The following is a 72089-nucleotide window of genomic DNA, read 5'->3' on the forward strand; positions in this document are numbered from 1 at the left end:
GAAGACCACATCTTGGAACCCTTGAACTCTTGGTCTTCTACTTTCTAATTCTTTCCTTGATTGAAAGCCAATCTTTTTGAATTCCCTGTTATGCCTTCACGGTGTTATGAATCACCCTGTGCTTCAAGATAAATGTTATTTGTGATTTAACTTATTGATTTACATTGGTTATCATACTTAATTGTTTTAGAATTGGATGGTTTTATAAATGTGGACCAGATTCGTGGTCACACCAGATTCGTGGTCATAATAGGCCAATGCGTGCCTTGGATCCAGTATATAGAGCAAAGCTGGGAGCTTTGCTCGGGGTTAGTGCGTGACTGATCAGCAGCCTAACCTTGGTTTTTAAAATGAAAAGTGAATATCCAATTCTAATCATTGCTTATTCAGAAACTTGATTCTTCTGAATCATTTCAATTGGTGATTGTTTAACCTCAATTTTTTCTATTATTACTTGCTGAGCTAGTAAGCTCACTCTTGCAAAAATTTTATGTTTTCAACAGTTGAAAAGGGAAGTGTTGGTAACGAGGATTCCCTGTCCAGTGTGCGAGCTAGGATTTCCGGTTAAGTTGGATCGAGCTAGCAGGAGCTTTATATTATAGATGAGTTATGTAAGATTGTAAGTACGATATCATTAGCCATTGTAAGTTGAATTAGTTGGGATTTGGTACGATATAATAAAAGTTAAGATTGTGGCTTGTTTTCATACTTTAACCTGTTGCGATCCGTGGTTGTGCAAAGAAGGGTCAATACATATAATATTTTACATACAGTTTATATTGTGTGTGTAGTAAGTCCCAAACTTCTGACCCGAGTTTGGAGGGCATCACAGGTCGGTATCCGAGCTACATGTTATAAGTCACTGAAACAAGCCTAGATTTTTGGGAATGGATAGAGGGTTAGGATTAGGATTAGGAAATAGAAAGATAGAATGTCGATAGGTTGAGTGCGACCAAATAGTAGGTTTTAGTGTGATCCGTGATAAGATTCGAGATCCTTATCTAGCGACGCGATTTCGAGATGGCGGCGATGGAAAATTCTTTTATCCCTGGATCATCCGATCATTCGGAGCCTTTAGTCAGAAGACTATCATTTGATTTATGCCTTGCTTGTCCACCGGTGTTAGCCATGTCACTTCCTGTTGCAGCATTCGTACCTTTTCATGTTATTATCTCATTCCCTGATGTGAGACTATCTATTTGAAAATCCCCCACAAGCTGATTCTGGTTCTATCGGATACTCAACTGTGAGTGCATCTTTTCTATCTACTCTACACCCTGTTCTATAACATCCATTTAAAACTCGTCTTATCGAGTAACCGCACCCAGAAGAATGAATCCGAAAGCTATAACATATGGTGAGTACACGAGGTATTAAGAAATATGAGAAAGAACCTAGAGTAAGGATGCGTGTGTTCTGGAAAATAGTCGTTACCAGGTTATATGGAGCTACTAGTAAGTATGCTATCTATAATTATCTTGAGGAGTGAGCTTGATGGATTTCAAAGGAGTTTGAGAAGATTGGAAATCGAGTGTTTTCTTGGAATTAGATGATGATGTTATGACCAAACATGATGCGTATAGTAGTAATGAGACGTAATATTAGCCGATTTTATTTTATAAAATAGGTTTGATTGACCTATTATATTTAGTAATCGTAAGAAGTAATGATGGAAGTATTACCAGTATGAAAGATTTGAAGAGAAGCTATGAATAAGATAATATCCAACGGTAACTAGAATTTTTGTTGACCAATGAAAGTAAAATGGACCCAACGAGGAATAGAGGATATACATAAATGAATGAGCTTTTATCAGATGGTGTTCCCAATTTGATACTTTGTAGTGGTTGAAAAGAACGACAACCAACTCATATAGTAATGACAACCAGGTGTATGATTTTCAAAATTTAAACCAGTTTTTAAAAAGAGATTTTCTTAACAAAATAAGTTTTAAAAACTTGGTTGTTCAATTACTACCTGAGTTCCCTGTTTGTTATAAAATTCAGATTATCCAGACGAATACTTGTTTTAGAAATTGGTATGGTTCGTTTAGAAGGCCAAGTGGACCCGCTATTACTGAGAAACTGTTCATCCAATTTCTGAGACGATTAGAGCACGAGGAATATGTCGATTCATGAGAAGCTGAGTATGAGCAAAGAAGATTAAGGAAATTTCTAGACCTTATAAAGGGATAACGTTATTAGCAAAAGAGGTGACAAGTTGAACGATTAGCAACATAAGTGAAATTTGAAGTTATGAGTGTAAATCTCGTAAGATTGCAAATAAAATCGTATATGAACGTGGAAGCGTGACGCTAAAGATACAAAACCTAATAAATGGCAAATTATTTTAATAATCGATTCAAGAAAGCATTTCTGAGAACTTTCTCAAGTTGATATACGACTCGGCATGGTATCTATTGATCGGAAAGGCGTTGAAGCTGTAAACAGATAAAATGCGGATGGCGACCAATGATATCATTCTTTCTTATAATTCTTATATATCTCGAGTAAAGTATGAACTTCTTTCATGATCAGTTTATAAGGTGATTGTTGAATCCCTTTCAAATCATTCCTTGTTCGAAATATTGTTTCCTAATTGTGACAAGCAGTGTTATGGTGTGACGATTTGTGGAAATGACAAAGAGTCTGGTGGGACGCCACCTAATCATGTGCTATGTACCATATGGTATGAAAGACTGACCATCTTGAGTACTAATATGGTTGTCTCATTCCTATTCAAATCATTATTCATTATTCCTTCTTAAATCTTGATTTGTTGATTCATGAATTTCTCCGATTGTTTCCTTGTATTCTTATCCCTTACCAAAAAATTTCCAATCAGAATTAGATACACAAATTTCTTCTTGTGTAAGATCTGTTATTTGAATATCTTAAAAGGAAGTAAAATGAACCTGTACAGCAGAGAGAGTTATGTGGGCAATTGCAAGCCGAAGGATGGTGGACATTTACGTGCAGAGAAGAACCATTATGCCGATAACGGGATAGTTGCGAGAGCATCAAATCAAAGGCGGGAATCTGCATACATGATACGCTTCGAGTCTGAGATTTTGGCGTGAATTGGAGTAATTAGCAAACTGTATGAGGTAAATTAACTAGAGAACAAGAAAGTAAAGCTGCATGTATTAGATGAGGCAAATGATCGATTGGACAATGATGGCGAATGAAGAAATTCTTAAAAATAACCAGATAATTGATTAAAACGTTGTGAAAATGAAGTATATCTCAATCATGTGAGACATATGTGTCATAAAGATTCAAGATCAAAGAAATGCTAGTTACGAATAAACTTTAAGTGTGTTCATCAAGGGATGGTTGGGCTTTCCCACTCAAGTAAGTGAGTTGTGGTAAAATTTATGCTTGTAGCAGGGTCGACAAAGAAGGTTCAATATGGAAATACATAAGGGGAGATGAAGGTATGGTGGTTTGACTGCAACAATTTTTAAGATGTGAAGCTTTAAAACCAAATGAACTCATTCGCAAGATTATAAGAGTATTGGTTAAGACCAGGCGTTGGTCATCAGAGGTTGAACAAGTTAATTAATAAGAACAAGTGTATATTGTCAAGGATGGACAAATTATTAAGTAGAGAGCTTTAATTGAAACATGAGCTAGAAGAATTTTAGAATAATTGGTAATTGTACTCAGTAGTGATATTCTGTTATAATCATAAAATATGAGAAAAATGTATGGTATAATAAGAATTGTTCGCTATAACCTTAAGTTGAATTAGAAACATGGGTTGTACTGGTTAATATTACATAAGGTGGTGAAATGGTGAGTTTGGAAAGTGAAAGTAGACTGGTATAATTGAGGGTTGATTGTTGGTTATTTGATTAATTGTGGGTGTCGGCTTGAGTCCGACTAGTATTCAATAATATAAAGGAGACGCTGCCCAAATTTTTTGAAAAGTACCCTACTCTTAAAAATGGAAAGTATACTCCCGTGTGTTATAGATATTCATGTTGATACTCCAAATAATTGAGATCTCGGTTTTTTAAAAAGGTTGTTACATCTATTCCGACTATATATAATTGGTCTTTGATTTCATTTAGCTAGTCATCGCTTGGTGCAATTGACCAATAAAGTGAGTTAATTGGCTAATTTTACCAATTAATGGTCAGTTACATGAAGATCAATTCCTATTAGATTAAGTCAAATTTTGATGCGACTTTCAAATTCAAAATCAAAACAATGAGGAATTGGGGAAAAGTAAGGACGCTGGTAGAATTCAGAAAATTACTGCAAATGTGTGAGTTTTTACTTTGATAAATACGCCCTTCATAATGGACAAGAGAAATAAAAAGTTAATTGTATGGACAAGTGAGAAGAATGTTTCCAAGAGCTAAAGATTTAAGATAAAGCAACGAGAAGAAAGGAAGAAGGGAGGTGGAATAAAGTAGAGATTAATAACTACACCGATATGGATTTCATTAGACAGTCAGGGAGATTTTATCATCCGCAACAAAGTTTTATCAAAGAACGTCTTGTTTCTAAATTGTTATGATAATCATACAATAAATGATTTGTCAAGTATTTTTATTTTGGATAAAATGTGAGATACAGTTTTAATTCAGTTTCTGGTTAATGTTGATACTTAGGTTGTTGTTAATTATTGAAAGTGGTATTAATACAGATGATTGATGTTTACTTCAGAATTGGATGTTGTGAGCATCAAAGTTCGTATTAATATCTAATTTGATATGACAACAAAATGAGTATTAATGTCAAGAGTTCGATTTTGCATAAGCTATGAGAATAAAGAACGGAGATAGAAAAGGAAGTGGAATCAAAAGGGTGATAAAGAAACTTTATAAGATGCCAGGAAAAGTAAACATAGTAACAGGTGCATTAAGCAGAAAGGAAGGACTGAACATGTTGACTATAATATCTGGGATATATCGTGTAATTATTAATTATTATGTATGTTTAGTATTTATTCTATGAATTATTTGTTAAGTGTTAAATGTGTTTGGATGTTTAAAAATAATATTAATTGAGTATTTTAATTTTTATATGTCCAAAATAAAATATAAATAATTGTCATATCTTCCTATTTATTTTTATATTGATTTATGATTTTATAGGAAATATATGGATTTGATAAAATCTTTTTCCGAGTATTTAAAAACTATTTTATACAATTGGGAACCAACCGACGTCATCCGTTTTTACATTATTATAACCCGAAACTCTTCCAAGAACTCCTTCCTAACCTAATTGCAATATTCCGAGCATTTTACATGTTTTGACTTTTTCGATCCGGCGTACGGTTTGTCCTGCGCGGGCCCCGACACAATATTTTCGATACATTATTCGTTTCGGTAAATCAATAAAACACGTATTTTTGGTAAACGGGATCTTTTTATTAAACTATCATAATTATCACCTCGTATTATGTGTAACCAAGCGCTGAGACCAAGACTGCAGTACAAATTGTACTGATTTGGATAATTATCCCGAAAACTGGTACCGTTTGGATCAGTTTGTATAAATAAACGTACCATTTTATATCCGGAATGATCCAACGAGATTATAATTTTCCGTAATTATAAATAGCCTCTACCGTATTTTATTCTGTACCAGAAATCATTTGCAAACAGTATTTACAGAGTTTTTACAGAGAAAATATTATAATTATATTTTGTTCTTCATAATCAAACACAAATTCAGAGGCGTTATCGATATCCGATTTTGGCATACATATACTCAAAACGAAGCTACTGAAATCTAGAATCCAAATCTTTCATCTGTTTCACTATAGATTTCAAAGGTATTTTCTGATTTAATTATTTATATTCGAATTTCATGAAATTAAAATTATGAATTTTTGTTCGAGCTATTGTTTGTATATTTTAATGCTTGCATGTTGTAGAGTTTTTGATGCTGATCATTTTGGTATATTATACTCTTGATTTGGAGTTCAATAACATGTTTAATTTTGGGTTTGATTCTCGGAATTTAGAAATTAGGGTTTATATTACTTTGAATGTTTTTAATTCGATTTAGGGGAATCTTTGTTAGGGGTTATCTGTCGAATTTGATGATTGATATATGTTCCTGGTTGAATACGGAATCGATTCGTATATAGTATAGCAACTGACAATTCCTAGAAGTCTGTAAATCGAGCTCGCCGGCCCTTCGCCGGTTTTACTTCGATTTTTGACGGAGAATGAACTGAGGTTATTGGTGGTGTTGTTTGTGACCTGATTTATGATCCTGGAGTGATATAAAATGAAAACCGTGCTTGAATAACATCAAACCATTCCGTTTTGGTCGAAATCGGGGCTTCGCCGGAGGATTTTCCGGTCACCGGAAACTGGGTTCTTCGCGACCCATTTTTGTTCTTGGTGACCCGGATTTCTGACCCGGTTTTGATCCAAAATTTTGTAAAATCAATTTCTAACTTCTGTTTTTACAGTTTAGTCCCCCAGGGTTTCCCAGCTTTGCAGAAATAGGATTTCTTTTTCAAAAAATTTTAAAAATCTGATTTCTTTTATAAATTTATTTCCAAAATTGGTTTTTAATTTCTGAAAATTCCAAAAATTATTATTTTAATTCCAAAACTTATTTTAATTCAAAAATAAATCTGAATTAATTAGTTAATTAATTTTAGTTAATAGATAATTGATTAATTGGTCAATTAATCCGAAAATTAATTGACTAATTGACTTAATTATTTATTAATTGAATTGAATTTATTATTTAATTAGATTTAATTATTTAAAAATAATTTAAAAATTCCGAAAAATAGTTTCAAGCTTTAAAATATTATTATTTTAAATTATTTTCAAGGCTCGATAATTATTATAAAATTGTTTTGGTGCCAGATTTGGCCAATCAAACCCTGTTTATTGCTTTAAAATTTATCCGACGACCCGTTTTAATTCCGAAAAATATTTTAAAAATCATTTTAAATACCCGAAAGCCTGTTAACAACCCGAGACTCCTTTATAAATAATATATCATTGATTGTTTGACGTGTTATGTGTTATATGTGACATGTTGATTGATTATCGGTCTAGATGTTTGTTGTTTACTTGTTTATTGCGTAATTTCAATCCGTTAAACGGATTTGGGTAAAACGAAGGGTAGATAGAAGTGTGTATCGAATAGAATCATATGAGTTGAATATTGATAGATGCTTATGATATGTGAGCAGAAGAGGCAAGGCATAGGAAAGGGAAACAGATAGTCGAGGAATAGACGGTTGTAATTGAAAGTTAGTGCAGTATAGCAAGCTAGTACCAGGCAAGTAATCTGAACTTTCTCGAAATATATTGTAGTTGATCGATAATCTTGTTCTATATTTTGAAGCACTGAATCCTAAACCCTAATTCCAGTTATTAATCTTGAGCCGTAAACCTTATTCTTTCTAAACCATTGATTGTTGTACACCCAAATACGAACCAAAAATATATGATACTACTCCACAAATACATACAAACTAAATACCAAATACTGAACCAAATCACTTACATATTCAAACCATTGTACCTTATGCTTTGAAAGACCAAATCCTTGTAACCTTGAAACGTTGATTCCTTTGTTATCCAATTCTTTCATTACTTAACAGCTAAGCTTGGAAATTTCCATATTGATCCTTGTGAAGATTGAAACCATTTCATTATCGAACATCCAATATTGTTTATGATTCTGTTTATTGCTTTAAATTTCTTATTTTGTTATTATGTTAGAATTGGATTATTTTTATAAAATTGTGGACCAGATTCGTGGTCAGACCATACTAATGGTCAAGTTAGGCCAATGTGTGCCTTGGATCCAGTAGTTAGAGCAGTGCTGTGTGCTTTGCTCGGGGTTAGTACGTTACTGATCAGCAACCTAACCTTGTTTTTTTAAAAAAATAAAAATATAATATCCAATTCTAAATAATAATTCATTGTTCACTTGATATCATAACCCTTTTTACTTGATGATCATTATTCTCAGTTTTGTCATTATGACTTGCTGAGCTAGTTAGCTCATTTGTGCGATGTTGTTTATCTTCTTTTCTAGTTAAGAAGGAACCAGTTGGTAGCGAGGATCCCTAGTCCAGCGCGAGAGCTAGAGGTTCAGATTGATCGAGTTAAGCTAGTAGGCATCTTTTGAGATAATTTAAGTTTGTAAAAGTTTATAATAATGTTTAATACTCAGTTCTAAGTTTGAATAGTTGGGATTTGGACGTTTGTAATATAAAGTGTGTGGGGGGTTTGTGTACATACTTTAACCTGTTGCGGTCTGTGGTAGTTGGTAAGTAGGGTCACTGCATATTATTATTATCTTTATTATTATTATTATAAGCAGGTTATAAATAAGGTGTGTGTGTGTGGACCCTAAACTTCTGACCCGGGTTTGGAGGGCGCCACAGGTTTGGTATCAGAGCTACAGGTTATAAGTCACTGACACAAGCCTAGGTTGACGGGAATGGGTAGAGTGTTAGGATTAGAAGTAAGGATTAGAAAAATAGAACGTCGAGAGGTTGAGTGCTACTGTATAGTAGGTATTAGTATGATTCGCGTCATGGTTAGAGATTCTTATATTGCGATATGATTTCAAATAGCAGCGATGGCCGACTCTTTCATCCCCGTATCAGCTGATCACTCAGAGCCCTCAGTTGGATTACCATCTTTAGATCCACGTCCTGTAGTTTCACCTGTGTTGGCTATTCTACCTCCACCTGTGTTACAGCCCGTACCATTGCAGGTTATTCGACCCCTAGGCATGAGGCCACCTATCAGAAGACCCCCACCTGCTGATTCAGGCTTTACTGGTCATTCAGTTACAGGTGTACCTTTCCAGTTCTCTTCCTATCTTGTCCCATATCATCAGTTCGAGGCTTGCCTTATGGAGCAGCGATTCTTATAGGGTCATATTCAGGAGTTGTTAAATATCATGCGTACCAGAGAGGTTGGGAGTGGTGAGAGGCGACTCAGAGAGAGGCTCCAGGTGTTTCGTAGAGCAGCTGCTGTGAGGATTACTGAGGCTACTCATGAGGACATCACCCCTGATTTTCTAGTAGAGTGGGCTAAGTGGGTTCTAGAGGAGCATGAGGAGATTGGAGGTCCAGACTTGCCATGAGTCAGAGATCCAGAGATAGAGATGTTGATCAGAGCTGTTATGGTTATGTAGTATGTATCAGTAGACTTTGGGGTTGTATTTATAGACTAGATCTGCTGACTAGTGAGTAGGTTTGTTGTACCCCTTTTTGCTTTTACTTTCGAAGCGTCTTTATGCTTGTACTACCTAAAACTTTTGATCTATATATATCAGTACATTTTCCTTTCCAGCATTGTCATTTACTTTACTGCACCTATTTTACTTTACCTTATTTATTTATTGCACTAGTTATACCCCTGTGATACCATGTACCCTGTTCCCTTAACTGTTTATATTCTGTAAAGAAGCATACAATTTACTTAGTTCAACTGTTATAACTGTTTTCAAAAAAGAGATATTTCTGTTTTACAAAACTTTTCTTTTATGCAAAGGATTTGATTTAAAAGCTAAATAAGTTGTTTGATTCTTTACAGAAAATGCCTCCCAGAAGAAATACCCGCACCAACACCCAGAATGAAGAAACCAACAACAACAACTATAACAACCAAGATGACACAAACCAGAATAGCCCAGATTCTTCAAATCCTGGCCCAACAAATAGTTCACTTGGCACAACAACAACAGAGACAGACCAATCCCCAGGTAACTTTCAAAAATTTTCAGGCAGTAAACCCACCAGAATTCAAGGGTTCCTTAGATCTGATTGAAGTAAATGTTTGGTTAAAAGATATAGAGAAGTCGTTTGCTTTATTAAAAGTGAAGGAAGAACAGAAGGTTGAGTTTGCGACTTATTATTTGAAGAATGAGGCCACCTATTAGTGGGAGACTATGAAGACATTGAAAGGTACAGATGTTGTTACTTGGGAGAGGTTTAAGGAATTGTTTTTGGAAAAATATTTTCCCCAGTTTGTTCGGGACCAGATGGAGCTGAAGTTTTTAGAGTTAAAGCAAGGAAATATGTCGGTAGCGGATTATGAGAGTAAGTTTGAAGAGTTGTCAAGGTATGTGTTGTCATATATGGATACTAACAGGAAGAAGGCTAAAAGATTCCAGCAAGGTCTGAAGCCATGGATCAGAGGGAAGGTAGCCATTTTTGAATTGGATACCTATGTAGGAGTTGTACAGAAGGCCATGATTGCAGAGACAAAGAGTGAGATGTCACAGAAGGAAAAAGAAAGTAAGAAAAGGAAATTTGAAGGGAATGAAGGTCAGTCACAACCAGGGAAGTTTCCAAATTTTAAGAAGGGCAAATTTCAGCCAGGGAAAAATTTTAATTTCAGGAGGCAAAATGCAGGCGACGGAGGCCAGGGCAACCGTCCAGTCAATTTGAATCAGCCGAATCAGTTAAGGTTAACTTTTCCAGATTGTCAGGTATGTGGGAAGAAACATGGAGGAGTTTGTAACAAGTTGAATGTAGTTTGTTTTAGATGTAATCAGAAAGGGCACTATTCGAGGGAGTGCCGAAATCAGCCAGCGAGAGAGCCAGCAAATAAGGATCAGCTTATCCGGAATCCAGCAGTTAAGGTTCTAGCTATTGGATTTACATGCTTTAAATGTGGAAAGCCAGGACATATAGCCAGGGATTGCAAGACACCTGCCCCAGTCAGTAATGCGTTGAGAATTATGGGATCTACCCCAGTAGTAAATGAGACTCCAAGGGCTAGAGTTTTCGATATGTCTATGAAGGATGCTATCCAGGATACTAATGTCGTGACGGGTACGCTTAATGTGAATTCTTTATGTGCCAAAGTGTTAATAGATTCGGGAGTAACTCGATCGTTTGTCTCACAAGATTTTGTTAGTAAGTTAAATTTTCCAATTTAGTATTTAAATGAAATAATGACTGTAGAATTGGCAAATCAAGAACGTGTATCTGTTAATCAAATTTGTGGGAAATATGAGATTGAGTTTTCTGGTAGTAAGTTTTGTGTAGATTTGATACCATTTAAGTTAGGAGAATTTGACGTTATCTTAGGAATGGATTGGTTATCTAAGCACGATGCCCAGATAGATTGTTGAAATAAGAAGGTAAGGGTAAAGACGCCAGATGAGAGGATGGTAACATTTAAGGGCCAGAATCAGGTAAAGAAATTCTTAACGATGATTCAAGCCAAGAAGTTACTACGACAAGGATGCGAGCATTTCGTGGCATATGTGATTGATAGAAGTTAGGAGCCAGTAAAACTTGAAGATATTCCAGTAGTTAATGAATTTCCTGACGTGTTTCCCGATGAGTTACCAGGACTTCCTCCAGACAGAGAAATTGAATTTATGATCGACTTAGCACTTGGAACAGAACCAGTATCCAAGGCCCCGTATAGAATGGTGCCCATTGAGATGAAGAAACTAGCGAAGTAATTGCAAGAGTTGTTAGAAAAAGGAGTAATCAGACCCAGTGTATCCCCGTAGGGTGCACCGATATTATTTGTCAAGAAGAAGGATGGAAGCATGAGACTGTGTATCGACTATCGGGAGCTCAACAAGCTTACAATCAAAAACAAGTATTCGTTACCCAGAATTGATGATTTGTTTGACCAATTGAAGGGAGCCAAGTACTTCTGCAAGATCGACTTAAGATCGGGATATCATCAACTAAAGATTAGTCCAGAAGATATACGAAAGACAGCTTTCAAGATGAGGTATGGACATTATGAATTTTTGGTAATGTCTTTTGGATTGACCAATGCCCCGACAGCGTTTATGGACCTGATGAACAAAATTTTCAAGGAATACTTGGACAAGTTTGTTATTGTGTTTAAAGACGATATTTTCATTTATTCAAAGACAGAAGAGGATCATGTAGAACATTTGAGAACAACTTTAAAAATTTGAAGGAAAAAGAAGTTATATGCTAAATTCTCAAAGTGTGAGTTTTGGCTACAGAAAGTTCAGTTCTTAGGACACATATGCATTAATTAAGGAATAAAAGTGGACCCAGCGAAGATTGAAGCAGTTACAAATCGGGAAAGACCGAGAACACCAACAGAGGTCAGAAGTTTCTTGGGATTAGCGGGATATTATCGTTGATCCGTTCAAAATTTCTGAAGGATTGCAACACCATTGACAAAGCTTACACGGAAGAATGAAAAGTTTATATGGAACGATAAATGCGAAGAAAGTTTTCAGGAATTGAAGCGAAGATTAATCACGACACCTGTTTTGTCACTTCCCGACGATCAAGGAAATTTCGTAATTTATAGCGATATTTCTCATAAAGGACTCGGATGTGTTCTGATGCAACACCATAAGGTGATTGTGTATACGTCAAGGCAACTGAAACCACATGAACATAAATATCCTACTCATGATTTGGAGCTAGCAGCCATAGTTTTCGCTTTGAAAATTTGGAGACATTATCTATATGGAGAAAAATGCGAGATTTACACAGATCACAAAAGCTTGAAGTATATATTCACACAGAAGCAGCTTAATATGAGACAGAGGAGATGGTTAGAATTGATTAAGGATTACGACTACATGATTAACTATCATCCCGCTAAAGCAAACGTTATAGCAGACGCGTCGAGTCGGAAAGAAAAGTTAAATGTGTTATTAGTACCCGAAGAAATATATAAGGAATTTCAGAAACTGGAATTGGAGATTAGGGTTTGCAAGCCTGATGAAGCGAAAATGTATAGTATGACTTTCCAGCCGGAGTTGTTAGTGAAGATAAGGAAGTGTCAATAAGAGGTAATGGATCAGGATATAAATCGTTTGGTAGGTGAAGAATTGTGTACGCAAAAGGACGATCAAGGTATTCTTAGGTTTTCTTCTAGAATTTGGATTCCACCAGTGACGGAGTTGAAGAATGAAATTTTACAAGAAGCTCATAATTCAAGGTATTCAATCCATCGAGGGAGTACCAAGATGTACAGAGATTTAAAGGAAAATTATTGGGGCCAGATATGAAGAGGGAAATTGCAGAATGGGTTAGCAGATGTTATACATGTCAGAGAGTTAAAGCAGAGCATCAGAGACCAAGTGGATTACTACAGCCATTGGAGATTCCAGAGTGGAAGTGGGAGCATATTGCCATGGATTTCATAGTTGGATTACCAAGGAAAAAGGCTAATGATGATGCCATCTGGGTTATCGTGGATAGACTTACCAAGTCAGCTCATTTTCTGCCTATAAATGAAAAAATTTCGCTCGACAAGTTGGTCCATATGTACCTGAAGGAAATTGTAGTTCGTCATGGAGTTCCTCTGTCTATCATATCTGATCGAGATCCGAGATTTAATTTGAGATTTTGGAAGAGTTTTCAAGAATGTTTGGGAACGAGACTGAATATGAGTATGGCTTACCATTCGCAGACGGACGACCAGAGTGAAAGAACAATCCAGACAATCGAAGACATGTTACGTGTTTGTGCTATTGATTTCAAAGGAAGTTGGGATGAGCATTTACCCCTGGTAGAATTTGCTTACAACAACAGTTATCACGCCAGTATTGGGATGCCACCCTATGAAGCCCTTTATGGACGCAAATGCAGATCTCCAGTATATTGGGATGAGGTAGGAGAACGCAAAATACTTGGACCTGAATTAGTACAGCAGACGAAGGAAGTTGATGAAGTTATCTAGAAGAGATTGATAGCAGCACAAGACCGTCAAAGGAAGTATACAGATCAATCAAGAAAACATATGGAATTCGAAGAAAGAAATTTGGTATTACTGAAAGTATCACCGTGGAAGGGATTGACGAGATTTGGAAAGAAAGGAAAACTGAGCCCAAGATATGTTGGACCTTTTGAGATTTTAAAGCGCATTGGCAAAGTAGCTTACGAGTTGGCGTTACCTCCGCATATGGAGCACATTCACAATGTTTTTCATGTATCAATGCTTAAGAAGTATAATCCAGACTCCAGGCATGTAATAGAATATGAGCCAATAGAGCTTCAGGCAGATTTGTCATATGTAGAGAGTCCGATAGAAATTCTAGAGGAAAGAGAGAAAGTATTGAGAAATAAAGTGGTAAAGTTAGTAAGAGTATTGTGGAGAAACCCAAAGGTTGAAGAGTCAACCTGGGAGTTAGAAAGTGATATAAGAGCAAAGTACCCTCATTTGTTTTCTTAGGAGATTCTGAGGACAGAATCCTTTTAAGGGGGAATGATGTAATATTTGGGATATATCGTGTAATTATTAATTATTATGTTTGTTTAGTATTTATTCTGTGAATTATTTGTTAAGTGTTAAATGTGTTTGGATGTTTAAAAATAATATTAATTGAGTATTTTAATTTTATATGTCCAAAATAAAATATAAATAATTGTCATATCTTCCTATTTATTTTTATGTTGATTTATGATTTTATAGGAAATATATGGATTATATAAAAAAAAATCCGAGTATTTAAAAACTATTTTATACAATTGGGAACCAAACGACGTCATCCGTTTTTACATTTTTAAAACCCGAAACTCTTCCGAGAACTCCTTCCTAACCTAATTGCAATATTCCGAGTATTTTTCATGTTTCGACTTTTTCGATCTGGCGTACGGTTTGTCCTGCGCGGGTCCCGGCGCAACATTTTCGATACATTATTCATTTCGGTAAATCAATAAAACTCGTATTTTTTATAAACAGGATCTTTTTATTAAACTATCATAATTATCACCTCGAAATACATATAACCAGGCGCTGAGACCAAGACCGCAGTACAAATTGTACTGATTTGGATAATTATCCCGAAAACCGGTACAGTTTGGATCAATTTTTATAAATAAACGTACCATTTTATATCCGGAATGATCCAACGGGATACTAATTTTTCGTAATTATAAATAGCCTCTACCATATTTTATTTTGTACCAGAAATCATTTGCAAACAGTATTTACAGAGTTTTTACAGAGAAAATACTATAATTATATTTTGTTCTTCGTAATCAAACACAAATTCGGAGGCGTTATCGATATCCGATTCTGGCATACATATACTCAAAACGAAGCTACTGAAATCTAGAATCCAAATCTTTCATCCGTTTCACTGCAGATTTCAAAGGTATTTTCTGATTTAATTATTTATATTCAAATTTCTTAAAATTAAAATTATGAATTTTTATTCGACCTATTGTTTGTATATTTTGATGCTTGCATGTTGTAGAGTTTTTGATGTTGATCATTTTGGTATATTATACTCTTGATTTGGAGTTCAATAACATGTTTAATTTTGGGTTTGATTCTCGGAATTTAGAAATTAGGGTTTATATTACTTTGAATGTTTTCAATTCGATTTAGGGGAATCTTTGTTAGGGTTTATCTGTCGAATTTAATGGTTGATATGTGTTCCTGGTTGAATATGGAATCGATTCGTATATAGTATAGCAACTGACGATTCCTAGAAGTCTGTAAATCGAGCTCGCCGACCCTTCGCCGGTTTTACTTCGATTTTTGACGGAGAATGAACTGAGGTTATTGGTGGTGTTGTTTGTGACCTGATTTATGATCCTGGAGTGATATAGAATGAAAACCGTGCTTGAATCACATCAAACATTCCGTTTTGGTCGAAATCGGGGCTACGCCGGAGGATTTTCCGGTCACCGGAAACTGGGTTCTTCGCGACCCGTTTCTGTTCTTGGTGACCCGGATTTCTGACCCGGTTTTGATCCAAAATTTTGTAAAATTAATTTCTAACTTCTGTTTTTACAGTTTAGTCCCCCAGGGTTTCCTAGCTTTGCAGAAATAGGATTTCTGTTTCAAAAACTTTTAAAAATCAGATTTCTTTTATAAATTAATTTCCAAAATTGGTTTTTAATTTCTGAAAATTCCAAAAATTATTATTTTAATTCCAAAACTTATTTTTAATTCAAAAATAAATCTGAATTAATTAGTTAATTAATTTTAGTTAATAGTTAATTGATTAATTGGTCAATTAATTCGAAAATTAATTGATTAATTGATTTAATTAATTATTAATTGATTTTAATTAATTATTTAATTAGATTTAATTATTTAAAAATGATTTTAAAATTCTGAAAAATAGTTTCGAACTTTAAAATATTATTTTAAGTTGTTTTCAAGGCTCGGTAATTATTATAAAATTGTTTTAGTGCCAGATTTGGCCAATCGAACCCTGTTTATTGCTTTAAAATTTATCCAACGACCCATTAATTCCAAAAAATATTTTAAATACCCGAAAGCCTGTTTACAACCCGAGACTCATTTATAAATAATATATCACTGATTATTTAACGTGTTACGTGTTATATGTGACTTGTTGATTGATTATCGGTCTATATGTTCGGTGTTTACTTGTTTATTGCGTAACTTTCAATCCGTTAATCGGATTTGGGTAAAACGAAGGGTAGATAGAAGTGTGTATCGAATAGAATCGTATGAGTTGAATATTGATAGATGCTTATGATATGTGAGCAGAAGAGGCAAGGCGTAGGAAAGGGAAACAGATAGTCGAGGAATAGACGGTTGTAATTGGAAGTTAGTGCAGTATAGCAAGCTAGTACCAGGCAAGTGATCTAAACTTTCTCGAAATATATTGTAGTTAATCGATAATCCTGTTCCATATTGCAAGTGCTTTGAAGTACTGAATCCTAAACCCTGATTCCAGTTATTGATCTCGAGCCGTAAACCTTATTCTTTCTAAACCATTGATTGTTGTACACCCAAATACGAACCACAAATATATGATACTACTCTAAAAATACATACAAACTAAATACCAAACACTGAACCGAATCACTTACATATTCAAACCATTGTACCTTATGCTTTGAAAGACCAAATCCTTGTAACCTTGAAACATTGATTCTTTTGTTATCCAATTCTTTCATTACTTAACAGCTAAGCTTGGAAATTTCCATATTGATCCTTGTGAAGATTGAAACCATTTCATTATCGAACATCCAATGTTGTTTATGATTCTGTTTATTGCTTTACATTGTTTATTCTGCTATTATGTTAGAATTGGATTGTTTTTATAAAATTGTGGACCAGATTCGTGGTTAGACCATATTAATGGTCAAGTTAGGCCAATGTGTGCCTTGGATCCACTAGTTATAGCAGTGCTGTGTGCTTTGCTCGGCATTAGTGAGTTACTGATCAGCAACCTAATCTTGTTTTTTTTTAAAAATAAAAATATAATATCCAATTCTAAATAATAATTCATTGTTCATTTGATATCATAACTCTTTTTACTTGATGATCATTATTCTCAGTTTTGTCATTGTGACTTGCTGAGCTAGTTAGCTCATTTGTGCGATGTTGTTTATGTTCTTTTCTAGTTAAGAAGGAACCAGTTGGTAGCGAGGATCCCCAGTCCAGCGCGAGAGCTAGGGGTTCAGGTTGATCGAGTTAAGCTAGTAGGCATCTTTTGAGATAATTTAAGTTTGTAAAAGTTCATAATAATGTTTAATACTCAGTTTTGAGTTTGAATAGTTGAAATTTGGATGTTTGTAATATAAAGTGTGTGTGGGGCTTGTGTACATACTTTAACCTGTTGCGGTCCGTGGTAGTTGGTAAGTAGGGTCGCTGCATATTATTATTATCTTTATTATTGTTATAAGCAGGTTATAAATAAGGTGTGTGTGTGTGGACCCCAAACTTCTGACCCGGGTTTGGAGGGCGCCACATTGACAGTATCAGAAGAATTATACAAAGAATTTCAAAAGTTGAAATTGGAAGCCAGAGATTGCAAACCTAACAATGCAAATATGTATAATATGACTTTTCAGCCAGAATTGCTAGAGAATGTAAAGAAACGTCAAGGGGAAATAGTAGATCAAGATATTATCATTTGAAAATATATATATATATATATATACTCAAAAGGATGATCAAGGCATTCCCAGATTTTATTTCAGAATTTGGAGATTCCTCAAGTGACAGAATTGAAGAATGGAATCTTACAAGAAGCTCACAACTCAAGATATTCAATCCATCCACGGAGTACCAATATGTATAGCGAATTAAAGGAAAATTATTGGTGGCCAGATATGAAGAAAGAAATGGTGGGATAGATTAGCAAATGTTACGCGTATCATGGAGTTAAGGCGGGACATCAAAGACTAGATGGATATATTTTGCCAGGAAATGTCATGGTGATGCCACCTGAGAACCAAAGGTGAGGAAATCATTAATTGCATTATTATTGATAAGTTATTTAAACTAATCATTCTCATTTATTAATAAACAGTTTATCCCATAAGTGGGTTAGTTGCTGCTTGAAGAAATGGTGGTACATCATCAGATTCAGAAACTAATCGTAGATGATCAATATTGTGTAATTTGAAACTTGACAGGAGTATTCAGAATACGATGAATTATGTTGAACTAGAATGGTATATACTACTCCTAGATGAAAAGATATTAAGTAAGGAGGAACTAAAAAGATAGGAATTTGGTTGAACAATACTCGAGAGATTCAAGCTACTCTGAAGGCATGATATGAGACATAGTTGTCAAAGAAGACTCCCTAATAGTATGGCATAAAGAAAGAATAAACGTTATATGTGATTATACGTCAAGGAAAGTATTGCAGTCAGTTTCGTATGAGAACTCCTTAGAACCAAAATAAATGATAATATGGGTTAAAAATATGTCGATGATGTCTCCAAGTTAGTATACTTTCTTTAAAATGGTAAGAGATCTTCGCTCGATAAACATACTCGATTGTGCTTCAAGGAAAATCAAATATGGTGATAAGTTTGTGCGTCAGTCATATTCAGTCGAGATTTTCTCGTTAATTCTTAATTCTGGAGTAATCTCGAGAATGTTAGAAATCGAATACGCCATGGTTTCAGTATATCAATTGTAGATGGATGATAAGATTAAAAGAATGATTAAAGAGCCTGGAATGTGATTGGAAGCGATTATGAACTAAGTTAACTGAATAGAGAAACATGTTGGAATGGGGTTCAATAACCAGTAGCTATTACAAACGTTCATGAGCATGAATTACTAGAATTGCAAAGAAAGGATAATTAATAAGAATTACGTTGGTCCTTTTGAGACAGTAAAATAGTCAGGATAAGGGTAAGTAAGTTGGCTTCACCACCACATGTTTAGCAGATTTATATGTTATTTATATGTGTATACCCAGGAAGAGTAATTTAGCTCCATTATATACAAAATGGAGACTTGAGTTGATTATATGAGCAACGGATAGAATATGATGTCAGCGAGAGGTTGTTAAGTAGGGGGTGAAGCCGCGAGTAAAAGTTTATGAAAAATTGTAAGGTTGAGGAACCAACCCGAGAAAACGAAAGTGAGATACTGGAATGTGTCACTATCAGATCCTTAGAGTGATTTTGAGGACAGAATCCTTTTAAGGGGGGAAAGATGTAATATCTGGGATATCGCGTGTAATTATTTTTATCAATAAATAATTTTTATATGATTATTATGTGATTTTTGGTGAATTATCTAATGATGGGTGTAGATATGTGAATGCTTATATGCGATACAATATAAGTATGTTAATTTTATTATGACCAGAATAAAATATAGATAATTACGAGTTTTTTTTCTGGTAATTACTGGGCTGTTATATGATTTTATATTGATTTATGAATTTATTAATTATTTTGTGAATAATTACAAAATTATTTTATAAAGCCGAGAATCGTCCGACTTCAACCGTTTTTACGTTTTTACAACCCAAAACTCTTCCGAAAACTCCTTCCTAACCTAATCTGGTAATTCCGGACATTTTCCGTATTTTGACTTTTTCAATCAGGATTACGGTTTGACCCGTGCGCGGCCCGACGAATAATTTTCGATACGATTATCATTTCGATGTACCAACAAAACCCGTATTCTCGAAAGACGGGATATTACTATGTTATTCTCATATATAGTGTTTTGTAAGAAGCCCGGTTTGGATAATTATCCAATACGGGTATCAAATCAGATCATTTTTGCTGTTACTTAGCGGCTAAGTAACTAATTTAACGATTCAAAACGAAACAATATTCCAAATATATATATAGCCCTTTTATCATTTCATTTTATTCGTATAATCATAATCATTCAGTAAAACCCCGTAAAATACAGAGAAAATGTCGAATATATGTTGCGTTCTTGAGAATCAAACGTACGAACGAAGGCGTTACCGAACTCCGATTCGGGCATGCAACATATCAAAACGAAGGTTGTTATTGCTATATTCGAATTTCTGTTGAGCTTTTAAACAAGACCCAATCAACCACGAACGGAGTAACGCTGTCTGGGCTGAGGATTTGAGTTTTCCGGAAAATCTTGGCGGCCGGATTCTGCAATTAAAGGCAGCGGGTCGAACGGTTCTTCACGACCCGTTTGTTTGACCCGTCTTGACTGACTTTTGATCCTGTTTTTCCCTAATTCCAAATCCAATTTATGTTTCTGATTTATTTTATTTAAAAATTATTTTAAAGTTCTATTTTATTTACAAAAAAAATTAATTTAATTTCTAAAAATCTATATTTATTTCTAAAAAATTATTTTATCTAAAAAACAAATCTTAATTATTTAATTAATTAATTTTTGTTGATAATTAATTATTTAATTAGTCAGCTAATTTAAATATTGATTAATTAATTTAATTAGTTATTAATTAAATTAAATTAATTATTTAATTAGATTTAATTATTTAAAAATTTTGAAAAATAGTTTCGAGCTTTAAAATATTATTTTAAATTATCTTCAAGGTTCGATAATTATTATAAAATTATTTTAAAGTTAAATTCGGGTGTTCGAACCCTATTATTTAATTATAAAATGATTCGGAGTTCAATTTTAATTCCTAAAAATGTTCAAAAATTCGTATTAAATTCCTGAAAAATCATTTTGACCCCGAATCTTCTTTGAAAAATTATTTTGATCGAATACCTTAAATGTTATGTGCTACGTGCTCACTGATTGATACGTTATATGCCTATGCGGTTGTGGTTTGACTGTTTTAGTCATAACTTTCAATCCGTAAATCGGATTTTTGTGAAACGAAGGGTAGATAAAAGTTTATGACGTCGATGTGACGATTAGAATAATATGAGTATGAATAATTGATAGATACTTATGATGCTTAGCAGAGTTAGCAAGACATAGAAAAAGAAACCAGTGATCCATAAATAGAATCGAAGCATAGAAAGAGAAGGTAAGTGATTGATAAATAGAAGCAAGGCATAGAAAGAGAAGGAAAGTGGGTGATGAGTGAAACTATTAGATGAGTACAAGTAAAGTGGAAATCGTCTATGATAAGGCAAGTACTTCTGAACCTTCTTCAAGATATTTTGCAAATATTTTCGAACTGTTTCATAATATGTCGGTATTATTCAAAATAACTCATATTTTATATTGCAAATACTTTAAACTATTTAACCTTGAACCCTGATTCTTATTGATCTTGAGCCATAAGCCTTATTCTTCATAAACCATTGATTATTGAATTCCCAGATATGAGACATACACATACGATACTACTCCACAAATACATATCTACCACATACTGATTCTGATATTTAATTTCTTAACATACCAACCTTTATTCCTTGTTTAACAGAAGACCAATTCTTGGAACCCTTAAACCATTGGTCTTCTACTTTCTAATTCTTTCATTGATTGAAAGCCAATCTTTTTGAATTCCCTGTTATGCCTTCACGGTGTTATGAATCACCCTGTGCTTTAAGATAAATGTTGTTTATGATTCAACTTATTGATTTACATTGGTTATCATATTGAATTGTTTTAGAATTGGATGGTTTTATAAATATGGACCAGATTCGTGGTCAGACCAGATTCGTGGTCATAATAGGTCAATGCGTGCCTTGGATCCAGTATATAGAGCAAAGCTGGGAATCTTGCTCGGGATTAGTGCGTGACTGATTAGCAGCCTAACCTTGGTTTTTAAAATGAAAAATGAATATCCAATTCTAATCATTGCTTATTTAGAAACTTGATTCTTCTTAATCATTTCAATTGGTGATTATTTAACCTCAATTTTTTCTATTATTACTTGCTGAGCTACTAAGCTCACTCTTGCAAAAAATTTATGTTTTCAACAGTTGAAAAGGGAAGTGTTGGTAACGTGTTGGTAACGAGGATTCCCTGTCCAGTGTGCGTGCTAGGATTTCCGGTTAAGTTGGATCGAGCTAGCAGGAGCTTTATATTATAGATGAGTTATGTAAGATTGTAAGTACGATATCATTAGCCATTGTAAGTCGAATTAGTTGGGATTTGGTACGATGTAATAAAAGTAAAGATTGTGGCTTATTTTCATACTTTAACCTGTTGCGATCCGTGGTTGTGCAAAGAAGGGTGAATGCATATAATATTTTATATACAGGTTTTTATTGTGTGTGTAGTGAGCCCCAAACTTCTGACCCGGGTTTGGAGGGCGTCATATTGTAGCTAATCAATTCATTGATTATATTTTAGCAACCTCAAGGTTTATATTAATAAAACAATATATTCCTCGAATTGTTTTGTGTCTATTTTGATTCCGTACTTATAACGTAGAACTTGTGAACAAATCAAAAAAGATTGTAGGTATCGTATTCAACCCCCCCTTCTACGATACTCTGGACTAAAAATTGGTATTGGAGCTTTTTTTTGACATACAAATCAAGATCCGGAGAAAGAAACAAGTTCTTGAAAAATTTCTTGAAATTTTTTTAATTTTCAAAAATTTTCATTTCTTGAAATTTTTGAACTTTAAATAATTTTTAATTCCGCCAAGATGATGAATAACCAAATAAGTATCAAGGTTCCCCCAGTCGACAGAGATAATTACAACTTATGGAAGAAAAAGATAATGTTGTTTATGAAAGCTTCGAATCCACTTTATGTTGGGATATTACTGAATGGCCCTTATGTCCCGATGGAAGTAGTTGTTGAATCCACTACTACAATTGGTGTAAGAACTCCTTCCTCGTCTACTCCCAGGGATCCGTCTAAATATACGGAGACTGACAAGGAGTTGATAAATCTGGACACAAGCCTTCGACTCATAATTATGGAATCGACAGATAATGATATGAGCCATCAACTTCTAGAAAGTAATAGCGTAAAGGATATGTGGGATACCATTAAGATTTTGATGGAAGGTATAGAAGAAGTCAAAGAGAACAGGATGGATATTCTGACTACTCATTATGAGGCATTCAAACTTCAACCTGAAGAAACACTATTTTCACACTTTGAGAGATATACAAGACTGTTAAGCGAATTAAAGCTGCAAGGGAAAGTTTATCCTATACGAGAGTCTAACAGAAAGTTTATGTTGACGCTCCCAGTTCACCTGGAATAAAAGAACACATCAATCAGGGAAAGAGCCGATTTTATTACCATGTCCCTGGATGTAATCTATGGAAAGCTATGAACTCATGAACTGGAGAAAGTGTAGAGAGCTATTATCTATGAACCTGGTTCTATTGACAGTAAGAGTACTACACTTACAAAAACCACTGCACTTGTAGTTCGTGAACCTGAAACCTAAGAAGTCAAGGTTGCACCCTCCTCAACAATCAAGGAAATTATTGTAGTTGAAATTTCTCATGGTGAGCCAGAGGATGAAAGTGAGTTTTACACTCAGGAAGAACTTGAACAATTGGAGGACAAATCTATGGCATACATGGCTGCAAAATTTAGTCATGTTAGATTCAGAAGGAAAACCAACTATAAACCAAGGGGTTCATCTGGGAGATTTCAGAAAGGAAGCTACTCATCAGGGTCAAGCTCTAGAGGAGGCTACAAGTCAAGTTGGGTAGACAAGAGAAAAACAAGATGTTACAACTGCAATGAGTTGGGGCACTTTGCATCTGATTGCAGAAAGCCCAAAGCAGCAAAAGGAAATAATTTTTATGAAAAGAAGGAAACTTATGAAGATCTGAAGAGGAAGAATGAGAAGCTGAAACATAAGTTGAATGCTTATGTGCTTAAGGAAAAGGGAAGAGCATATATTGCTGAAGGAAAAAGCTGGGATGATACTGATTCAGATGAAGAGGAAGAGTATGTAAATCTAGCTCTTATGGCAAACTCTGCAGAGGAATCACCACAATCATCTCAGGTTCCTGAACTTACCACTATTGATATGTTTGTATCTAAATACAAATCTACTGTGCATGAACTTACTTTAGAATTGTATAATGTTCATACAAGCATGCTTGCATAAAAACTTGAAAATGATAAGTTAGTTCTTAAAATTGAGAGTTTAACCTCCAGAAATGAAGAACTAGAATTTCTTGTAGTTAGATTAGAAGACCTTAAACAAAAGAATGAATATCTAGAGAATAAGGTTAAGTGCAACGTAGACATAGAAGCCATTCTTAGAACCTAAATTGTTGACTTAGAAAAGAAGTTACAGGCTTTTAAGAATGCAGCTTTGACTCAAAAGAAGATAATAGACAGTCAAAGATCTAAATCTAAGACTTCAATAGGACTTGACTATTCTAAGCTGAACAGTAAGAAGCATAATGGTCCATCTGAGATAAATATATTGTCCCAGAAAAGGTACCATATGTTATTAAGGATGTTATATCTCCTTTGTTCACTGAGTTTGTTTCAGAACCTTTGGATGAAGTAAGTTTCCTAATCAATGAGGAATTGATTGCTGAAGACAGAGAGAAGGAGAAGGTAGAGGAATCCCCTAAGACTCCTAAGGCTCCATAGAGTAAAGCTAAAACCAAAGATGACCTAGGTAATAAGGTGGATAGGAAAGAACCTAATTCACTTATGAAACCGACCCAATAAAGAACACTAAGTCTGGTGAGAGTGCTAAGGTTAAGGGTAAGAAGAACAGAAATGGCAAGGTATGTGTAAATAAGAAATCTGATTTTGCATCTTCCTCATCTGCATCTAGAAAGTTATGTAATAACTGCAATTCTGCTGCACACCTTACACATGCATGCACAAAAGCTAAAGTAGAATATGTTGCAACTTTTAGTGTGCCTGCCATGCCTAACATGCCTAGTTTTCATGAGCCCTATGGCGTAGTTGGTTGTATGCCATGTACATTTGTTACCATGTCTGAATATTTTAAATCTTTTCATGTAACTTCTAGCACTTGCACTGACACTAAGACAAGCATGAGTAATAAGCACACACAGGCTAAGACTGTAGTACCTCTTGTCTCTAAGTCTGACACTGAGAAGGAGTCAATCAAAGTGAAAACTAAGCCTGTTAAGGTTTCATTTGTTGATTCTGTTTCTACCCCTAAACATTCAGGACCCAGGAAAACTAGGGTACTAAAGTCTTCTTAATCAATCTGTGTTTGCAGGGTAAGGTACGAAAGGAAAAAATCATGTGGATTCTGGACAGTGGTTGTTCTAGGCATATGACAAGAGAAAAATCCCTGCTCACAGGTGTAGTTGAGAAAGCTGGCCCTATAGTTACCTTTGAAAATGACATCAAAAGATTTACTAAGGGATATGGCAATTTGGAAATTGGGAATGTCATCATTGAAAACATATCTCTTGTGGAAGGATTAAAGCATAATCTTCTGAGCATCAGTGTGGCGCCCCAAAATCTGGGGTCAAGGATCTAGGTGGCCACGCCATCTTGAATCTTGTATAACACTTATCTCGTACCAAAATATATAAATACTCACACCTTTATGACCCCACACTTATCACACACACACACACATACACTTATAGGTTATTGTCTTGGAAATGAACCATTCATTACTAGAGTAAATTAGTCCACAAAGTGATTAATTATTACAACCCAAAAGTGATTAAGTCTTACCCTGGAAAGAATCTTTAAGTAAGGTTAGTCCGTCGGCCAAATATCCGTTTCTTATTTATTACCTTACATAAGTCATACTTGTAAATAAGCCGGACTAAAATTAACTGAAAAACCAATCCAACTTATTCGATCTACCTAAGGTACAGCACCAAACATCCTACGGAACAGCTGGTCATTTTCTACCCGTTTCCTGGCTGTAAGTTTCATGATAGGCATCTTGATTCACTGTTTTGTTGTGTCAATTTAAGAAAACAAGTGTGAGCTATAATGCTTAGCATAATAATATACAGTATGAATGATTGTATAATAAACTCAAGTATAATACCATATATGATAAATATGTTTTATTCAAAAATAGTTTTCCTCGGTGATACACACCTTCTTTCGAAAACATTTTTTTAGTGGATTTATTATCCTGCGAATACCTTAATGGTAAACCCAGCACCTAGGCTTGGGTTACGGTATTGCATCACAATTCCAATTGGAAGAATTTAGGACATTCACTGGACCCACTGCATACGATGATCAGTCGTACGATGGAAATAGTAACCTTTTCTACTAGTAGAAGGAAAACACCTTCGTATCCCGATTATCACCCTTGCCGCATTTGGGCTACGTGTCCCATTTTGGGTATACACATACTTCCCAAGTTCCTGAGTACACAGAGTACCTTCACCTGGGGTACATTTGGTAGTCTCCCTAGTACACATAGTACTAGAGTCTACCCCTCAAAGTCCTTAAAAGAATCCTATCATATCTCGAGAACTCAAAACACATCGAAGTTCCCCAAGCATTTTCCTTGTTGATAGAAACAACTTATCTTATTAGTGTATATATATATATATATATTTCCGATAATTTTCAGTACTTGTTGCCCAGTGAAGATACAATTGTTAAAAGGGGTTGGATACAATTGTATAAATGTTTCGAACAAGTAATAAAATATAACAACTTTTTATATATCTGATAAAAACTCACTACACCATAAAATGCCTACTGTAACACCAAAAAAACGTTGCATTAGGGGGTAAATATGTTGCTCTTGCCCCACTTTTAAGCTAAGGTAACATTTTCTTAAAGATGGGTTTTTCCATGTTGCTTTAGGGGTCTAAGGTAACATCTTTGGTGCCTAGGGCAACATTGTGTTTTAACTTATTTATATGTTGCCTTAGCTTGCTAATGCAACAGAAAGAGAGATCAGTTGTAACTTATTTTTTATGTTACCTTAGAGTTTTAAAATATTTTTAAAAAGTGAGCCCCACGGGGGGACCCACTAGCTGACATGGCAAGTGTGGGACCCACAGTGCTAAGTTATCTTGATGACGTGGCAAGTGAGCCCATAGAACCTAATGTAACACTTTGAAAAGTTGTTGTTACACTGTAACTAGCCTAATGAAACATTTCAAATATACTATGGTAACAGTTTAGGAGGCTATTGTAACACTTTAGCACAAAAAAATTGAAATGCTTATTCTGGAAACTGAAGAATCCCAATTATACAAATTCATAACTGCAAAAAATGCATCCAACCCAAACATTAAACTAGTTCACATTCTTTACTTAACATCAGCCAAAAATTATAAATTTTAAAAAGTACTACTAGAAGCTAATGCTTGAATTTGCATCACTTTCTCCTCGACTCCACCATCCAAACCTTTCTCTTGCAGAGAAGAGTTTTCTTTTAGGTGAGAAGCCAAAAATATCATGAAGAACTTTGTTGTCCTGTTTCCATGAAAGTACTTTGTAATAAGAACCTTTAATCATTTATAACTCAACTATTCAACCAACAAGGAGGTCAAGGTAAAGAATGAATAGACTTGACCGGCATTTGCTTGACAAAATCACCCGCAAGAAAATGCTTCAGAATATTGAGCTATTCAAGGCAAGCAGAAATGAGGTCTGAGAAAATATAGAGATTAACAGATCAAGAAACCTCCATCAAGAAGCAAAAGATGAACCTGTATCAGTTGAGACCAGGTCATTGTGTTTAAGGACTCTCCACCAATCTTTATTGATGTCTCTGGACTATAACCATCCTGTTTAATCAAACCACATATCAATAAATCAGCCTTTACTCACTTAAAAGAATAAAGAGAGAAAGAAGTGGTAAATAAAAAACCTCTAGATAGTCCAATATATCACGGAATGTGTTGCGCTGATTGTTGAGATCTTTCTTTGCAGAACCTTTACCACCTGCCTCGACAGAGACGCTTCTCACTTGATTAAGAAAAACAGTCACTACAGAGCTGCTTCTATTGCTCAAACTCTCCAATTCAGCACGAATAGTGAATATGACAGGAACATTTGGAGAACTAAAAGTACTTCCTTTAATGGTTTCTTACGCTAACCTTTGGAAAATATAGAGAAGAAACTAACAAATCACATTCTTGTTGTCCGTTTCAGTCCCATCCAAGATTACCATCCATGCTGTTCCTGAATGACAGATAAACAAATTTATGGGAATTAAAAGAATGTAGGTAGTTTGGTACAAAAATATGTACAACATAGATAAATGACGACTCTAACAATGCGAAGTTTAAGCTGCATAGACTAATCAGTGATATTGAGGTTTTTAGCAAACATCAGTGATATTCAAAGTAAGTTAGAGCACGATTAGTGTTAAATATGGCAGGGTTAGCAATTAATAGAGTACCACCAAAACAAATTCAAAGTAACAAAAAACATATTTGAGATATCTTGGATTTAATTATCAGGGTTCAATAAATAAGGGCCAATATCAACAACTTAATATTGCATACTTTCAGCTAATGTTTATGCATATGGTACGTGTTTAAAAAAGTAAGTGTACGACTATTAAATTATTGATTGACAAAATGAAATCAGCAAGTTTAATACTAAACAATTAAATAATCAACATTATATGACCACTAGAAGATAAGGAGTAAGCTTATTACGGATCTATAATTTTTGGCATCATGGGATCCTCCATCATTTTCTCCAACGCTTCCATTGACAAGAGCGGATCTACTTTTTCTGTCCACAATAACATATCAAATAAAAAGACATTGCACGGAGAACAAACAATCATACTTTAACAATCATATTTACAACCAAATCAAAAATAAACAAAACATACAAATTAATTTTATACAAAACAGTCAAACGAAAATAGGCTGGATGAATATAAGTTTGTGTGCATGAACATTGAATGCAATATTAATGCATAACCTAGGGAAAGGTAGTGATAAAAGAGAAGCCAACAATCACCTAGATTACACTTTATAATTAGCCACAAATAGATAAACTACAAAACTAATCCATTTTAATCATCATAGATTCCAAGGTCTACCAATGGACCGATTTATGGAAATTTAATATTATGCACAGTTTCAAGAAATTTGATATAGCTTAAGTGCTCCTACCTCAAACCTTGAAGAATTGAATTTTTGTGGGTCAGTAAAGTATTCAGGGATATAGTGGATGTTTCTAAACAAGGGCGTCACCTTCCACCCTTTAGGAATAAGGTATCCTAACATTATTACAGAGATTTAAAGAATTATTAAAAATACACGAAATGCAAAAAAGAAGAAGATTATGTCCATAATGAACGCTTGTCAAGATTGCTTCTCTCCAGCAAGCCATTTCATAATGTTTTGGGCCCTGGTGACTTTACAAGTCAAGCACAATTTGATGAAATTAATCACTACATTTATTGATTGGGAAGAGATTGAACTCTCAAACAATTCTACTCAATCAAATTAGTTGATATACTTGAGGATTTAGAAGTATAACCTACACATAAACACACCACAGATACCGCAATGTAGCACAAAAGAAACTAATTTTCATACTTTTTTCAACATCTACCTTGTCCTCTGATTGGCTGCCTTGTATTTGTCCTTCTAATCTGACAAAAAAATCAAGAAAACAATCAATCAGTACCCAAAAACAACCAAGAAAATTAAAGATACAAACTTTGAGCAACCAAAAACAAATTAATAAAAACCAACAAGAACCCACAAGAAAATCATAAATAAACAAAAAAAATAATTAAAGAAAGGGTGAATATAGTTGTTGGGGAGAAAAAATCCATTTGATTTTGATTGCAGCCCTGGCTCTGTACTTGAATCCCCAGCCTATCATCAAATTAACAAGAAGAAATGAGAGAGGCTATGATCATCTTTCTCTATCATGCGGAAAAGTAAAATATATATTTCTATCATAAAATCGTAGTTCGCAAAAAATTAGACTATCTATAATCTTTCAAATGTCATATATCCATGTAGCTAGCTCACAGATTATTAGGGCTTTACATGAAATTGCATTATACTTTATGACTAGAAAATAATTAACCTAATTACAGCTCCAAAAAAATGACTATGTTTTACTTTTCTTACTATTCGAGTTTTCATTGGGCCAATTAGATCAAAACTGACTTCTAATGATGTATGATGATTATTTTTCCCATTTGATGATGATGAAAGTACTAATAGTGAATCCTGACAGACTTTCTCTATATTTTTTTTGCTTGACACGGCTCTTTTTCTTCTGCTCAAATGCAGCTAGAACTCTTAGACCAACTCACATCCTCCGGATCATCATCTGCTACCGGTATGTACATCCTGTTTACTTGTTAGGCAAAATGCAAATGTATACATGAACAATAAAGTTTATTGTGTATGACTTAAATTTCTACTCCACAAACATCTCCAAACTCACAAAATTATATATATATATATATGAATAACTAGTAGTAAATTACGTTTTGAGGCAAAGAGCAGCTTATAATTAGGCTGTTGAATGACTTTTGTGGTGATAGACTTTTCTAAAAATTAAATCAGCAGAAGTGAGCATAAAAAATCCAAATCCAACCACATGTCTGCAATCATACAAGGATAGTGAGCCTTTGAACACAATGAACTAACTTGTTGTTCAACAACCTAAAACCCTAATCTATCTGCATCACTAAACAATACTCATAAATACAACAAAATTTACAATACATGATAGCTAAAGTATAAAAACAAACTCAATTAAAATTTTCGTAGCAAATAAAGATAAATGTTGATAGCGATGGTGGGTACCTCGGGACTAGCGTCGGCTTTTGAGATTTAGGAGGATACCCCTAATTTGAGGATACGAAATCAAAATAATTGAACTCAAAAGGAAGATTTAAAGCCCAATTTGAAGATCCCAAATCAATTGAACCCAACCTGTAGTGAGAGATGGTCTGAAAGAGAGTGTATTGAAATGAGAGAGACAGAGAGAGAAAAAGAAAATAGTGAGAGAAAATGAAATGAGAGAGACGGGCTCTGTGAGAGTGTAATGAATTGATTTAAAAATTTTGGGCGGTTTTTTTCTGAAATTATCCCGCCCGTAAATTTTTGGGTGTTTCAAAAATTTAGATATGTTCTATTATTTATTTATTTATTGTAATAATAATATCCAATTAATTATGTTTAAAATACAAATTATTTACTTATATGTATTTTATTATTCTAATATATTTTAATATATTTTTTTAAAAAAATTTGTATATCAATCTTTGTATTAAAAATTGGGTGGAGATTTGTATCATTTTGTTTTTAGTATATTTGAAGTGAAAATAAATTAATTTAGTATTTTTAAAAAAAATAATAATTTTAAAATTCTTATTTAAAATTTTATGAATTTTATAATTTATAAAATTCATATATCGTCATGTATCTTATTTATTAAATTCCCATATAACCTTAAATTATTTAAAAAAAGAATTTAAATTGATATTTAATCTTAAAAAATATTGTATTTATGTTTTAATACTCTAAAGTAACATTTTGACTAGAATGTTGCAAGCTGCAACATTTTTTACCTAATGTAACACCACGTTTTTCGCTAAGGTAACACAAAAAACATAATGTTAAGTTAGCTTATAAGTACCATATCTAGGGATTCTAAAAAAAAGTACCATATCTAGGGTAACATATTAAGGTAATATTCTTTAGAGGGGGCGTTGCGATAGGCCATATATGGTATAGTGACTGTTACAAAACTCTCTCAAGAAATACTGATATTCTTGAGAGCTGCTAGGTCAAATGATACTCGAGATCGATACACTATGTGATGACCTAAACTGTGTTTATATACTACACAACTACAACTAATTAATCTAAGATATGCATTATCAAAAGCTAATTAAACTGATACATATCTTCAACTGAATACATAAAGTCCTATAATTCAGACGTAGAAGATATCTACTCCACAATACAAGGAACAGAACAAATCTTCTAAGATGATTGTCTTCAAATACTGATGACATCCAAATGTTGATGATGTGTCAAATCCTGACGCCATATCAAATACTGATGACACCAAACAGCCAGATCCTGAGCTCTTTCTGATCATTGAGAATTCGATATGTAACAACCTCCCTCAATTTATGCTTAATGTAATGTAGCACAAATTCCATTCTCAATGATGCCAAAACTAATTTACAAAATGCACAAGGAGTAAAGGTTACTTCAGTATCTTCAGATAACTGACAGTTGTTTCCAGAAAGTTTTTTAATCTTTCTTCCTCCTTGTCTCGTAGGACTTTAACAAGCTTTTTCTTCAACTCTCTCTTCTCTTTAGTGTCTTTTCCAAGCTGATAGATGGTTGATCTCAACTTAGAAATTGAGCTTTTGCTTATCTCAAGATCACCAATCAACATGTAGTTTAAACTGACATCTTCATGATCAGGAATGAAGGATAATTGAGGACTGTTGAGAAAAACTTGTAGCACTGCAGCTCCCTTTTTCATCTTCATTTCTTGACCAGTATAAGTTCTATACTCGGGAACATAATCACCTTTGTTTTTATCATCTTTTGTCATGACTCTTCTTCTGATGACTTCAAGTATCATAGAAGACAAATTTCTGGTGACACTGTTCTCAACTCTAAGAAGATAGTGAATGTATTTCAATTCTGACACAGTCTTCATTAAGAGTTGCTACAATGTAAAGCTCTTTACTTTACCATCCCTGAAAATGTACAGAATCTCTTCTCTGACATCATTATCATTTATCTTTCTATAGATGATCTTCACAGCTTCAACTTTCTCAAGATGTGAAGGAGAAACTCTTTCACCAAGATTCTCTGTCAGAGTATTTGTATCCAGCAGATCAGATCTTAGAATCTACATATGAAAATGACCAATGCCTCCTCTGGTTCAAGATTTGACAAGTTTCAGTTTTTCATTGTATTCCACCCAAGAAGGTTTCTTGATGGACTTATCAACATCTTCCTGTTCTGAAATAGAATCTCTTAACCCTGCTGACACAAATTCAACATGCTTGAACCCTTTAGGATAATCGAATGTATAAATGTCTATCCATCTTCTACCCTTCTTGCTGAGAGGAGCATAACTTGTAGACAGATCATGAATCTTCCCTTTTGCTTTATTCCATAGCTCCCTCTTTGATTTTAAAACTCTCTGCAAATATTCTTTGCATGCTTGATCAGCTTTCCTTTTATAAACCTTTTCTTTTTCATCAACCTCTCAAATATGAGGAGTGACTACTGGAGTAAGAGCAGAAGCATTTAATGTTTCGATCACTTTTTCATCAGAGTCAAAATCAGCTATCAGGTTCATAACATCAGGTTCTTCTTTTACCTCAGGATTTGTGTTTGCATCAGAAGTTACATTCTGATTTGCTGTATCAGCTTGATCAATGTCAGTGGTTGATCTTTTCTTCCTTGGTATAATTAACTCTTCTGGCTTCTGAACTTCTTCATCTCCTTCATGTCCTTGTACAGGAACATAACCTTTTCTGGATAGAAAATTCAGAAAAGTAGAGTTAAATGCAGTCACTTGACTTGATTTAAAAGTTCTTTCTCTTCCTCCTCTTCCTCTAGCTCTTGTAGATCTTCCACCTCTTTTTCCTTTTCCTTTAGAAGTGTTAGCTTCAGCTTCAATTTGAGCCATTAGCTCCTTTTGTTGCATAATTGCTTCTTCAGGTGTTAGATCATGAAATTCTTCAGTTATATACCCAAGAGCACTCCTAGCATTCTTTTGCTCAAACCTCTTGTCTTTGTAGTATAAGACAATCTCTTCACCTATTTCCTTATGCCTGTAAGGAAAGAATAATCCCTTAGCATCAGCTAAATTAGAAATTGTAACATCATCATCCTCAGGAGCACCAGCAGTAGTCTTGTGCTTGGCTTTTTGAGCACTAGTAGACTTCCTTTGTCCTGAAAGATGAGTCTTCTTAGAATGTTGAGGTTGTTGAGCAGTAGAAGCAATTTGAACATCTGTAACTGGATTCTTATTCTTATCACCATCATCATCAATATCTTTATCCTTTGCCTGAATAGAATCCGGTGTACATTTTGTAGCAACTATCTTCTCCCCCTTTTTGGCATCAGTATTTGAAAAAAGAGAAAATAGAGCATCCAGTTTATCACCTATGGAAGAGACCTTATCTTCTAAGGAGGAAAGTCTAGATGTCATGTTGTGTTGAGATTCAACAACATCTGTGATAGTATTTTTCACACATTTGAATTCAGCTGAGGTAGGTGTGTGAAGCATAAATCCATCAATTTTCTCCTTGACAGCAGCATGAGACTTCTTCATTTCATCAAGATCAGAGTGAATTCCTTTAACAAAAATAGTGGAGGCCTTAAGATGCAACTTCAGATCATGAGTTTGAATTTCAACATAGGCACAATGAATATGTTGCAGGCCAACAGCAGATGAGATAGAAGTATTGGCAAGTTTTCATTTATAATCCCATTTTGTCTATCAAAAATGTTCAGCATCAGCATTGTAATAAGAAGGATTTTCATTGAATTACGAAGAAGAACCATCATTGGACTTCTTAGATGCATCAATTACAAACTTAAGCTGAGCTGTGTCATTATCATCCTCATCACTGTCATTATCAGAATCAGACAACCCATCAGAAGAATTTGCAGAATCAGGCAGAATTGCCTTGCCTTTATCCAAATCCTTTGCAAGAGATGCATGTGGCTGATGAGATCCTGAAACAGAAACATGGTAACATCTAAATATCTCTGTTCTTTTCAAGTGATCTCATTACTTCTCACACAATATATTACTTTTAAGAGTAATATTGTTCTCACAGAAGAAACTTTATAAGTAAAGAAAAACTTATAAGATTCTTGTCTCAAAGCTACCTCTCCTTTTGCCAGTACAGAAGACTGCCACTAATTTTTTTTATTTTTTATATGATATTTTCACACAGTCACACAGAAAGGCTCAATCACAAATCTAGCAAAGAAATGAGAGATGACTGAGAAGAGTTGTATGCTTGTCATATAAATAGAGGTAACCTCAAAGAAGAGAATATTTATAATCATACAAACATGAGAATATATGAGAAAGTTAGCAATACCTGAAGGTGAGTCCTCAAGTGGAAGTGAGGATAGTGGAGGAACAAACAACACATCAAGATGCTTTTGCAAACTAGCAATTAGTAGAGGATCATTAATAGTAGCTAGTTCAGATGAAGGATGAGTCTGAGTAGGAGCTGTTGTAACATCAGCAATTAGTGAAGGTTCTTGTGTGATCCTCTCAAAAATATGATCATTTATGATTGCATCCACCTTTGACAATATTTCCTAATGAGTTTGCTTTTCCTGTAGTAGTTGAACAGAGTCAGCAAGAAGATCGCTCTGAGCAATATTGACAATGATTTGTGTAGCTTCGGTGTCTGCATCTTCCCTTTGAGAAGATGGTTGTTGTGTGACCGGATGTGTTGCAGTTGCTAAATCCCTTTGAGACTTAAGTTCTTGTGTACTGACATCCTTGGCAAGAGGCCGAGTCTTCATCTTCTTTCTGATGTATCCAACTACTTCTTCACTTTTTCTTTTCAACTGGCTCTTTGCAGTTTTTTTGTGTTCAGCAGTTGCTTCAATTACTGGAAGCTTGTCGAGCAGAGCACTAGCATCAGTAGTTGGCTCCTCGGTTCCAGTAGTGTCAATAGAGTCAGCAGGATGTTGATCAATGGATTTCTTGATTTTTGACAAAGACCCTATTGGCATCTGATTATCTGAGTCAGAATCATCTTGTATGATCAGTCTTCTTTTCCTGACTAGAAAGCAGACTTCTTTCTTCTCACTCTCACTCAGTGAGGCTTGTTTAGCTTTCTGTCTAGATGTGACAGATTTCTTAAACAACCTTTTCTTTGTTACAACTGATGTCTATTGAGAGATAACAGATGAGGCTAATTTAGAAGCTTGGTGTGTTTGCTGTTTGGAAGAAGTGCTTGGGTTAGAATTAAGAAGGGTGGTTTCTTGATTCTCTGCATCAGGAACTGTGACAGAGGTTCCAGCATCAGGAATTGCAGGCACTTGTGTAGGAGTAGGTCTATTTCTTAACAGAAATTGCCTGACCTCTCTAGGAAGAAAGGGAGGTCCTGAAAATTTATTCTTTTCATCCTTTTTAATATGATCAGTGATAGCTTTTTCATAAATTTGAAAAATAGGGAGTAATTCATCATCATCAAAAATAACATTAGGGCATTGGAAAATTGAAAATCAGTTGTAGAAATCTAGTATACCCTATTACTCCTGAAGCATCTGCTCTCCTATCAATTATGAATTGTAGTATAGTATTACCATAATCAAAATTACCAGAGTAAAGAAGAGAGTACCCAATTTTCAGAGAAGTGGATGGAAGAGCATCAAAATTTGTTATTTTATTCAAGAAACACCCACTGATGCAATCAAAGAAAAAGTTCCATTCTCTTTTCAGTTTAGTCCTTGCCAGTTTTCCAATGGTTGTGATTTCTCCTTCATATCCTAAAGTCTTTAGCATATCAAACAGCTGCTCAGTGGTATGAGTATCAGGAGCACCATCAAGGGCAGGCAATCTCAAGGCTTGTAGGAGATTATCAGCATCAACTTCATATCTTTGGCCTTCATATTCAAAAAAAAACCAGTGTTTGTTGAATTTACCAAAGCTATATTCCATACCTGCATGACAGCCCTGTATGATACCTTGACAGGATTCGTAAGAGCATACCCAATTGGACATTGAAGTAAAAAATCTTGAATATCATGAAAAGATGATGGTAGCTGATGATGTGTAAGCAGAGCTAAGTAATTGTTAGTACCAAATTTATTTCCATGAATGATTGTGGTTTGGCCGAAAAGTGGGGAAATTTCAGACGGTGTCATGATGTGTATAGCTTGTGAGAGCGAGTATAAGTGAGATGTACTCAATAAAACTTTGTGTATGATGAATTGTGTCACAGAATTTCTTCTGGTTTTATACCTGTACTGCTCTGGAGTATGTATAACACATTCATATGAAGAAGGTAATTTAGTGAATTTAACTTTGGACAGGTAACAATTACTGAGTAATAGAATTTGACGGTGAAGTAAATTGCAGAAGTAAAGACAAAATACATACAGATATGTCAAGACACAACTGTAGAAATTCGTTTATCAGATAATCCACCATTAACCATTATTTAAGCGAGACACTTAATTGCAGCAAGAAAACTACTCAGAAATTAATTAAGACTAATAATCTAAATTAGAATGTGCTAACCTGTCATTAGTATTTGAGACCTCATTTCTGTCAGGATTTGACAAACTCAGGATATGTCGATTCGAATTCAACAGATGTTTGTCAAAGCATCACAAATTATTAGCAAACCACAATTTTAATCAAAATAATCATAAAGATATACATTTTAAGTGGATGATGTAAAGATTAACAGGCTTCAATAAGAACATTCACATACATACATGGAGAAATAAGCATAGACTAAATCTTGCAATCAAAAGAAATTTCATTAATATATCTGAAGAGTACATTTCATGAAATTTGTAGATTACATGCAAAAAGATTACAAGATAGTCCTAATCTAAGAAGATGAACATCAACATCCTTGGTCTAAGAAGCCTGACAAAGCTGATGGTGAAGAGAAACAGATGGAGGATGTTCAATGCTTCTTCCAACTTTCAATAAAGAGAACGGTGAGACAAATAATTTTCTCCTGCTATTTAAGATTGTGGATGTGAAATTCTTTTTGGAAAAATAGAAGATCATTTTTAATGACGTCTGGAAGTTGAATCCAGATGTCGTGTGGAATGTCGTTGATGGGATATGGAGTTTGGATTCCATTTCGAAAAATTGTCACAGTATTTGTGCCATAGCAGTAGAACCAGCTGGAATTCGCCATTGTTTGTGAGAATTGAAAATGAAGAGATGTGTTTGAGTATGAGAAGGTGTGATTAGACTGAAAGATGAGTGGTCATTTAAATAACCGATGGAGAGATAGAGAAGGAATATCAAGAGACCAGGAATTTGATTAATAATAAACTGAAGAGTTAACTTAATGAATTAACCAAAAGATGTCTTGTTAAGGCGCGTCTCCCTGGACTGATTTGTAATAATGACAATGATATGTTTATTCATACATGCACATTAAGCAAATAAATTCACTTAATTCATCATGCATATAATAAAATAAAATTCATCAAATATTCCTGGCTTAATATCTAAAACAACATTTAGGACATATTAGGATTTGATTAAATAAAAATTGAAAGAAATTTATTTGTCCCAACTAACCATACCAAGTTCATTTACAAGCTTTTTAAATGTTGCTTCAGGTAATGGCTTTGTGAAGATATCAGCCAGCTGCTGATCGGCAGGAACAAAATGAAGATCTATGGTTCCTTCCATGACATGCTCTCTTATGAAGTGATATCTGATACTGATGTATTAGTAAGAGAATGTTAAACCGGATTTCCTGTCATAGCAATAGCACTTTGATTATCACAATAAATAGGAATTTTTGAAAATGATAATCCATAGTCCATGAGTTGATTTCTCATCCATAACAACTGAGCACAGCAACTCTCAGCTGCAATATATTCAGCCTCAGCAGTTGAATTAGAAATAGATTTCTGCTTCTTGCTGAACCATGAGACTAATATGCCTCCCAAAAACTGATAGCTTCCTGATGTACTCTTCCTTTCTATTTTGCATCCAGCAAAATCAGCATCTGAATAACCATATAATGTAAAATCAGCTTCCCTTGCATACCAAAATCCAAGTGAAACATCACCCTTGAGGTATCTAAAAATTCTCTTTACTGCAATTAGATGTGGCTCCCTTGGATTTTCCTGAAATTTTGCACACAAACAAGTGGCAAACATAATGTCTATCCTGCTAGCAGTTAGATATAAAAGAGAACCAATCATACCTTTATAGCTTGTGACATCAACTGTTGTACCTTCATTAGGATCAAGTTTTGTAGCAGTTGCCATTGAAGTACTTGTAGTTGCACTTTCTTGCATATTAAACCTCTTCAGTAGATTCCTTGTGTACTTGGACTGATTAATATAAATGCCATTATCAGTCTGTTTAATTTGCGTGCCTAGGAAATAGCTCATCTCTCCCATCATACTCATTTGATATCTTGATTGCATCAACTTTGAAAACTTATCACACAGTGTTTGATTAGTTGATCCAAAAATGATATCATCCACATAAATTTGGACTAATAACAAATCTTTACCTTTATTCAGATAAAATAAGGTTTTATCTATTGTACCTCTTTTGAATCCACTTTCAAGTAGAAACTGAGCAAGGGTTTCATACCATGTCTTAGATGTTTTCTTAGTCCATAAAGTGCTTTATCAAGTCTGTAAACATAGTCAGGATGTTTAGGATCCACACGTCCTGGTGGTTGTTCAACATAGACTTCCTCTTCAAGTTCTCCATTGAGAAATGCACTCTTGACATCCATCAGGAAGACTTTAAACTTCTTGTGAGTAGCATATGCCAAGAAGATTCTGATTGCTTCCATTCTAGCAACAGGAGCAAATGTCTCATCATAGTCAATACCTTCATGTTGGGAATAACCTTTAGCCACCAATCTTGCCTTGTTTCTGATGATTGTTCCATCAGAATCAGTCTTATTTCTAAAGACCCACTTTGTGCCTACAATTGACCTATTTTTAGGTCTAGGCACCAGCTTCCATACTTCATTTCTTCCAAACTCATTTAATTCTTCTTGCATAGACATGACCCAATCTGCATCCTTGAATGCATCTTCTACTTTATTTAGCTCTTCTTTTGAAAGTAGATTATGATATAAACATTCATTCTGAGTTGCACTTCTTGTCTTTACACCATCATCAGGATTTCCGATGATCAGATCAGGAGTGTGATATTTGGTCCATTTTCTGGCACTGGGAAGTGTCCTTCTGGAGCTAGATGCTCCCCCTAAATTGTATGCCTCATCAAATGCATTAGAGGCTCCCTCTGAATCTGTTGTGTTATCTCCTGATGAGACATTGGGACTGGATTCATTATCATCTGATGTTGAATCAGCATTGGATTCTGAGAGATTAGATTAAGAAGAACCTTGAGATGATTCTTCAGTCTTAGTACCATCAGCTGACCCTTGCTGTTGCTCCCCCTCAACATATGCAGGTTCATTAATACAATGATTATCTTCAGAATTTGAAGGAGTGTCAGGATTTGGATCATCAGGATTTGACAGTTCATTAGAGTTTGATCCATATTCCAACAATGCATTTTCGTTTGCAAAGATTAGACTTTCATGAATGTCTTCTTCAAAACCAGGAATCTTCTTATCATCAAAAGATACATTTATAGAGACAACTACAGTGTTTGTTCTCAGATTGAAAACTCTGTATGCTCTTGATGGTGAGTATCCAACAAAAATTCCATCATCAGCTTTTGATTCAAACTTTCCTAGCTGATCAGTATGAGTTCTCAAAACAAAGCACTTACATCCAAATACATGAAGATGTTTGAGACTGGGCTTCTTTTCTTTCAGCATCTAATAAGGAGTAACACCATATCTGTTTATCAGAGTGATATTCTGAGTATAACATGTTGTGTTTACTGCTTCAGCCCAAAAGTAAGTGGGTAGTTTTGCTTCTTCTAGCAGAGTTCTGCCAGCTTCAATCAAGGTTCTTTCTTCCTCTCAATAACACCATTTTGTTGAGGTGTACCAGGAGTTGAGAATTGTTGTTCTATGCCTTTGTACTTGCAGAATTCCTCCATTTTTGAATTCTTGAATTCAGTGCCATTATCACTTCTCAGAATTTTCACTTTATGAGTAGATCCATTCTCAATTTGCCTTATGTGGTCCAGAAAAATTTCTGGAGTTTCATCCTTCCTGTGTAGAAAATAAACCCATGTATATCTAGTGAAATCATCAATAATTACGAGTGTGTACCTTTTCTTGTTGATGGACATTATGTTCACTGGTCCAAAGAGGTCCAGGTGTAGCATGTGATATGGTTCAGAAATAGAGAATTATGTTTTGCTTTTGAAGGATACTCTTGTTTGTTTGGATTTTTGGCAGGCATCACAAAGACCATGAGATGAGTATAACATATTTGGTAATCCTCTTACAAGCTCCTTCTTGGCAAGTTCATTGATTGAATTGAAGTTGAGATGTGAGAGCTTCTTATGCCAGTTCCAGCTCTCATCTACTGATGCCTTAGAGATAAGGCAAGTAGCTTCCTTTTCAAGACTTTCATGTAGCCTTGCTTCATATATGTTTCCACGTCTGTATCCTATCAAGACAATTTTCTTTGACTTGTTATGAACAACTTCACAGTGTGAGTCATAGAATACCACATGTTAACCTCTGTCAGTGATTTGACTGATGCTTAGAATATTATGCTATAGTCCATCCACCAGAGCTACATTCTCTATTGCTACATTTTCAATTATCAAGTTTCCATTCCCATAGTATGTCCTACATTTCCATCTCCATAAGATACATCTGGGCCAGCCTTCTTCTCAAACTCTGACATCAGGGATTTATTTCCAGTCATGTGTCCAGAACATCCACTATCCAAGAAAAGTGTATTTTTCTTGTTACCCTGCAATCAGAAGAATAATTAATTAGAAGGATTTTTAAGGACCCACACTTGTTGGGCCCTCTTTTTGGACAACTAAATCTGCTACTGACAAGATAAATCTTGACAAAGGAAAAACTGTCAGAAGTACACCTGACACACAAAGGCAAAATATTAAATTTAGGCACACAAGCATACAAGCAACTTTATTAAATTTAGGCAAAGGTTCATAATAGTTGTGATACAACTTATGATAGGAACTACAAGTATAAATTGAATGTCAACTACTACCACTATGAAAAAAAGGATTTTGTGGTTTATAAAATATTGATCTACCCCTAACATCAGACTCTGGAATAGCAGTTTTCAATTTCTTACTCCTTTTTCAATCAATAGTAAGACGATTAGTATTTACACAGTTAAAACAAGTTTTTCTAGGAGCATTGGGAATAACCTTGTAATTTGAATCCTAAGAAATACCTTGATCACCATTTCTGTTTCTTTTAGGACTTTTTACTTGAGGTTTGTTAATAACCTCAGATAATTTCTTTTTCAATTATCTTGCTGACAAAAGTCCTATGTTCTTTTGTTTCTTAACAGTCTTAATGGTTTCCTTGCTCTCCTTTCTTTGAGATTTATTATATACTAACTTTTCTTGTGATACTGATGTTGAACCCTTTTCAAACATGGATTTGGTTTCATCAGCTTCTGAAGAGATGAACTTAACAAGAGTCTTAAGGGAAATTTTATTTTCAGTGTCAACATCTTTAACTCCATCTTTATAGCCTAGGCATTCTTTCCAGTTTTTCTTTGAGATAATCTCATGAACCTTTTTGCCTAAATCAGTCCAGACTTTAAGGGTTTTTCTCGCATTTTCTAGATCTTTTTCTAACATACTGTATCTAGTCTCAAGGATCTTTACTGTATGTTTAGCTCTATCACATTCTTTCTTCAAATCAATCTGATTTATTAAGTCAGACTCTAACTTTACATTCCTAGATTTCAAGATCTCAATTTCAGTTATAAGTCTATCATTTTCTAGAGTCTTATTCTTTAAATTACCATGCAGAGATTTAAGAATAGATTTTACCTCAGATATATCTTCAGTATCAAAAGAGAAGAAGGAAGTTGATACCTTTGACTCAGAGGAAGCAGGATCATCCAGGCTAGCCATCAATGCATAGCATGTGTCTTCATTTTCAGAATCAGAGGAGTCCATCCAATTTTTGCTTGATGTGATCAGGGCTTTGTTTTTCCCTTTATCATGCTTTGTTTTCTTGCACTCTGTAGCAAAGTGACCAGGTTCATCACAGTTGTAGCACTTGATCTTTGTCCTGTCTACCTTTCCATCTTTAGAGTCCTTTCCATCTTTTCTTCCAGTTGACTTCCTTTCACCTCCAATGAACTTTTTCCAGAAGCTTCTGTTGTTTTTATACTTCCTGAATTGCATCCTCCTGAAGCCCTTAACCAGTAATGCGGCCATTTTCATGACATCAGAATCTGTCATGTTCTCATCAGCTTCAGAATCAGTATCATCATCAGGATTTGATGATGAATCATCAGTATCTGATTCTAGAAAATTATTCTTCTTTCTTACAACTCCAACAGGCTTTTCTTTTGAAGCTTTATAATTTACTTTCAAAGCAACAGTTTTCCCTTTGCTGCTTTTCCTCTCCCTCCTTTGCTGGACTTCCAAATCATGAGTTCTCAGCATGCCGTAGACTTCATCTAGAGTAATTATTTCCAAATCATACTGATGTCGTATGATCGAAGTCTGAGTCTCCCATTCTTCACTCAAGGCTCTCAGAAACTTGGTGTTTGAATCCTTCTGATTATACACCTTTCCCACCAAAGACAGATTGTTGAGCAGGGTCAGGAATCTATCATATATGTCAGTGAAACTTTCATCAGGATTGGCCTCAAAGTGTTCATATTCTTGAATCAGAACAGCCCTTTGGTTCTTCTTGATGGCCATGGTTCCTTGACATTGAGTTTCAAGAGCATCCCAGATCTCTTTGGCAGTCTTGTAGGCTATAACCCTATTTAACATTATAGAATCAAGACTGTTATGCAAAATGTTTCTTACCTTTGCATCTTTCAGCACACCTACTTTCTCTTCTGGTGTCCACTCACTCTTCTCCTTTAGCTGATAGTGTTCAACAACAGTATGAGTTGCAGGCACCAGTTTTGTTGGCATGAAGGGTCCATCATTAATCACGTCGAGATAATATGGATCTGTAGCTTCGAGGTGCATGAGCATCTTCACCTTCCATGTAGGATATTCAGTCTTTTTCATAATGGGAATTTTAATACTTTCATAATTATTCAGAGACATGTTTAGATCATTTCTGATTGTAAGTTTATCAGTGGGCTCTGATACCAATTGTTGCCCAGTGAAGATACAATTGTTAAAGGGGGTTGGATACAATTTTATAAATGTTCCGAACAAGTAATAAAATATAACAGCTTTTTATATATCTGATAAACACTGTTACAAAACTCTCTCAAGAAATATAGATGTTCTTGAGAGCTGCTAGATCAAATGATACTCGAGATCGATACACTATGTGATGACCTAAACTTTGTTTATATACTACACAGCTACAAAAAATCAATCTAAGATATGCATTATCAAAAGCTAACTGAAACTGATACATATCTTTAACTGAATAGATAAAGTCCTGTAACTCAGACGTAGAAGATATATACTCCATAATACAAGGAACATAACAAATCTTCTAAGCTGACTGTCTTCAAATACTGATGACATCCAAATGCTGATGATGCGTCAAATCCTGATGACACATCAAATACTGATGACACCAAACAACCAGATCCTGAGCTCCTTGTAATCAATGAGAATTCAATATGTAACAGTACTAAGGATGTAAGTTGACCGTTCTCAACATATAAATAAATAAGGGGGATTTCTTTTAAAACTATATTCAAAATATTTAAAATAAGTCGAGATAATATTCTTCGACGATCTGAAATTATTTGAATGATTTTCTGAAATTCAGGAAGTATTTTAAATCAGGTTTTATAATTTTTAAATCATATTAAATCATTTAATAAATAGTTAAAAATTAAATAATTATCATTAAATAATTAAACCTCAAATAATTATATTTTAAAAGAATATTTGAAATAATATTCATCAATTAATTTATGTTTAAGTAATTTAAAACAATTTTTAATAATTAATCGATTTTGAAATAATAATCGTTGGAGAATAATTCTCCTATATTAGATGAATAAATTAAATAATATCCATTATTCGAGTAATTAATTATAGTTGAGGGAATACGATCTTTGGACATTGTTTTAATAAAAGTTTGAGATTTTTAATATTTCGCAAGTGGACATTGAGTCCCTTAGAATAAAATAAGTGCAGACTTTAATCGTCCAAAATATCACCGGAATGATTCCCGGGTTTTCGGTTTAAAACTCCAACCGACTCTCGATCTTCTAATTATACATCACGCTCATGGCGGCGTTAAAACATTCTACTACATATACATATCGTAACACCATCGCTATATATGCGAAGACTCAAATACTTAGTATCATGGCAAGCATGGCATTTATGTAAAAGATAATAAAACAACCTTTCAAAACACAACAATATATGGAGTTGAGTTTGTAAACTTTCCTGGGTACTTTGAGGTGGATGTACTCTAGGGTCCGCTCGAAATCTATAACAATAAACATAAACCGTTTCATCAGATTCCGTTCTTATTTACGGCGACTCGTACACATATGCTACTTATTATTCTTTCTCTCAACTCTTTTTATCCTTATTATTTACTTAAGTACTTATTCATGTTACGGTCGCTTCCTTTTCGAAGTACCCTATATCCGTTTACATTTTCATCGCTGGATCCGCTTATGATTTCTAACGGTTTTATAATCGCGCAGTCTTGATTCTGATATTTTTTTTAAATTGAAAAATCTTTATTTTCAATTGAAATTTTTATAGAAATTAAGTAACTCTATTTATTACTCTCTGTAAAAATTTCATGATTTATGAATATTTTTAAGCTGATCATTTCTATTCCCAAAATTCGTAATTCGTAGCAGTTTTTGTCGCGTAAATCACTTTTACTAAAACGGTCATAACTTTTGATCCGTAAATCGGAAACAAGCGATTCAAGCGCATAAATGATCCGTATAAAATTTTCTATCATAATAAAGTGTAAGGTTTCAAGAAACTACAGTTTATTTAGTTGGGACTTTCTTCAGAAACTTAATGTTGTGTTTTGTTCGTTTTAGCGAGATTACGATTACGATCCGAGTTTCGTTTACGCCTTAAATCTCTATACTACCACCAATAATCATCAAGTCATCATCCCCACTCTAACTCCTCTCAATAACATCATGTTCTTGAGGCAACAATCATCAACCTTAGAACTAATTAACTAAACATCAAGATTACAACAAATCAAGCACTAAAACTAAGTTTATAACTAAGTTAAAAAATGATTCTTGAACTTAAACCTTAAATAAATATGGGTCAAATATTTTTACCTTTCTTGAAAGCTTGAGATGTATTCTTGATGATGGTGAAGTCTAGGGAATGCTTGGTAGGGTTTTTGGAACCTAGATCAACCATTAAAATCAAGAAACCAAAGAAAAGTTACTATTCATACTATTCATTATCACTTTTCTTGAATTTATTTAACCCATCAAACCTCAATGAAATGAGCTCAAAAATTTATCTTACCTTAGTTTAGGATGTATGAAGCTTGGTAATTGATGGTGGATTTTTTCCATGGCTAGAACTTGGGGTTTTGAATTTGATTTTCTTCTTTCTTTTGCTAGGGCCGAATGGAATAAGTTGGGAGGAAGAAAGAGAGTTTTGTGTTGTGTTTCTTGAATGCTTCTTGTATAAGATTGTATTATGATTTGTATATCTTCTAGTATATATCCTAGGACTAGAAAATGTTGGCATATCTTAGGACATATCTTGTTAGCTTCCTAGGTTACAAGTTAATCTATTTAGTTTTAGGTTTTAGCTTTATTATTCCTAGCTTTAGGTCATCATGCTTCCTAGTTTAGGTTACTATTTGGTAACCTAGCCATGGTTAGTTTCTTACCATGGTTAGTTAGTTTAGTTAGTTTGGTTCGATACATTTATTTATTCATTTACGTGTTTACTTGGTTGCTTATTCGTTTTCGTAATAATTTCTCGTAAACGGTTCGCGGTGTAAATCCTTTCGTATACATTTTTTATGTTTTGAAGTATCGTTCTTGGATATAAATCCATAGGATTTCAAATTCGTAATTATACTGTGATTCCCGTAATCCTTAATGGTTCGTGGATACGGTCATTTTTCAAAGTTCATTTTCTTCGAAAACTATAATGGCGTTTACATACATTTATTTGGTACGTATAACCATGTTATTAACTCCGAAACTCAATTTCTCATGCACAACATAGTGTGGGCTAAAATGTTTTTCCCGTCTATCAGGGTTCCTATTCATAAGCATTTTATAAAGTCTCAAAAATTCGAGTTATTATAGTCAGTCAATTTTGTGACAAAGGATACGATGTTAATTTTAGGCCAGAAAGATGTTTGATCACTCACAGGAAAGATGAGAAGCATGCTTTACAGGGAGTAAGGAAAGGTAATTTGTTCGTAGCTGACTTGAAGTCTACTTGTGATGGAGTAATGAGATGTTTCTACGGCAAAGCTTCATCGGAATAAAGTTGGTTATGGCATAAGAAGCTCTCGCACATGAACTTCAAGACAATGAACTCTCTGGTTAAGAGAGAATTGGTGAGAGGACTACCACAGATAGAATTATGTCAAGAAAGACTCTGTGAAGCATGTGAAAAGGGGAAATCAAAGAAAGCATCACACATAAGCAAGAAAATGACAAGCATAACTGAACCTCTTCAGTTAATTCACATGGATTTATTTGGTCCAGTGAATGTGCTGTCACTATCAAGGAAAAGATATGATTTAGTGATAGTCGATGACTACTCCAAGTACACATGGTTGTTGTTCTTTTAATATAAGGATGAAGCACCACAATTGATAGTTGATCATGTAAAGAAGATAGAGTTGGAAGCGAAATCAGAAAGATCAGATCAGATCAGACAATAGGACAGAATTCAAAAATGCATTTCTAAATGAATTCTGTACAGAGAAAGGTATTTCAAGATAGTACTCATCCCCAAGAACTCCACAACAAAATGGAGTAGCAGCAAGGAAGAATCTAACCTTGGTTGAGGCAGCAAGGACTATGCTAAGTGAATCAAGACTTCCTACCTACTTCTGGGCTGAAGCTGCCAACACAGCGTTTTACACTCAAAATCATACCCTGATTAATAAAGATCATGACAAGACTCCTTATGAGATTATGGCTGACAAGAAACCAACACTGAAATACTTTCATGTGTTTGGAGCTAAATGTTTTGTGCTAAAAGAAGGAAATGAACATCTGGGAAAGTTTGATGCTAAAGCAGAAGAAGGCATATTTCTTGGCTATTCTCTGGAGTCTAAAGCTTACAGGGTTTATATGATCATTGATCAGAAGGTGATTGAAAGCCTTAATGTAACATTATACGACACCAAGTTGGCAAGCATGTAAAGAGAAAATGATTCTGAATCCCTGGAATTTAAGAATCTGTCAGATGATTTTTTGGATATAGAAGAACCTGAGATTGCTAGAGCTATACCTACAGTACATGGCAATGCTGATTCTGGATCAAGTGGTGGTAATGGTGGAAACAATGATTATGATAATCATACAGTAACACCTTCAAGAACTACTACTCAAAGATCAGAATCATCAAGTCATTGTGGCAGCAACTCAGGGGGAGCAGGAAGAGGATCTACAGTTCACACTCAACATCATGCTGAACAAGGGGAAACATCAAGATCTAATCTACCTCGATAAAGAGTTTGGAACAGAGACCATCCCTTTGAATTGATCATTGGTGATCCTAACACAGGAGTGAGAACTAGAAATGCCACTCAGAATGAATGTCACTTTTTAGGGTTTCTTTCAGAAATGGAACCTAAGAAAGTGGATGAGGCACTTGAAGATCCGGATTGGGTTATTGCTATGCAAGAGGAACTCAATTAGTTTGAGAGGCAGAAGGTATGGAAGATGGTACCTCGACCAAAGGACAAGTCAGTGATAGGTACTAAATGGGTATTTCGAAATAAGTTAGATGAAGATGGCCTTGCAACGAGAAACAAGGCCTGAATGGTAGCTAAATGTTACTCTCAAGAAGATGGTATAAATTATGATGAAACTTATGCACCAGTAGCTGGGCTTGAGGCAATTAGGATGTTTCTAGCATTCGCAGCACTTTCAGATTTATCAAATGGATGTAAAGAGTGCATTCCTGAATGGGGAGCAAGAAGAAGAAGTGTTTTTGGAACAACCTCCAGGTTTTGAAGATCCAAATCTGGCTGATTTTGTATACTTTCTATTCAAAGCTCTTTATGGTCTTAAGCAGGCTCTAAGAACATGATATGACACTCTCTCTGAGTTTTAACTTGAAAATGGATGAGGAAACTTCAAGAGATGTGCTCTCCTTGTGTGTGCCTTCCTTGTTTCTCCTTCTATACACTTGTACTTGCTCAAGTGATGGTTGTGCAGACTCTTTACAGGGTACATTTGGGAGAATGCTCTTTTCAATAGAGACACCCTATTGAGAGGATGCCCCTAGAGTCCGTTCCAGTCCCTTGTTTACAACTACATCTTTTTGAGAGGATGCAGATGTGTCTAGAGTGGTCAACTCAGTTTCCTTAGCCTTCTTTGGTTTTCTGACCAACAGTAACTCAGTTGGTGTTTGTTCCTCACCACTCTCATTCAGTACAGTAAGGGTTATCTCCTATTTCTTCTTTTTACTTACTTCACCCCTTTGAGAGAATGAAGTGGTTGGTTTCCTAGCTGCTATTGGTTTTGAAGAAGAGGTCTCATCTGGGGAAGGTCCCTGTCGGTTTTCCTGTATTTGTACTTCTACAGGTTCAGGGACCATAGTTGTACTAGATTGTGCATTTGATCTCATGTCAGGCATAGGGTAAGGGTAAGTCTTAATCCTCTCCATCACGAATGGAGTGATTTTCAGACTCACAGTTACCTTGTTTTTTTGTAGTAAATGAACCAAATATAATTTTCGACACTTGCTTATAATTGCCTATTTAAGTGATGTCTATACCATTCAACAAATGTATGTCTGATACTTATGATTTAAAGTACACATAATAAATATAGGAAACAAAATTTCCTTACCTCTAGCAGATTGGGGCATAGTTAGCCTGGTGGCAAGTTCTTCCAGGATCAAGAGACCAACATTCAAGTGTCTGTTGTGAGCTATTGAGAACACCAGCTTCTGCACCACACTTAAGATGTTGTCATATCCTGTCTTCCTGCATGTGCCCCTACTATAGAATCAAACATACAAGACCATTCCTTCCTTAGGTTTGTTCTGTTCAAACTTGTCAGGTTGATCTTCCACCATAGTTGATAAAATTCATGAACTCAGCTAGCCCATCCTGTATTAGCACCTCCACTAGATTTACAGTTGGAAGACCCAAAACTGCATTCATGTCTTGCTCATTGAATTCTATCTGTTGGCCTCCAATTGAGAAAGTTACCACCAAGGACACAAAGTTTTCATTCAAAAATGTTCTCACCACAGCTGTTGTCCAGAATTCATGTAGAACAACCAAGTATAGGATTGGGTTAGCAGTTAAAGCACCTGCAAGATAAGATTCAGGCAAAAATTTCACAAACCCCTTGAAACTATCAGGGGCTTGGTTAGCATCAGTGAAAGCAAGATAGTTGGTTCCTTGTTTTGGGATTTCAGCTCTAATAATATTGAGTGCCATTGTTGTTGAGTAAGAGTGAAAGGATAACAAAAATTAGTGAGAAAGGATTTGAAATGAGAGAGAAATCGGTTTTGAATTATAAAAGCTAGGTCACTTAGAGATCTCGAAGGCGTAAGTATATGTGTATCGAGGTGTCTGGGTATATATAGTAAAAGTAAATGACTTGTCGAGAACTCAGAAATAGACGTTTGGAGTTTGTCTATAGAGAAGTCATTTTAAGAAGTGAAAAACATATCGATAAGTCATTTTGTTTTATTCTTGTAGAGAACTAAAAATAAGCTTATCGATATGTCAAATAAATACCCAGTTTGTTCAAAATGGACTGAGTTGTTTCCAATTTTTATTTGAATAGATCAAAATAAAATCAGAATAATTTTGCCAAAAGTATTTTACCAAAATAATTTATTGGAACAAATTATTTCAGTTCTGAGTTATTTATAAGTCTAAAATTATACTTGTAGCGAACTCTGTGAATTAAAATCTATATAGAACTCTACAATGACTTATCGATAAGTCATAATGAAGCTTATCCAGAAGTCACTCGAGAAGTCAGGAAAATGACTTATCGAGAACTCACTCGAGAAGTCTTAAAATGACTTGTCGATAAGTCAATTAGACTTATCGAGAACACAGTTCTCAATATACTTTTGATCAAATTGATTATGCCTTGTGCTAATTTTTATATATTGAAGATGTAAATCAACATCCAGACAGTTTACTTAGAATTTGAAACATTCCAAGCTGATTTTTGAATTTTGAAAAAAATATGCAGATATTTCTAAAATATTTATAATTCATATTTCAGTTAACTTCCAATTAATCAAATGAATTTTGATTTTCTAGAAGTTAATCTGCTTCAAAACATTAGCTGAGTTCTTGCCTTAGGATGAAGAATTAAGCATTCCAATTTTACCTACAAGTCTAGTGAAAGTTACTTCATCCAAAGGTTTAGTAAAAATGTTAGCTAATTATTTTTTTGTTGGAACAAAAATAATCTCAATGTTACCATTTGTAGCATGTTCTCTAATAAAATGGTAGCTAACATCAATATGATTTGTTCTAGAATGATTAACTAGATTAGCAATAATAGAAATAACACTAGTATTGTAACACATAATTGGAATTTTGTGTAACACTAGGCCATAATCCATTAGCTGATTTCTAATCCAAAGCACTTGAGCACAACAACTTCCAGCAGCTATGTATTCAACCTTAGCTGTGGAAGTTGATATAGATTGTTGTTTCTTGCTATACCAGGATACAAGTCTTTGTCCAAGAAACTAATAGCTTCCACTAGTGCTCTTTCTGTCAACCCTACATCCAGCAAAATCTGCATCTGTGTATCCAACAGCTTCAAAATCAGTTCCCTTAGGATACCAGAATCCCAAGTTTGGAGTCACCTTTAAGTATCTGAAAATCCTCTTCACAGCCATCAAATGTGATTCTTTTGGATTGGCTTGAAATCTTGTAAACAAACATGTTGCAAACATGATGTCTGGTCTACTTGCAGTTAAGTAAAACAATGATCCAATCATTCCTCTATAGCTTGAAATATCTACACTATTGCCCTTTTTATCTTCATCCAACTTTGTTGCTATAGACATATGTGTAGATGCAGGTGAACAATCAATCATGCCAAACTTTTTCAATAAATCTTTGACATACTTAGTTTGACTGATGAAGATTCCATCACTTCTTTGACTGACTTGAAGTCCAAGAAAGTAACTTAATTCTCCCATCATACTCATTTTATATTCACTCTACATAAGCTTAGAGAATCTTTGGCATGACTTTTCAATAGTAGAACCAAAGATAATATCATCCACATAGATCTGTACTAGGATCATATCATCACCATGCTTCTTGTGGAAGAGAGTTTTTCAAATTGTACCTCTAGTGAATCCATGGTTAATCAAAAATTCTGACAGTGTTGCATACCAAGCTCTAGGTGCTTGTTTAAGTCCATAGAGAGCCTTGAGTAGCTTGTATGCAAAATTTAGAAATTCTGGATCTTCAGAGACAGGTGGTTGTTGCACATAATCCTCTTCTTCCAACTCACCATTAAGGGAATGCACTCTTCACATCCATTTTATATACCTTGAAATTTGAATGTGTAGCAAATGCCAAGAAAATCCTTATTGCTTGAAGTCTTGCAACTGGAGCAAAAGTTTCATCATAATCAATTCCTTCCTCCTGTGAGTAGCCTTTTGCAACCAACCTTGCCTTGTTTCAGGTAATAATTCCATTTTCATCCATATTGTTCCTGAACACCCACTTTGTTCCAATGATACTTTGTTTTTTGGTGCAGGAACCAACTTCCAAACTTTGTTTCTTTCAAACTGATTTAACTTGTGATAGAAAACATGAATAAAGGCATTCATTTGAAGTTGCACTTCTAGTCCTCACTCCAGCAGTTAGATCACCAATAATTGCTTCTCTAGTGTGATGTCTATCCCACTTCCTTGTGTGAGTTTGTTGACTTATGTTTTCTGCATCTTCTTCATTACTAACATGACTTCCAGAATTTTCTTCTCTTTCTCCCCCTGAGTTTGTGCTATCAAATTCGGGTCCATAAGATTAGCTTCCATTCTCATGATTCACTTGTCCAGTTGGCTCTTCATTTGTTCTGTGATTTGCATTGCCTTCAGCTTCATCATCAGAATCACTTTCAATGTTGAGGTTTTCAAACTTTAGGGCTTCAGCTTAATTTTCATCAAGGCATTCCAAGCTTGGGAGCTTGTCATCATCAAAACTAACATTTTTGCTTTCCATAATTTTCTTTTGTTCAATCACGTAGACTTCGTATGTTGTTCTTTCCAATGACTATCCAATAAAAATTGCCTCAAAAACTTTAGAGTCAAATTTTCCCATATATTCAGAGTTGTCCTTTAACATATAGCACTTGCTTCTAAACACATAAAGATGCTTTACAGTAGGCTTTCTTTTAGTCAAGATTAAGTAGGGTGATTTGCCATGATTCTTGTTAATGAGATATTTGTTTTGAGTATAACATGCAGTGTTAACAGCCTCTTCCGAAAAACTAGTTGAAAACTTTGCATCTTGCAGCATTGTTCTAGCAGCATCCACCAATGTTATGTTTTTCCTCTCAACTAGTCCATTTTGTTGAGGTGTCCTAGCTGCTGAGAATTTTTGAATAATGCCTTTGTCTTTGCAGAATTCAGTTAAGGTTGCATTCCTGAATTATGTTCCATTATCACTCCTCAATCTTTTTACACAATTCTGATCTTTAGCCTGCATCTCAATCTTCTTGATGTGCTCAATTATGATGTGTGGAGCCTCATCTTTAGAATACATAAATTATACCCATGTGTACTTTGAGTAGTCATCCACCATCACAAGTGCATACATTTTTCTTGAAATTGACTGGATATTAACTAGACCAAATAAATCCATGTGAATAATGTGGCGCCCTCCAAACCCAGGTCAGAAGCTTGGGGTCCACACACACACCCCTTATTTATAAACTGCTTATAAAAATAATAAAGATAATAATAATCTGCAGTGACCCTACTTACCAACTACCACAGACCGCAATAGGCTAAAGTATGCACACAAGCCACACACACACTCTTATATTACAAACGCCCAAATCCCAACTATTCAAACTTACAACTGAATATTAACATTATTACAAACATCATAAACTTAAACTATTCCCAAAAGCTGTCAGCTAGCTTAACTCGATCAACCTGGACCCCTAGCTCTCCCACAGGACTGGGGATCCTCGCTACCAACAGGTTCCTTCTTAACTGGAAAAGATCATAAACAATATCGCACAGATGAGCTAACTAGCTCAGCAAGTCACATTGACAAGACTGAAAATAATGATCATCAAGTGAAAAAAGTTAAGGTATCAAGTGAACAATGATTAATGATTTAGAATTGGATATTATATTTTCATTTTAAAAACCAAGGTTAGGCTGCTGATTAGTCACGCACTAACCCCGAGCAGGGCACACAGCTCTGCTCTAATTACTGGATCCAAGGCACACATTGGCCTAACTTGACCACCAATCTGGTCTGACCATGAATCTGGTCCACAATTTTATAAAAAATCCAATTCTATCACAATAACAGAATAAATAATGTAAAGCAATAAACTGAATCATAAAAAATATTGGATTTCCAATCATGAGAGGGTTTTAATCTTCACAAGGAAATAATATGGCAATTTCAAAGAATGGCTATCTTGTGGTGAAAGAATTGGATAACAAAAGAATCAAAGTTTCAAGGTTATAAGGATTTGGTCTTTCAAAGCATAAGGTACAATGGTTTGAATCTGTAAGCAATCTTGATTCAGTGTTCGGTATTTAGTTTGTATGTATTTGTGGGGTAGTATCATATATATGTGTATAGCTTCTGTCAGCTATGGGTTGTTTTATTTTTATCTGTGTAGGTGATTATGGTATATAAGATTGTTCGTGTAATTAATTATTATGTATACTGAATTGTTTTCACTTTTAAAAGTGGATTTAATGCAAATCTATTTGCATAAATACTTGGAATATCTTTAAAATTATTTATTGGCTTTATAATTTCAATATTTATTTTTGCGATTTTATAAAATTAAGAAATCAATATTTCACCAATTATTTAACCCTATATGATTTTCTGATTTCAGTGATTTGAAAAATTTGTATTTAATTCCCGAATTCTTCAAAAATTATGAACTTATATTTATTGAAGTTTGGAATATTCCGAGAATTTTACAATTATTTTGGAAATTTCTGGGATTAATTTTACCCGCGCGTTGATTCCTTTATTTGAGAAAAGTGGGTATAAAGTGCGCCCTAAAAATTGTTTTAAAATTTCGAAACCTATGTTTTTATTAACTTCGGGATATTTATAACATTTTAAGACTATTTTCGTAATTTTCTAAATTTGTTTTAAGTGCAGCTCGATTCGTTAATTATTAAATGCGGGTACGAGCTGCGTTTCAAAAATGCTTTAAAAATTATGAAAATTTTATTTTATTAGTTTCGTGGTTTTTAGAAAATTTTAAGACTGTTTCTGTAATTTTATAAATTCGGTTTATGCATAACTTAGTTCGATAAATTGTGAAATGCGGAACAAATTAGACTGATAATAAGAGGCACGGGGCAATCCAGGACGCGTGTCACTGCTCCAAATATTACTGGATACGTGGCAAGTGCAGGAGAGGAGATAAACAAAATAAAAAAAAATCAAATAAACTACAATCCTCTCCATCTCTTTCTTTTCTCAACCCTTATTCTTTCATCTCAGTTTAATCTCTCTGCACTCTCTCGAATCTGTTAAGCCTTCACCTTTCCCCTTTTGCTTCTTGGTTTCTCTATCCTCCCTTTTCACTTCGGCCGTGTTCTTTTTTTTTTTCCGGTTCCCTTTCTTCCGGTAATTTCCCGGCCTGCTTCCCTGGTTGCAAATGTGTTTAGTGTGTGCGTGTGTATATACGTGTGTGTGCTTCTGTTTGTGTTATGTCCTCTATATTTCCCCTATTGCCATTGTTACTTTGTCGTGTTGCCTGATTTTGGTTCTTCCGGCCGTCGCGCGTATGCGCGAGTGGTAGGGGGTTTGCTGCGATGTTCCTGTTGTCTTACCAATTGTAATTTTGGAAAAATTATGATATTAATTATTATATTATTATATGTCCTGCAGGAATTTTATTGATTGATTTCGTGAAATAAATCATTCGTGCTGGAAAATGATTTTTAATAATCGGCGGAATTTCGCGTTGGAAACCCGAGAATTAATCGGGTACCAGTGAAATTTTATCGCCGTCCGCGATGAATTTCGACGAGCGGACGGTGGACGGTGATGATATAATTCTGAGTCCTAATATTTTAAAATAAATAAATATAAAAATACGAATAAAAATAAAAGATATAATAATAATTAGTTGATTTAAAACGGTGGTTGGGAAATTGTGAAATATGGATTGCGTGATTGGTTTGGACTGTTGTGTTTGTGAATTGACGTCGAATTGGTTCGACGGGTAGTCCGATAAACAAAGGAGACGCTGCCCGATTTCCGGGAAAATTGAACTACGGAAATACGGGAGCGTATTCGATGATTATCAAGGACGTCGAGTGGCTATATATATATGTGTGTGAGTTTTATACGAAACTTGATTGTACAATGTGATGAAATATTTTGCCAAATCGATAACCCTGATTTCGTAAAATTACGAGTATAAGTATTTTCTAAAAATGAACACCGAACCGATTTTCGAGATTGTGAACCCTAACTGTTGTGTGTGTTATTATAATATATACAGAATTATGAGTCGGGTTTGAATATCGTTGGGTAGAATTGGTATTGAGGATATGTCAAGCATACCTGGACGTCTAATATAGGATATTTCGGCTCTGTAGGTTCTAGTCGAAGAACTCAAGAATTGATATTGAACTAAGATAACCTAGTGATCAGTCGACGAGTGCAGCAAGGTTCCCAATCGAAGGACCTGAGCGTTGAAGTCGGATCCAGGATAGTCAAATAGTAAAGCGATAAAACCGAGTGTCCAAGTTAGTCCAAGGTCGATCGGTAGTAGTGGTAAAGCTCTGTAAGGGAAGTACCCCTGACCATTCTTTTATGGTTCAGTGCTTATGAATAACTAATTGTTTTACTTTCGTAATGGAACATAAACGTTTTAAGTTACGTATCCCCTGTATTTGAAAATGATGTTTAAAATTGTGTTTTGGGGAAAAGTAACTTCTGAAAATACCTATCTCTAAACGTGATTAAAATGAAAAGAAGATTTGAATAGTGTGCTGTGACATAACTGATTTTAATAAGAGATAGGTCAAAGTGATTTTGAAACTGGATAAAACGAATCAGATATTGGATAACGTTGCGTAAGTGGCTAATTCGGTTGCGCGCATTACATAACCGATTAGTCCAGCATAGATAATCAGAGACCTAGCTAGTCTCTGCGAATCTGGTGATTTTGTGTGAAAGCCCGATGAGCTTTCCTAGACATTTTGTGTGATAGCCCGGCCAACTATCCTAGATAATTTGTATGGAGGTCTGATCAGCCATCCCTAGATAACATCCAATACATATCTGATTGTGATTTTGTGGTTCCTGTAATGGAACAGAAGGTTTGAAAATGGAAATAGCATGCTAAAATTGAACTATGGTTTTATGCACAACACACGACAATTGATTTTGTTTTACAGAGCATGCTAGTTTTGATATCCAGTTTATACCTACTTTACATGTTTCTGGCAATTTATGAATTGTGTTCCTATAACTGCTTTACTTTAAACTATTTTACTTGTTATTCATATAGTGGTGCTGCTAAGCAAGCAATTGCTCACCCTTGCAGAATATTTTATATGTATTGCAGATGCCTAGGTGATTTTTGCGCGGTAGTCAGGGCAGAGTTCCAGCTCCTTTCGAGTTAGACTCCTCTGAGGTAGTTGTGTTCAGAGCAGATGAGGTCTGCTGAGTTGCTGCATTAAATCAGTGGTCAGGATTGTGTAAGGTAATTTGAGTTGTGTTAGTTGAGTAACCTAAATCATACTTAAACCTGAAAAAGGTCTTGGTAAAGGGGTCGTAGTTATGTATTACTAATGATTTAGATTGAATTATGTTGTTATGGTGATTGTTGATAACGTCAACTCCTGACCCCGGGGTTGAGGTCGTCACAAAAACGGGTTGTTGGATCAATTTTAAAGCAACAAACATGGTTCGGTTGGCCCAATCTGCCTTTAAAATAATTTTATAATAATTATCGAGCCTTGAAACAATTTCAAATAATATTTTAAAGCTCGAAACTATATTTTGGAATTTTTAAATCATTTAAAAATAATTAAATCCAATTAAATAATCAATTAAAATCAACTAATAAATAATTAAACTAATTAATTAATTAATATTTAAATTAATTGATCAATTAATCAATTAGTTATTAATTAAAGTTAATTAATTAAGTAGTTTAGATTTATTTTTGAATTAAAAACAAATTTTGGAATTAACATAAATGATTTTTGGAATTTTTGAAAATAAAAATCAATTTTAGAAATGAATTTATAAAAGAAATCTGATTTTTAAAGTTTTTGAAATAGAAATCACATTTTTACAAAGTTGGGAAACCCTAGGGGACTAAACTGTAAAAACAGGAATTAGAAATTGATTTTACAAAAATTTGGATCAAAACCGGGTCAAACCGGGTTTAAATCCGGGTCACCAAGAATAGAATCGGGTTCTTCAAGAACCCAGATTCCGGTGACCGGAAATCAACTCTGTTGAGCCCAAATTCGGCCAAAAACTGGGTGATTTAACAGGATTCAAGTGGGGGTTTTGTTCTAATTCACTCCAGGAGTCCAAATCAAGCAACACATGGTTCAAACGACGTATGTAACTGAAAATCTGGCCAAACCCGAACAAAATCCGGTGACCTCAACCCGAAAAACGATAAACTCAACTCCGTGCTTATCAGGAATCGTTTGTGATATGTGAATACATGGTTCGATTACAAATTTGATAAAAAACACAAAGTACCCATCAAGATCGACTGAAACCCCTAACAAAGATTCCCCCAAATCGAATTGAAAACATTCAAAGCAATATAAACCCTAATTCTGAAATTCGAAAATCAAACTCAAAATTAAACATGTTATTGAACTCTACATCAAGAGTATAATATACCAAAATCATCAGGAAGACAAGCTCTATAACATGCAATCATCAAATCATATAAACAATCTCTCGAACAAAAATTCATAATTTTAATTTCAAGAAATTCGAATATAAATATTTAAATCAGAAAATACCTTTGAAATCTGCAGTGAAACTGATGGAAGATTTGGATTCTAGAGTTCAGTAGCTTCGTTTTGAGTATATGCACGCCAAAATCGGATATCGATAACGCCTCCGAATTTGAGTTTGATTACGAAGAACGAAATATAAATATAGTATTTTCTCTAGATTTTACAGGATTTTTACTGTATATTATGATTATCTGTATCAAAAATAGAAACTGTACTAGCTATTTATATTTACGGAAAATTAGTATCCCGTTGGATTATTCCGGATATAAAATAGTACGTTTATTTATAAAAATAGATCCAAACGATACCGGTTTTCGGGATAATTGTCCAAATCTGTATAATTTGTACTGCGGTCTTGGTCTCAGCGCACGTATTACGAGGTGATAATTATAATAGTTTAATAGAAAGATCCTGTTTATCAAAAATACAAGTTTTATTGATTTACCGAAAAGAATTTTGTATCAAAAATATTATGCCAGGACCCGCACAGGACAAACCGTACGCCGGATCGAAAAAGTCGAAACATGGAAAATGCTCGGAATATTGCAATTAGGTTAGGAAGGATTTCTCGAAAGAGTTTCGGGTTATAAAAACATAAAAACGAGTGAAGTCGGATGGTTCTCGATTATATAAAATAGTTTATAAATACTCGGAAAAATAATTTATAAAATCCATAAATTTCCTATAAAATCATAATTCATCATAAAAATAAATAGGAAGATATGACAATTATCTATATTTTATTTTAGACATATAAAAATTAAAATACTCAATTTATATTATTTTTAAACATCCAAACACATATATCACTTAACAAATAATTCATAGAATAAATAAGGAATATGCATAATATTTATTTATTAGCAAAATAATTACACGATATATCCCAGATATTATAAATAAGTTGCAAAGGTGCACTTATAAATTCACAGTTTTACTCTTGTGACTTGATCTTTTCATTTTTCCTTTTTGACAAGCATCACAGACTTCATCTTTAGCAAATTCTAGATTAGGCATGTCTCTCACCAACTCGCTTTTAACTAGAGTATTGATTGCTTTGAAATTTAAATGAGACAACTTTTTATGCCATAGTTTGCTTTTCTCCACATATGCCTTGGTGTAGAACCAACAAATTCCATTCTCATTTGCTGAGTCCAAGTCTGCAACAAATAAGCTTCCTTTCCTTGCTCCTTTCAGAGCAACTTGCCAGTTTTCTTGCTGATAAAAGTGCATTCGTCTTCATTAAATAAAACCTTGAAACCTTTTTCTGCAAATTGGATGACACTTAGAAGATTACCTCTAAGACCAGCTATCAGTGCTACATCTTCAATGAAAACATTTCTAGAAATCAATTTGCCATAACCCATTATGAAGCCTTTGTTGCTGTCTCCAAAAGTTACCAATGGGCCAGCCTTCTCCTCAAACTGTGATACCAGGGCCATATCACTTGTCATATGTCTTGAGCATCCGCTCTCTATAATCCATATGACTTTCTTCTTTTTTCCCTGCACACAATGAGTTTAAGTGTGTTTAGCAACCCAAGCAGTGTTGGGTACTTTCTTCTTGTTAACAGAGTGAGAAGAATCAGAATGAGTTGTTTCAGATAAAATAGAATTCATTAACTGTTGTGCATTTTCCCTTTTTGATGTAGACCCAATTTTTACTTCTTTAAGGTCTACTCTCAGCTTGTGGTAACTTTTCATCACTTTCAAGTTGCAAAGGATGCAATCAAATTTGTCACAGAAAGAGTAGGGATCATTTGCATTTGCTTCATTATACTTGCATGCTCCTTTTACCGGCTTGCTAACAGCCTTTTTAAAAAGGTGAGTTATGTAATAACCCCAATTTTTGGAATTTTTTTGAAACCCTTATGAATAGTGTTTTGCTGATTATGCTGAATAAGAAAACTTTTCATGCCACACTATGTATGGGTTCTTTTATTGATCATCTGGGATATTATTGGTACTCTATGTGGTATATAAGTGTATGTAAAGATCGTCAGAATCTAAATCCGAACACTTTGATTTTTCCCGAAAATCCACCAGATACCGAAAGAATTGAGTATAAGGTAACAGGATAAAAAGGATTTAAATTCAAGGATTCTAAGAGAGGATAATAAAAGGAATATAATGTATTGAGAAAGGTTAAGGAAACCCAACTAATAAGATCCCGGGTATGATCCCTCAAACGATAAACGAAAACGAAAGTTAAGCGAACCGTATAACAGATCAGCGGTCATTAGCCAAGTAATTAGAAGCTAATCAAAGAGGTTAGTGAGGATGATGTCATCAAACCAATAAGAGGAGGACAAGTGGGGGAGGATGACATAACAAGGTGACATAAGCATGACAAAGAAAGGTGTGTTGTTGGTTGATTAAGAACCACACAAAAGTTACCATGGTAAAAAGTAATAAAACAAAACAAAAACACCAAAAACAACCAACCAACCATTCATTTCACCAAAAACATAACTTGACTTCTTTTTCTCCATTGAAGCTCTCGGCCTCTTTCTTAAGAAAAGGGAAGTCAAAGCTCCTCCACTTCCTAATTTACAAGGTAATTATCCTAGCTTCTCCTAGTTAAGTTACATACTTCCTAGGAATCTTAGCTCCAAAATCCTTTCCTAGCATTTCCTATAAATCATTCAAGAAGATGGTGAATAGTACTTTCTTGAAATTAATTTTTGTGTTCTTGATTTCTTTGAAAGATCAAGCTTGTAGGATGTTAGATTAAGACTTCCATGGGCATTCCAAGGATCTTTCATGGATTAAAAACTTCAAGGAAAGTATAACTCTTCATGATCTTAGTCTTAAGTTTTGTTGTTTAGATTTCCTAATGTTTAGATGATGGGTTAGTGTAATGGGTGTGTAATAATGTTTAGAGCTTGTTATGAGTAGTTTAGTTGATGAGAGGCATGATTATTGTGTGTTTAGAGATTGGTTGGTTTTATGATGTTTTTGGAGTTGGAAATCTTAGTTATTAGTTAATGAACTTAAGTAAACTCTTAGTTCATGATTGAGAAGTAAGTATGAATTGGTAATATTGAGTTGTTGGGGCTGTTGTAGTATGGTATGGATGGATTTTGGTTGTATGAATGAATTGTGGTTGATTGGTGGTTGGTTTGGAGTAGAATAAAAATTGGTAATCGCGTAAACATAGCCGTCGTATTGTCCGATTTACTTTAGACTGTTTTTGTTCATAACATCAGGACCCGAGAACTCACTGTTAGGTTTTGACCATTGGCATGATTAGATAGTTCATGTTGCGAGCTTCGTTTTGATATGTGGTTCATTTGAATCCGATGTACGGTTTAGGAGAAACGGCCGTTTTAAGTAACGGCGTTTCGCGACCGAACCATTACCCCTCGCCTTACTTTGAAACCTTGGTTAAGGACTTTAAATGACTAATTGGGGTATGAAACAATTATGTTAAGTGATTAGGCAGTTAGTAAGGTACTCGCGAAAGAATCGCTTTAAAATTCTTAATGGTTAATTTATTAAAAATGGTGGAGCCGAGGGTACTCGAGCGACGTAAGTGAATCGTTAAGCGCAAAAGCAAACATTAGGGTTCAATTGGTTAAAGTCTAGTTTCTTAAGCGACCGGGGTTTAATTCTGACTTATGTTATTGTTCATAGGTTATCGGACCCACTCTAAGCTTAAGTCTATCCGGGGGCACTCAGGCAAGTTTTTTACCTGTTATACTGTTGTGGTGATGGATATATGTATATGCATTATCTTGTGATAGATGCATGTTGGTTAATTAGCAAATTTTGCGATATATTGAAGCATGCTGAGATGGTATATATATGCATGTCTGTTTCGTAATCTGGTTATCTATCTGTTGATTTCAATGCTTATAGTTGCATAATACCTATGCTAGAGATAAGCAGTAGTTGCGTATACCCTTAGTATAGGGGACCCAAAGGTGAACATTTTCTAAAACCGGGAGTCGATGTTCCCGAGTATATTATATATATATATATATATATATATATATATATATATTGATATAGTTCAAAACTATTAATCGAATAAGGTTTATTCGATAGCTTTATTTATTTAATAAATATTATTCTGAATATTCATTCGAGGACTTATGACTCCGCTAATTTATTTAATGAATATTATTTTGAATATTCATTCGAAGGTTTATGACTCCGTTTATTTTATTAATGAATATTACTTTGAATATTCATTCGAGGACTTATAACTCGGTTTATTTTATTTAATGAATATTACTTTGAATATTCATTCGAGGACTTATGACTCTGTTTATTCTATTTAATGAATATTATTTTGAATATTCATTCAAAGGCTTATGACTCCGTTTATTTTATTAATGAATATTATTTTGAATATTCATTCGAGGACTTATGACTCCGATTATTTACTAATTAATATTCTTTATTTTATTAAAGAATAATGTGTCGATAATCAAACTCACTTTTGATTACTCAAATAAAGATATTACTTTCGTATAAGTATATCTTTGGTTATTTAATATTCATTTCAAGTATAAGTTTTACAACTTCTACATCAATTATTTTTATAAAGATTATTCTTTATGGGAATATTATTTAAATAATAATATTCAGATATTTTCTAATATATCGGGACTGATTTATTTCATTAAATCAGTATTACTCCAAACATTCTTAAAAATATTTTCGAGTCTTCAAAATGATTTTAAAAGTTAGAGCGGATCCCAAAACTCATTTGTATAGTTAAGATCTTCCTTTCGAAGGGGATTTAAATACTCGCTCAAAACTTGAGGGATCCGGCTCGATGGTGTATTTTACATTCGCAACGAGGTTGCTGTTTTGATAAATGAATTGATTACTTACCCAACGTTCGGGAAGTAAGTCCATCTATTGAGTCGACATAAGCAACATGGGCTCAGTGGGCGTCCATGAAAGTGTAAGTGGCTCAGTGAGAGTCCATCAAAAGCGTAAGTGGCTGAGTGGCAGTCCAGCATAAGGTCCTATTGCGGCCAGGGTGATGACCAGTGGGGAATTCGTCCATCTACTAGTAGAAAAGGTTACTTATTGGTATCTTTGCCTGATCAGCAAGATATCAGGTTTATGCCAAGGTTTTCTCCTTTCCAAATTCTTTGGATATTGCAACTCTGTTTATTATTTTTATAACAGAGGTTTTAAAGGAGTGTATGAATGTATATATATAGGTGTATATATATATATCGGGACTTAATGAAGTATCTCGTAACTTCATTATTTATAATGATATTTCAAGGATTGAATCTATTCAAGTCTTATCTTGTAGCCTCATCTATGTGATGAACTTTTGAAACTGATTATAACTTGAACGGTGGTAGTTCAAGTAGTATTTGGGAAAGATATAAGTATATTGGGGTATCTTTTAGCTTCATCTTTTCAACCTATATCTGGTTATTGATTATCTTATGCCTGACAAAGATTTTCAGAAAAACGTTGAGACAAGGTTAGATATATGAGATCACCTTGAAACAATATTTTTATACAGTTATAAACTGGAACTCTATGTATATTATACAGGTCAGAGGATTTCAAAGATTGTGAAAAGTATATATGTATATATATTGAATATTTTGCAATTTTGTCGCATAAGAGATCAAACTTGGTTCATTTCTTTTGACCAAGACTTTCATGAGTACTATGAGAATGCTCATATATTGTTAATTATTCTATATATTATTTTAGTGGGCTTGTTGCTCACCCTTGCTTTCTTCTTTCATCACACAACAACAGATAGACAAGATGAACAAGATCGAGCTCCCAATTCGCGAGCGAATAGGAAACGTTCCGCAGTTTCCTGTAGGCGTTGATGCCATTGTAGCTGAGGTAGGATCTACCAATAGGCTAGGCTTTCAACTTTTGATGTACCAGACTTATGTATATTTATGAATTGTAATAATGGCAAGGAATATGTAAATTTATTCAGAAAGCCTTTTGAGGTGTAATGACTTATAATTGTGGAATAAAATGACTTGTGTTATTTTTGGTATTCATCTCTGAGACTATAACTTGTGGTGTGTGTGTGTATATTGTGGGGTCACAGTACGCAGTATTTGGTTGACTGTTAAGATTAAGTATTGATAAGGGAAATAGAACTCGTGACAACCCGAATCCCCGACCCCGGATTTGGGGGTGTTACAGAAATGGTATCAGAGCCAAGCGTTATAAACCTCAGAGATGATGTGACGTTAAGATAATAAGTTCACTAAGATAATAAGAACTCTTGCCAAGTTCATAGTCGGGCTACCTAACGTTGTACTGATAGTTAAAACCCTTATGGGAACCCTTATAAATATCGTGATAGAAGCGTAGCTCGTTATCGTATATGGTAGCGGGACTCCGAACCCTGAGGATGAGGAGCAACAGCATGATGATGTTTTATTACTAATTGGAGATCGGATTGTGGATCCGATAGATCGTCCTAACGCAGGACCAGATGATGTTCATATTGAGGATGTAGCGGTTGAGGATGTTGTCCTAGAAGGGATTGTGGCTGAGGAGGATTCCGTGGAGGATCCTGACAAGAATGAATAAAGGACCATTGAGGAATTGATGACCATGATTAGGGAAACTACCAGAGGTAGGATTAGCCGGTCACTACCGGAGGTTCGTTCAAGTTTGTAAAGATAGTAGCCCCTTTGACGCGGCTTACTCGTAAGACTAAGAAGTTTGAATGGACTGAGAAATACGAAAAAAGCTTTTAACAACTAAAGCAAAGGTTGGTGGCGGCCCCTATGTTGGCATTGCCGGATGAAAAAGGAGATTTTGTGAATTGTAGTGACGCTTCGCATAAGGAATTAGGGTGCTTCTTATACAGCACAGCAAGGTAATCGCGTACGCGTCAAGATAATTAAGGGAATATAAAGTTCGATATCCCCACCCATGAGCTTGGGCTTATGGCAATAGTTTTGCCCTAAAGATTGGAGGCACTACTTGTATGGAGAGAAGTGCGAGATTTACACAAGCCATAAGTGCTCTAGTGCATTTTCACGTAGAAAGAGCTCAGCATACGCCAGAGGAGGCGGTTAGAGCTAATCAAGAATTATAATTGAAAGATTCTTTATCATTCGGGGAAAGCCAATGTGGTGGCTGATGCCCTTAGTAAAAAGGAGAGACTCAAGATGATAATGTCTTCGGAAGAGTTGATAAGAGATTTTGAGAAAATGGAAATAGAAGTGAAGGTAACTGGAGCCGGTACTGAAAGGCTGTTTGAGATTGTAATGCAGCCCAAATTATGGGAAAAGAAAATCATATCGTGCCAAGAAAAAGTGATGAATGAAAGCAGAGAGCCAATGACTGGAGAAAAGATTAATACCGAGAAAGATGATAAGGGAATAATGAGGTATTCCTACCGAATTTGGGTTCCAAACGTTTAAGAGCGTAAGGACTGGATCTTAGATGAAATCCATAGCTCGAGGAATAAGATTTAGGGCAAACCCCGAATGTGATAGTCAGGGAGGTTGCCATTAAGAAAGGAGGAGCCCATAACATAATAAAGTGGAAAATAAGGATTTTAACGTATAAGATAACCCCAAGTATGGGAGAAGGATGAAACATTTCATACTAAGGAAATAGAAAGTCGAGTAAGGAAAGGAGACCTGAGACGGTACTCCTATATGGCAATTCATGGACCTGTCTAAAGAGAAATTAGACTATTATCCCCAACCACCACCCTGAGGGGACATTGCGGTGGGAAAATCTTTCAGGACCTTTAAGGTACTAAGCTCTCGGAGTTCCAAGGAACAAGCGAACCCAGTCAAGGCAAGAGCCTGGCTAAAGGAAATATAGGAATCATTTGAGATTCTAAATGATTAACGAATCACAAAAGACTGTTTTGTCACTTACCCTCCTAAGAGAGAGGCCACCCGCTGGTGAAAGACCAAGAAAGGCACAAAGCCAGAGGTTAGAATAAACTGATTAACGTTCAGTCAATTGTTTTCGGGAAAGTAACTCCCAAGGTTATGAAGGTAGTATAAAAACTTTAGAGCCAGAACAAAAGCGGACAAGTATGATGAATTATGAATTTAAGTTGTAAAAGTTTTCAAGATTCGTTCTGAGGACACGAATCTAGAATGACGGGATGTTTGAAATCAATGCTTATGTTGTGTTGGTTCATGTAATGGTTGTAATGGAAATGAAGACTGAAAAGGGTAGAAATATAAAGGGATATAAAGGAAATAGAGTTGAGAAGTGATAAGGGAGTTAGGTATGGGAAACCCTAAGAAACCCTTGCAATAAATATAGAGAAGTGTGTCATCATCAGCGCGATGGTGACTGATCATGAGATAAATTCAAGGTTTGAAGGCGTAAGCGATATGTATAGTTAATTCCCTTGAAGTTGACAGTATTCGATGAAACTTTGAGATAGATCGATTGATTAATAAGGAAACGTGGATGGACTGAGGAGTCAAGAAAGTAAGAAATTAGGAAAATTGGATGAAGGGTGTGACCTTCAAGAATATGAAGTGTAAGACCGGTGGCTTGATACCCAGAAAGGGAGACGCCATGTATGAAAGATATCCCAACATTGAGATGACTGTTGAGATAAACAACAAAAGTAAATAAGGAATTATTAAGAAGAAGTTCACGTTGAACACAACCAATATCTTCCAGAACATCCTTGTTATCGTTACCCAATTTAGGCAATAAAAGCGGATAAGCGTTGTTATCTTTTGGAGGCCATATTGATTGACCTCATTTTGAATACAAATGTTATTGTGAAATTCGGCATATACTATCGAGGTGGGAATGATTGAATAGGACACCCTTATCAGGGATATATGACTTGATTTATCCATGGAAGGATGCATGTACCTTTTTAAAGGTGGAATTAAGGATAGAACATCGGTAACTTAAAATGAATCCTAGGGGAATGCATAAAGGTTGGCATTTCACCCTTAATAGGGATAGTATGAGTTTTGACAGTATGAATTGGAAAGGATTAAAGTAATAACAACCTTTAAGAATCAGTGGAGAAATTTTTCAGAAGTATATAGACAATGATTCTGGTATTAATAAATGGTATCTTGATATGCCCTGTATCTAGGGAATACAGGAGGAACGATTCAAGGATAACCTTGGAGGTTTTACAAGGAGAAAGGTAATATTCAAAATTCTCAAGAATAGAAATTTTGATAAAGGAAATATGAAGTAATAATAATAATGCCCGGTGGGGCACATATTAAACCATGAGAAAGTATAGATTGAACCCAACAAAGGTCAAGAATGGTGAAAACAAGAAGGACCCAAGATAAGAGACGTCCTAAGTATGATCGAGAGTCAGTCATGACAATGATTAACCTCTAAAGACTGAGGCAATAACTTATGGAAAAAAAATAAAAAATGGTGGTATTTTTTTTTACTCATCAGATTTTAAGGAAAACATCTTCACACAAGCAGTGATTGGAAATGAGGTAGAAAATTTAGTTGGAGATCATTCAAACGACATTGATTGTAAGGAAATTTTACTATCAGAAAAGGCCAAAGAGGTGGCCGACACTTTAAGTGTAAGAGAGCAATTATAGGCGCTCGTGCCAGAGGAATACAATGATAATGGTTGAAGCCGTAAAGGTTGTATTATGGGTTGGAAGATTGACATCCCTTCTGATGACTGTGCAATACCCAACTGTAATAGTAGTTTGGTAAAGGTTTAATTCGTATAATCGCCATGAGTGGGCTATCTATCTTAGAAGGTACTATCTTGAGATAAGCCAGGACCATGTTACGAAATGACTAAACGAACCTTTGAGATGCATGTCTCCCAATAAAGACATACGATTAAGAATGGTATTAACCTGCTATCATTGCCTCCATTGAAACTCTTCTGCAATTTTATCTGCTTCATGTCATATGTACGTCAAGTTCAGGAGAGTTTTTCATGAATCATGAACGGTGATCATGTTACCTCCTTAGAAGAATTCGATACGAGATGTATAGACTCCGTATAGTTAGCTATTAAGACTTCATGGAAAATGAATGATTACAGTAGGTCAACGGTGGACCCTAGTAGTGCAGCAATGATTATGCGAGTAATGAGTCGATTACAACCGTGAGAGTTGTATTAGAATGGATGTTGAGATTGAGTACCACTAATCGGGTCATGGTGGTGTATAAGTTATCATTGATGGACTAATTAAGTAGATTATCTACCTATTGAATACTTATTCCTTCTTATCAATAGAGAGTCGTATTACTATACGAGGAAGGTTGCGGTGCAAGTATAGAATTCTAGTAACGATGATGTATAGAATGAGATCCCAGATTCGATTCTCGATGTCGAGGGAGTTTCAAAGGTGATTGTGTACAAGCTCGAGGAAGAGCATGGGTCCATAGAATGATGGACGGAATAGCAAAAATATTTAAGCATGCAAAATGCGATGCGATAATACTTGATGTTGATATATATACATATGTTTTGTTCTCCTATGACAAACCTCTATAGTTCAGAGGTAGGTTCCAAGCCAGATATTTTGTGGCAGTATATTTTTTCATATATACAATTCTCTTCAATTCGTTCTTTTCTCTTCTTTTCATTTCATATAAACTGAGAAGAACAACCCTTCCAGAAGGGGAGGTATTGCCGAATGACTATCTATCTGTCTGATAGAAGCCGAGTAGGATACCATCTATTGTTTAATTGTTTGTCAAGTACTAAAGGCTGGCCACCTTCTGTACTAACTATGCAATATAACAAGTGTTCATGATCATAGTGATCTCTCAACAAATTCCTTTACTTCTATATGATTGATCAAATTTTGGAAAATAGAAACAGCTGAAAAAGGAGTAGTAAAGTTATGGTGGTATTCAGAATGGAAACACATTCGTGATACTAAGGTGGACGTGGTTATTAAAAGGTTATAGAACGCTAACGAGCAAAAGTATAACCAGTATAATATTAGGAACGGAAGGTAGTAGCGATTACGAACTGGAAAAGAATGGGTATTGCGAAGCAAAAGCTCTAATGCTAGAAGCTATGATGAGAGTCTGAATAATAGACTTGAAAGAATTTGGAATGATCACTTAACGCGGATTGAGTTTTCTCACGATAATAGATCGTATGTCAGGTATCGAGATGTCATCTTATGAGATCTTTGAGGGAAGACTATGTCAATCTCCCTTATGTTAGGATGAAGTTATAGAGCGCAAGATGCTCAGACCAGCAGTGGTCCAAAGGACCAAGAATATAATAGATCTAATCAGAGGACGGCTGGGAGTAGCCCAAGATGGACATAAAAAGTATGCTGATTTGACAAATGAAAGGACAAAGAGTATGAAGGAGGGAACCTTGTATTGTTAAAAGTATTCCCTTAAAAAGGAATTGATGAGGGTTGGAAAGAAAGGAAAGTTTAAGTCCATGAATTGTTGGACCCTTGGATATATTAAGACGTATTGGGAAGATAGCATATGAGCTAGCCCTACCCCCGAACATGTAGCAAGTCATAACGTGTTTCACGTATCAATGTTAAGGAAGTGTAATTCGGATGCCATATAAATAGGGGCATATGAGCGCCTAGACATGCAACCATACGTAACCTATATGGAGCAACCTGAAAGGGTTATAGACTAAAAAAGGGACAAGTGCTCAGGAGAAGGGTTATCAAACCAGGCAGAGTTTGGTGGTAGGACCACAATGTGGGAAAATTTACTCGAGAGTTAGAAAGTTCAATGCTAAGAGAGTATTCCTATTCATTTTCTATCTGATTCCGGGACGGAATCCTTTTAAGGAGGGGAGACTGTAATAACCCCAATATTTGGAATTTTTTTGAAACCCTTATGAATAGTGTTTTGCTGATTATGCTGAATAAGAAAACTTTTCATGCCACACTATGCAGGGGTTCTTTTATTGATCTTCTGGGATATTATTAGTACTCTATGTGGTATATAAGTGTATGTAAATATCGTCAGAATCCAAATCCAAACACTTTGATTTTTCCCAAAAATCCACCAAATACCGAAAGAGTTGAGTATAAGGTAACAGGATAAAAAGGATTTAAATTCAAGGATTATAAGAGAGGATCATAAAAGGAATATAATGTATTGAGAAAGGTTAAGGAAACCCAACTAATAAGATCCCGGGTATGATCCCTCAAACGATAAACGAAAACGAAAGTTAAGCGAACTGTATAACAGATCAGCGGTCATTAGCCAAGTAATTAGAAGCTAATCAAAGAGGTTAGTGAGGATGATGTCATCAAACCAATAAGAGGAGGACAAGTGGGGGAGGATGACATAACAAGGTGACATAAGCATGACAAAGAAAGGTGTGTTCTTGGTTGATTAAGAACCACACAAAAGTTACCATGGTAAAAAGTAATAAAACAAAACAAAAACACCAAAAACAACCAACCAACCATTCATTTCACCAAAAACCCAACTTGACTTCTTTTTCTCCATTGAAGCTCTCAGCCTCTTTCTTAAGAAAAGGGAAGTCCAAGCTCCTCCACTTGCTAATTTACAAGGTAATTATCCTAGCTTCTCCTAGTTAAGTTACATACTTCCTAGGAATCTTAGCTCCAAAATCCTTTCCTAGCATTTCCTATAAATCATTCAAGAAGATGGTGAATAGTACTTTCTTGAAATTAATTTTTGTGTTCTTGATTTCTTTGAAAGATCAAGCTTGTAGGAGGTTAGATTAAGGCTTCCATGGGCATTCCAAGGATCTTTCATGGATTAAAAGCTTCAAGGAAGGTATAACTCTTCATGATCTTAGTCTTAAGTTTTGTTGTTTAGATTTCCTAATGTTTAGATGATGGGTTAGTGTAATGGGTGTGTAATAATGTTTAGAGCTTGTTATGAGTAGTTTAGTTGATGAGAGGCATGATTATTGTGTGTTTAGAGATTGGTTGGTTTTATGATATTTTTGGAGTTGGAAATCTTGGTTATTAGTTAATGAACTTAAG

The sequence above is a fragment of the Apium graveolens genome, chromosome 5 (genome assembly GCF_009905375.1).
Source record: "Apium graveolens cultivar Ventura chromosome 5, ASM990537v1, whole genome shotgun sequence".
Lineage (NCBI taxonomy): Eukaryota > Viridiplantae > Streptophyta > Magnoliopsida > Apiales > Apiaceae > Apium > Apium graveolens.